The sequence below is a fragment of the Camellia sinensis genome, chromosome 3, assembly GCF_055761805.1.
Source record: "Camellia sinensis isolate YWXY chromosome 3, ASM5576180v1, whole genome shotgun sequence".
Taxonomy (NCBI): domain Eukaryota; kingdom Viridiplantae; phylum Streptophyta; class Magnoliopsida; order Ericales; family Theaceae; genus Camellia; species Camellia sinensis.
In genome coordinates this window covers 83,579,262-83,651,350 of record NC_138963.1, presented here as the reverse complement: position 1 = coordinate 83,651,350, position 72,089 = coordinate 83,579,262, and the positions used below count along the sequence as shown (strand labels likewise).

Here is a 72,089-nt window from a genome sequence, read left to right as displayed (position 1 = left end):
AGCACCATCTGCACACGCACATGCACACACACGCGCACATGGCGTGTTCATTGGGCTCACTACAGTTCAGGACTCAATGTCACGGTCCTGTATCTAATCTCGAAGAGTGCAATGCAAGACCGATGAAATCATCAAAGAGTCCAAATCCGGTAAATTGTTTTTGAAAACAGATTTTTTTGAAAGAAGTGCCAAACATGGACTGCTTTGCTAGATACAGAGTCGCCACCTAAATATTTTATTTTGAAAAATTTAGGAAACCCTGACTCGTTGCCTAAGGCCACGTGTCCGTCATCACCAAAGTTGCCTCGGCTCGGGAACTTGGGTACGATTAGGGAAGGTCACTTCGTGAGCACCCCCGCTCGCCCGATCAAAGATCGGCCTCTACTAACCATGATATCTAGTTTTGAAAACATTATGCGTTCTTATTCTGGTTATTGGCCTAGATTTACTATGTGATGCGCACAGCATAAAAGTATAGACTGGATCGCCTGAATTGGAACAAAACATCTCATGTCTGTTTTGAAAAATGGTTGGCTACTCGCAAGTAGACTAAAATGTGGATTTGCCACCCTCAGGTGGGCTTAGAAAACATGATGATTTGCCACTGTCTAGTGGGCTTAAAACTCACAATTGATGAATTGTTCTAATTCAAATAACCCAACCTTCACCCACAGGCATTCAAGAAGGTATATCATATAAGCAAATAGCCTCATGGTAAGCATGCTATCATGGCAGTCACTCACACGCATGCAAGGATGCTAAAGCATAAAACTTACCGAGTACTCCAAGCCAAAACAGAAGCTATGTTAGAAATCCATGCATGATCCTAACTATACAGAAATGCCTAATGCAACATATGCAAAATGCAACTAAGATAGGCTCGGCTATTCTAAAGATGGCATATGAAATGCTACAACTAACAAGTATTCAACTCGGAATTGAAATACAAATGCAGTTAGTATGGTGCGTCGAGCCCGGTGCATGCAAGACAGATGAATGAATGCAAACATGCTATCATACTGTATGCTAATTGAAACATGCCCTAATCTAACCATCATAAGCAGGTAAATAAAAGGGAGAAAGACGTGGGGTTGGAAGACATACATCACACGCACGCACACTTATTACAACATTGCCCTCGCGCAGAGGGTCCGAAAGAATAATACAGTCTAAATAAATAATTACAGTCCGAATAAATACAAAATCCTAATTAATTAACAAATTAATCTAGAAAAGTGATAAACTAGCATGTAAGCCTATGGACTGCCTCAGCTCTGTTCCGAATGGTAGAATGATGCATGCTTGAATTGCCTGGCGCGGAGATCCATTGCGATGCCCCGATTTGCCTCTGTTTGCAATTATTTTTGGAAGATTGCGCAATGCTCCAGAAGGCCGCTGATTTCTGATTTACTGCAATAGAGAGCAATAAGGGGCATGGCAAAGTATTTCACATATGTATGCATGACTACTCTTCAGAGAGTGTAGTCCTCGATCCTCGTGCCACCAATCATGCATATCGATGCATGATGGCCGAGGAGCCGAATTGCACGACTCAATATGAGATGAATGCACATGAAAACACAACAAGACCTAAACTCCATCATGGGTAATCCGGAGTGTCAGCGACGGGGAATTGAGACACGTTCCATCACTCGGAGTACGAAACGTCCCTCGTTTCCCGTGCTTGGGCTAACTCCTATCCCAAACACAATGCAAATGAAATGGCATACACAATGCAACTAACATACAACCTAGCATACGCAATGCTATGAAATGGCATACACAATGCTCAATGTAACATGGCATACACAATGCTCTGACACGCAACCTAGCATACACAATGTTATGAATTGAAAAGGCATACACAATGCATAATGGACTTACACCAACATGAGTGGACCTCAGCCACACTCACATCAGTGGCCATAAGATGAAAATGAGATGACCGAAATGCGTGCACACATGCACGCAAATCGAGGACCGAACCTAAGGCATAAAATACCACTCTACCAAAGCATGGCAAGAATGAAGCATGGCATTCAAACATGTAATTTTTAGCATTGAAACATAATGCTAAATGGTCCCGAATCATGGAAACATGGCACCCGATGCATGGAGTAAGCCCCGAAACTCAAAACTAGGCACATGTATTGACTTGTAGCTATACAAAGCATGCATTATTTGACCATGAAGCACAAATACAGAGCCAAGGAAGTCCCAAAACATGAACATTTCTAATTCAAAGCATGACCAAAAGATGCTAGCATGATGGACTAAAATAGCATGCAACTTTGACTAACAAACATGGTTTACATGGCATGCATATGAAGCATATGAAATCTCACCAAACCAGCAAAAATCAGTGAATAAAACATGCCAAAATATGTCCAAATAATCACTGAAATGCAGCCAACATGTGCAAAAATGAGGGGCTTCTTTGGAAGGGCATACAAGGGGTAATTAAGCACATGCATTAAGGACACTTAGCATGGCACAACCAACTCTGGAAACCGAATATGACAGCCCTAAAACTCACCAAATTGACCCTGAAATTGGTCTAGGGAACATGCAAAGAAAGGCCTCTTTGAAGGGCCTTGAATGGGATTGGTCTACACATGCAACATAGACCTAAAATATGGTGAAATGGGCCTCAGACAGAGCCAAGGCAGACCTCAAAACCCTCATAACGAGGCCTGAAAAGTGACTTCGATGCATGCAAAATAGGGTCCCATTGGAAGGCCTAAAAGATCTCCAAACAAGACAAGGAGAGAGGAGGTCACCCCTCTCTAATTTTGGCCCTCAAAAATGTATCTAAGCCACTAAAAATTCACTGGATTTCAGTGGCTAAGAGGCCAAACCATGGCCAATGCAAGTGCTCTAATGCATAGCCTTAATCATGAAAGGATGAAGCATGCATACGGGGAAGATGACCCCAAACAGAAATGGTACCTTAACAAAACTTGAAGAGAATGTCAAAACAAGACTTTTTCCAGTTTATAGAAAATCTCAAAAATGCTCACAAGTAAGGCTAAAATAGGATGCAAAAATAGCCCTAAAAGAGAGATAGAGGATAAGGGGAAGTAAATGACCTCAAACAGCAAAGTGCCCTTAAAAAAATTGAAGAGGGGATCAAAATATGACACTTTTTAGTTTGGATCAAAGCCCAAAAATGCTTGTAAATAAGGCTAACCAATCATGCAAAAAAATGCAAATTGAAGGGAAATGGACACTTACCCTTGAAGAGCCGACCTCCAGCAGCTTTTGGACCAAGTTGGTGAGCTTTCAACCTCTGCAAATGACTTCCAAGGTGCTAGAATGGATGATGGGGGTGTGGTGCTAAGGGTTGTAGTGCAAATGGACCAAGAAAATGAGGTTTTGGAGCTTTGAGTAGTGACAATGGAGGAGGGAGGTGATAAGCCTTAAGCAATTTTGTTCAACCTCTAGCTATGAAGAGGAGGGCCTCTCTTATAGAGAAGAGAGGTCAAAGCTTCTCTTGGAAGCTTCAAAGATCCTTCACACACGTGTATGGAGGATGCACCAAATGCCCCCCAGCTGGCACAGCTGCAAAGTATTTAGAGAGGGCAAAAAGCAAGAAGCAGGCCGGCCAGTTCAAATGGCCAGCCGGCCACTTTCCCTGGTCGGCCGACCAGGGGTCAAACGTTTCAAGCCCCAAAGCTGGTCGTCCATGAAGCCCTTGAAGTTAGCTTTCCAATGCTGCAAACCTTGCATTAAAATTCCTCCTGTGCAAAAAGTTATGCCAGTTTTGGTGAAGCCGCGCAGATTCGGTCCAAACGGACTTCAACCAACCATATCTCCCCCACTCGGACTTGTCCTTAGAAGATTCTTGAGTGAAAAATGAAGCCCCAGAAGTAAGATTTCCAACAGTGGTGGCCTCATATCTTAATTCCTCCTGTGCAAAGAGTTATGCCCATTTCGGTGAAGCCGCGCAGATGTTTTCTCTCCTTCCCGGATTCATGCTGAACCACTTTTGACCAGAAAAGTTGGTTGGACATTTGATTTTCTGTTCCATGTGGCCACATTGAAGCCCCAGAAGTTATCTTTCCAATGGCGCCAACCTCGCATTAAAATTCCTCCTGTGCAAAGAGTTATGCCCGTTTCGGTGAAGCCGCGCAGATTTGGTCCTATCCGGATTCATGCCGAACTTCTCCCAAACTAGTTTTGCTTTCTCTTCTCCTCTTTTCTTCAACTCCAAACCCCTAGACAAGGTGTTTTGAAAGATTTTTCAAAGATTTCATCTCTCTTTCGTTCATTTCCACTTTGTCCTTGCTCGGTTTACCGAAAAGCGCAACATTTGACAAAATGCGAGCCTCGGAGCATCGTAAAAACTTTATTTCAAAAACGTTTTGAAAGAGAGGGTTTTAAGGTCTAAAATCTTTTGATCAAGATTTTTTTGGTCCAAAAAGGGGTATGAAGTTGAGATTTGACTCTCCTCTTGCCGAAGAAATCGACCCTTTGCACTGCACAACTTCCAAAACCATCAGTCACGTCCAAGTCTTAAAGGCGGTCAAAAATGGGGTGTCTACAATGGGTGACGTGGAATATAGTCAGCTCTACGTGGCAGTGACGTGGCATCCGTTAGCGATAAGTCGACCAACCGATCCAACAGCTGTGTATCCGATCTGGAGCAGTTTGATTATAGTCGTTGATTGGAGATATACGTGATCGTATGGATGAGATGGCACCCGATCGTGATCAAGTGTGATCAGTCAAGGCAGTTATTCAATGTGAGAATGATCTGCACCATAGATCGTCGATCTAACGGTCAGATCTGATCAGATGTGATCAAGGAACATGACCATTCGATCAAATCCATCAAGGCCTATAAATAGGCTGCGAAATCAGCCATTTCATTCCATTCAAAAAAATTCAGAAGCATTCTTACAATTCTCTCTATTTCTCTCTCCCTCTTGATTTTAAGTTTTTGATCAAGAGTTTCTTAAGCAAATTTCTAATTTTCTTACTGGTAATCAAGTTCTGCAAATTTGATTATCAGTGTCTTGGTTTTCTTGATTATATCAAGAGTATTTTGATCTACTGTCACCAGTGTAGACGCTGGTAGATTTGATCTTTAGATCAGGCTTCATTGTATCTTGGGGGCAAATTTGCTGTAACTCCCTGTACACCTTTTGGTGGGTGCAAATATTATCTTTAGGAAAGCAACTTAGTAACGCGACTTAAAGCACAAAATTTCTATTCTACATAGACAAGATCATCACCAAGTTTTGAAGACCCGAAGATCACTAACTGAAGATTTCAAGAAGAATTGTTCCAACAGTTGTTTTGTTATGACATTTTAATTGTTATCAATGAAAATCATCATTTTGTGCACATAAAGTATTTATAATGCCTTATGCAGTCCATTAGGACTTCATGGAGACCATTGGATCCAAAATAACTTACTGAAGGTTATTCATAAAGAATGACTCTACATAAAGTTTGTAAGATAATTATATAATGTAATACATTGAAGAAAATTGTCATGACCCGATCCCGCCCCTAAAGATTAAGGTCATAACCGGCCAATAATCATGAGATTATCTACGGCCTCAAACAATTTTATAAATATTAAAGGGGCCAAAACGGAAGCGGATTTAAAAAATAAAACTCTGTCCAATGAGCTGTGCTTACATGGTATAGCAAAATTATTCCAAAGGTATTTCATAATAACTCACACATATAAATAGAGTTAACATCTTATATACATCCACGAACTTTCAGATATGCAGTTAGCCAAACAAAAACTCATACACATAGGTGATCCAACGTGTTCACCAAAATAGCAAAAAAGTAACAAAAGAACAAAAGGGACAAAAACAAAGTCTGGTGCATGAGACATTCGGGCTGACTCGTTAAAAACTTGACTTCCTCTCATAGTCTTCACCGAGGCTGGGTTTGGACGTCTCTTTGCTCACCTACATACACATGAATGAGAGTGAGCGAAAGCTCAGTGAATAATATCAATTAAGGAAGTTACATGAATGAAAATTTGTTAACAAACATATCAAATGGCCTTAGGCCCATTCATGTTTCTATCTAATACATCAAACGGCCTTAGGCCCAAATGTATCAAACGGCCTTGGGCCTAATTCATTCTTATCAAACGGCCTTTGGCCCAATCATTTCTGTCAAACGGCCTTTGGCCCAATCATTTCTATCAAACGGACTATAGCCCAATCATTCATGTCAAACGGCCCAATCATATCTATCAAACGACATTTGGCCCAATCATTCATGTCAAACAGCCTTTGGCCTAATCATTTCTATGGCGAATATCCAATTCAATTTAATAACTCTATAAAACTCATACATAAGTGAGCATTTGAAAGTAACATACTTCAATACATTCTTATTAAGATATTACTCACAGTGTTCTGCTGGTGGATTTGCCCTTGCACTTGACCCTACACATTTCATAACATATCGGGTTACAAGCGATTCAATCCGTTTTTAATTTATCTATTTCTCTTAGGCCTCCTTTTTATCCTTTTAGGTCATTTAAAATGCCCAATGCATGCCTAAGAGTGCTTAGAAATGAAAGAGAATGGAAAACAAAACATAAAACGCCTTGTCAAAATTTCTGAAACAGAGCTCTCCGCTCAAGCGCAGCTTTGGTCGCTCGAGCGGACCCCTTTGGTCTGCAAAAGTTCTAGTTGCTTGTAATTTACGCTCGAGCGAGACTACTGATGCTCGAGCGAGGAGTCATGCAAAGCAGGGTATGCTCGAGCGTAAATTCGGCCGCTCGAGCCACCGTGCAATCTCTACAAAACTTCTGGGTGCTACAAATTCACGCTCGAACGAGGTTTTCCTCGCTCGAGCAGACAAGTCGAATTCTGGATTTTCCAGAAATCTGTTTAAGCTTCAAATTTGCATTCCAATTGATGTAACTTGCTTGTTATGACTCATAATTCACTTATACATCTTCTAACATGATACAAATACTAAATTGACAACATTATGAAGCTTAATTCCCATGAATTAATTACATGCATACTCAATTTATACCAAACTTATTTCCAATACTTTAAATTCATGCAACCAAAACTTATATCTCCATGAATTGTGCTTGCATGTGGGATATAACTTCCATTCTCAACTTAAGTGATGCAAAAGATGATCAAAAGCATGAATCCTAATCAAAATTCAACATGGATCATATATTTCATGCTCAAATACACAAATTCATGGCAATCTTTTATATGCATGTTTATAATTCATCAAATTCAACTTAATTCTTGTTCCTAATTACCATTTAACTTTGAATTCACAAAATTACAAACTCAAACTCATGAATTTATGCTCAATTACTCACCCAGGAGTTTCAGCCTTCACAATTTTAGCTAATTCTAGAACCTAGACTTCCAAAACGTGAGTTCTCTTGCAAAGTCTTCAAGAATGGCTCATTTCTCTCTCTAAATTCAGTTCACCCTCTCTCTCTAGAGTGTAGAATCTGATTTAAGCTAAAAAGTATGAGCTTAAGCATACTTAGCTCATTTATATAGGCTTTCCCTAATCACACTTAATTAGAACTAATCAATTGTGCTTAATTAATTCAATTTAAACTAATTAATTCGCTCCAAATTAGTTTTCAATTAAATTTCACTGTAGTTTCTAAAAATCATGCTAATCGTAAAAACACAGTCGACTCTACTTTCTGACGCCTCTACGGCCTTCAATTAAATTTTTATAGCAAAGAATCAAACAGATTTTCCTACGATGAACAGATAGAAATTCAAAAACACATATAGTCATATAAATGGCACTCAAAATCATATTAAGCACATAATCACAATCATAATTCAGATTAATTAACATAACACGGGACATGGTTGTTACAAAAATACTCACTTGACGAAGTATGACCACTATGATTCGTTTATTATGTCTCTCTATAAAACTTGGATTGTTTTTTGATTTTATAGTTACAATCAATTTGTCTAGTTATCCAAAGATTTGCAAAATATGTCATATGTGCCAAGTGGGAGAATAGAAGTATGTCTTCACATAAAGTGGCCCACATGCCAGGCTTATTTTTTATTTATTTTATATATCATTATATAAATACTATAAATATTTTAGTGAACAAATTTTTGAGTAACTAACGTGAGATATATCCAGTATCCAATAAAGTGATTTTATGAGAGTTACAACTTTCTTGATGGTGAGAAGTTACATATACATTATGAGTCTAAACCTATCTATAAAAGCTTGCGATTACCATAAAAATACAGACATCAATTGAAATATAAAGTAGGATTGAAATTCAGTTAATTCACATCTCTATATGATTTATACATTTAAGACTTAATCAACCAACATAAGATTTAAAGGTTCGAACAACATGACAAAAATTAATTTTATTCTCACAAATCCTCCATGTTATGGTCCATGATAATTAGATTGGAATGAGTGGTTATAGTTGTTGAATTCCATTGTGGTGTTGTAAAGTAAAAATTGATACTTATTGCTAATTTAAAATAACAAATAAGACAATAGTAAGTGTTGGGAAAAAAATTCATTTTAGTGTCCCAAGGCAAAAGTAGACGGAAGGTTAAGAGTTCATTTGGGAAGTGGGTTGGTTTTTTGATTATTTTAATTTGGGGTTAAAAAGTCTCGTTTGAGGTAGATTTTTTGACTTTTTTAACTTTTGTAAGAGAAAAAATGAAATGATTATAAGTTGGATCTGATGTTTTGTCTTATTGGACTAAAAAGTATATTTTATCTTTTTATAGTTCAAATTGCCCAAAACCCCAACCCAACCCAACCCAACCCAACCCAACCCTTCTTCCCAAATGACTGCTAAGATTGGAACTATTTTAGAAATATAAGGTTTTAAATTCTATAGTTATGTTTGTAATTTTCCATATCTCATTTTATTGATATTGATTTAAATTTATTAATAAAAATAATAAATAATTTCATCTAAATTAATCCGATGTAATGCAAATAATTGCGGAGGCAATGAGGGCGGATTTTAATGGGGTATTAAATGAGGTTTTGAATATGGAAGAAACATGTTAAGTCCACCGGTGTTTGGTCATGGGATAAAGAGGAAGCAATTGAAGGTGAGGAATATGTGAATGTCACCGAATAATCCAATTTGAATAATTTTAATACTAAAGGATTAAATGAACAATGATGTTTCTCCATATTATTATTATTATTTAAAAAATAATTATATATTTTTATTTTATTCTAACTAAATATAATATATTAATTTTTTATTCAGTTATTTATCTCGTCTATTATTTGAGAATATAATTTATCTCCCATAATTTTTCATAATCTTATATTATATTCCATTTTTTATCCAATTTAATTTATAATATAATTTATTTTTGATAATTCTTTTAATAATTTCATCATATTAAACCCATAAAAAATAATTTAACAGTTAAAGGGAGCAAACATTAATAAGAAAAATACCTTCATTTATATATTTTTTTCACCTACATTTCTCACAAATGAGGTGACAAGACATAATGCAAATTTTATACCAATTGAAATGTTAGTCAACTTTTGAAATTTTGTTTGTTACCTCATTTGTGGGGATTATGGAAGAAAAAATTATGTGGACATAGTATTGTTGCATAAATAAAGTCTCGTTTGACAAGAATTAAATTAACTAAATAAGTACAAAAAGATAAAATAAGTTAAATAAGTTAATAAAATAAAATATAATATCTAAACCATAATTATTTTATTTTGTCTCTTACAATCATCACATCTAAATAAAACTTTAAAATAAATAAATAAATAAATATAAAATAATAATAATAATAATAATAATAATAATAATAATAATAATAATAATAATAATAATAATAATAATTCTATCTAAATAGAACTAATTTAACCAAATTGAATTAGCTAAAAAACTAAAAAAACTAGACTACGTTTCGTTTGGCATTAATTTTTTTGACTAAAAAAAGAATAAGAGATAACACAGCAAAGCACTAATAAATTCCAAAATTCAATTTGTTGAACCATTTAATCATACCTTTTATTTTGTAGATTGATAAATCTCAGTTGAACGTTAATTACGTAGAAACTCATGTAAGTAACACGTGACTTGTCTTTAGTAGATGGTAAATGTGAGTTTTTGTTGACGTTGTAGCTACTAAAATGCCCAAAAGCATACTATGGCATTTTTATGTTTTCCCTCAATCCGAACAAAATGGTCGAGATGTAATGGAAACTTCTGGGTTTCCATCCTAATGTTAGTGATTGGGATTCTTATCCTGTGTGATTGAATATTCACATTTGGCAACGTTGATCATTCAATATACAATCCCAATGTTGTAACCCAACCCACAAAGACCCTAGAAAATCCAAAAATCCATTGTTCAGCGTTAACATTTGCAGAGGCGATTCGCTGTTCTTGACTTGTGATTGTCATCGATCCCATAACATCGGCGAGCTAACATCATTGGTGAGTCGGCGTTTGCATGGGTGCTGTTGTGCGATGACAATAGATATGTGAATTACTTTAATGTTGATTTGAATGTTTGTGGGTTAGAACATCACGGGGTTGATGTTCGACCCCAATGATATTTTGGGTTTTGAAGTCGTATTGCGGGTTGGAGGGTCGAATTGTTCTAGTTTTTGAAGATGTTATTTTGTTCCGAAATCGACTATAATGGACAAATCACCCAAGACATGAACATCATGAGAAGACGATGTTGTGAACCCTTATTCGTCGGATAATCATAAATATGTTCCAAATACAACATCATACACCCATTGATCCAACAAACACCACAAAATCGCAATTCGCCGTGAGAAATGAGGGTGTTGGAAATGGTTATAAATTCTGGATAAAACCAGAATTTTATCCTAAGTTCGGTCTATTTTTTCGGTGGGCCCCGTGCGTCGATTTTCACGGGTCAAAGTGGTAACGCGTTCTATGCCGCGTTGTGATTCACGTGGTATATTTGGTTGCTCAAAACCATTACCGAGTGAATAGGAAATTGAACCCAAAGTGTGCTCCATGGAAATGGAGTATTGGTGGAAATTTCTTAAGGTTGTAAAATGGCTTGTCCCACATTGATTTGATAGGAAGTTTTGAATGTGTTTATAAGGCTTGGGTTTGGTACTTGGGGTATGCCCCAAAGGGTACCCAAGTGTTTTAGAGGGAGAGGTTATGGGCAAAATGGGCTAGACTCATTGGATCCAAAAACCACACTGCGCGCGCGCGCCGCCGTCGCGATCTGTCTGGGCGCGGATGCGTGGTGTGTGGTTGGATTGGGCTTGTTCGGCCCAATATTAATCTTTTTTAGCAAAAAACATTTGAATTTTATTTTATTTTTGGTAAAATAAAATCCAGAATTCAAAATTAAACCAGTTTGGTTTTACTGTACATCCAAACATGGCCCTTCCCGGTTTTAAATCGGAATTAAACTGGTCCGGATTTACTGTACACCCAAACAGGGCCCTTCCATTTTTGTTATCTGTTTGAATTGTAATCCAACAGATTCAAATCTGTTTGAATTCAAAACCAACAGGTTTCATACCTATTCAATTCAAAACCTACAGCCACCATTACATCTATAAATAGGACAACCCTCATTTGGATTTTGTAACTCTAATTTTCGTCCTTCATAATTCTGCAAACATCCTCTTCATTTTGCTGCATTATTTTCTTGTCAGAGAGAGTATAAACACTTAGTGTATTCGTTAGGCAAACAATTTGTAGTGTTTCTATTGTTTGTAGTAGATCATTTTATCCTGGGAGATAGACGTCCAAATTCTAAAAGCACCATGGAGAGGATGAATCTGTCTTAAGGACACAGTGTCAAACACTGGACTTGATCAAATTATAATTCGAAGAAATTAAATTAAGTAAGTTATTTAATTTATTTTCAGTGTTATTATTATTTATTTAAATCAGATTTTAATTTTGTTTTTGTAACAAAATAAAATCTGTTTTTATTTATTTATTTTTATTTCGAGTTTGATTTTTGTAATCAAACAAATTCTCTCATTTCTTTTATTTCTTTTATATTTTGTTGTTGTTGTTAAGTACACAAGCAGAATTAATTAATTACAGTGAAGATTGTCCAACAGAGGGTTCTTGACCTGTGATTGTCATTGATCCCATAACATCGGCGAGCTAACATCATCTGTGGTCATGTTGCTTTGTGATGTTCCAGTATTACGTTTGTTAATGATGTTGCTGATGTTGATGATGTTGCTAATGTTATTGATGTTGCTGGTGTTGATGATATTGATGATATTTTTGGGTTATATATCATACCAAAATAAAAAGGACTAAATGGTTTAAGAAAAAACACTCAGAACTAACTAGAGCAACATTTATCAAAATAGGATTTATGAGTAATTTTTTCAAGATAAAACAAGTTAAATAAGTCACAAAATATTACATTTAAATCATAATCTTTTTTTTTTCCAAACAAAAATCAAATAAATTAAATCAAATCAACTTTTAATCTCAAATTAAAATAATTAAAAAATTAAAAAATTAATTAAAAAAACAATTGCCAAATTAAACTTTTCTGAAACAAAAGCTAAAAGTTAATTTTTTGAATTTTTGACTTTTTTAATTGTTTTTTTTAGCAAAAAAAACTGATTTCTTTAGTGACTTTTTGAGACTTTTTTTAAAAAAAAAACTTGATAAAAAATTAAAAAATTTATTTCTTACCAAGTACCCAAATTACCCCTAAATGACCAACCCGAAATCGGAAGTGGAGAAGAGAGCCCCACCATCGTCATGATAACAGTCTGAAGAAGAGTCGACATAATTAACCTGCTTCCCAGTGATGCTGTCCAGCCTTTTGCTTCTTAGATCCGCATATCCGGGGCATTTCCTTTTCATTTTTTTTTTTTCAGACTGTGTGGTGGGTTGGTGGAAATTAGAATAAAAACATATCCGGTTCGTTCAAGATTTGAACCGGATCCAGATGGTATCATTCAAGTTCGTCAAATATTTCATTTTGATATTATAAATTATTTAAATTATAAAATTATTTGTGTACATCATCTATATATAAAAAAAAAATAGTTATATAATTGTAACATATTTAGAACATAAGAAAATATTTAAAACTCATAAAAAAAAACTCTCATAATTTGATCTGCCCACATTGAGATAAGGGTGTCAACTTTTAATTAGTTATATATTCAATGATATAAGGTTTACCTATCTTGTCCTATTATTGTGGACGAATTTGTGAGGCTAAAATGTAAGGCTCTGTTTGGATGTGTTTTGAAATTACATTTCTACTCTATCACTCCCGCTTCACGTTTGGATACTATTTTCAAAATAGAATTCCACCATATAATTCAAACTACAATTTGAAAACCCGTTTGGCAGCTTTATGATTCATTTCTCCACTTTCAACATCTTCAGCCTTCTTCCTCTTTCTTTCTGAAAAGCTTCCATATCCATCGTCTCTGAAAAAGTTCACGTGAACTGATCTACTCATCTTTCTTTCTCTGTTTCAAAGATCAGGACTGAAGATTCGTCACGGGTAGTGTTCACAGAGAACTCAAACCATTTTATAAATCATGAATCCTGTGAACTCGCTCCCCACTCATACCATCTCCCACAAATCAAGTGACTTATAATTTGCGAGTTGTGGAAGATTCCTTCTACGGACAACCAAACAACGATGAGTGCGAGGTCAAATAAATCACAAATTTATTTCACATATTTTCTTATAGGTCACTAATTTGAAAAAATCATCCCAAATTTTATTCCCAATTGTTTTTTGTCTTAGGTCAAATTTATCAAACCTATTGTTGAATTAGACGATTACGAAAGAGTCGCACATTCAGTCACTGTACACACTCCATCACCGGTGATAACTATTCAACTCCCACTAATGTGGTAAATATATCCTTCAATCATCTGTTATGTGCAAATGAGTTCTGAAATGATTTTTGAGAATTCCAAATGAGTTCTGAAATGATTTCTGAGAAGTCCAAACGAGTATAGAGATAGTTTCTGATTTGTCTGAACTCTTTGTACCTTTTGTCACCTTTATAGTTGAGCCGGTCGTTCCCCGAGTTATCCGGCCGGTCGTCCCCTGGGTCATCCGGCCGGTCAACCTCCCTGCTGCTTCTTCTACCCTTCTTCTTCTTCTTCTTCTTCTTCTGCTTATTTCTTCTTGTGTCCTTCTTCTTCTGCTTATTTGTGGTTATTTTTTTACTATGTAAACTTGCTTTACAAACTTTTTACAAACAATGTTACGTGATTTTTATTTTGTCTCTGTTTTGGCCTTCAAATCATCTGTCTTTCCTACAATTCAAATAAACATTGATGTTATATGTATTTATTTTCTCTATGTTGCCTTTCAAATCATCTGCTTCTCCTAACATTCTTTAACAAGTTAAAGTAAACATTAATGTTATGTGGTTTTATTTTTTTATCTGTGTTGCCCTTCAAACCATCGGTTTTTCCTAACATTATTTACCAAGTTGAAATAAATATTACTTTTGGTTCCTACATAAATAATTGTAATTGATTTTTGCTTTGTTATTTTTTTATATCTACTCCAGCGTAGTTTGCTCTGTTATTCTTTTATATCCATCCCAGAGTACTATAAATATAAATTGTATGTTTATAGATGGATGGAAACAATTCCGATGACAATCAAGATACAAAAATGTGGACTCTTAGAATTGAAATGAAATTAATAAACATGTTGAGAGAAAAGGTTAAAAAAAATTAAACAACGGGCCATACTATTGTGTGGATAATTAGGCATTGGAATCATTTTGTAAATTAGTTGCACAATCTGTATGGATTTCGGTATACAGCAAAGCAAGTGCGACAAAAATATCAGCGATTGAAAACTGATTACCAGACGTTTAAGCAACTCCAGGCACAGACTGGTCTGAGATGGGATCCCATTGTAGGCACTGTTGTTGCACCCGATGAATTTTGGGATAAGGGATAAGGTTTTTCATTAACCTGTACCATTTTCAAAAAAAAAATTAAACATTTCATCACACATACAGTATGCTTAATTCTATATTTTTAATTGTTGTAGGCTACCCGAAATGTAAAGAAGTTTAGGACAAAAGGATTTGAGTGTTTCCAAGAAATGACGGAAATTTTTGAAAATTGTTGTGCCACAGGGGCCTTGTCTCGTGCATCTATACAATGAGCCATTGACTCAGACGAAGAAAATGAAATGCTAAATAAATTTTGGAACCCTGAAGTTGGTGGGAGTAATGCTGTTGAAGCCATTCCTGTTGACTTATTCGACGATGAGTACATGGATCCAGAGAAGGGCAAAAGTCACAAGAGGGGCCCTACAAGCAGCCAAACTGACAGTGGTCGTTCGAAAAAGTCACGGTCAAGTGGGTTTGATGATGTATGCGCAACTTTCACACCCTACGTATAGGTAAAAATAGAACATTCACGTGCACAAGAAAATGAGACAGAGGCTGTAAGTGCGGGTGGTGATAAGTATTCCCTTGATGCATGTCAAGATGCATTGCTAGAGCTTGGGGACATACCACCGGTGCAGTACGTTAGGGCACTGACACTGTTTAAAGATATGGAATGTCGAAGGTTTTTTATGCGTACTCCTACCCATATGCGCCTAGTTATGATCCTCGCTTTGCAGTGAAGTGAGAAGTTGTGTTTTGATTGTGTTAGCGAATCTCCTTGTCGTTCTGCAAGATGATTTCATGATTCCTGAATTGTTTTTTTATCATTTTTTTTTCATTCCATGAGACTCTCTTTCTTTTCCATCTCCGTATGTTTAATTTTATTGAACTTTTAACTAGTTTTTGTTTTACATCAATATGTTGTGTTATTACAAGATGACTACATATTAAACAAATTTTCTTCTCGTATACATTTTAGTGGATGCTGGTAAACGACTAAGGCCGACTATTCATGTAGCCACTTTTTAATTCAGGTTCACCAATAATGGTAAGCGTTACCATATTGTCAAACATTATTTTATAATTATGCTTTTACTGTGATGTAGATGAAATCATATGTCATTTGACACAGAAAACAATGCAATGGAGATCTCATCAGAGGAGGATGAGATTATTGAAGATTTTATGGATTTTATGATGATTGCTTTCACGCATGACCATATCAACGTGTCAAGTAGTCGCCGACCATAGCGAATTTGTCCATTCAAAGGTGATGATTACATCTTCAGCTTATTAAATGGCCATCTAGAAATAATGATGGACATTATGCGAATGGATGCACAAACATTCATTTTATTGAAAGACACCTTACTCTAAAATGACTTTATTGATACTGAACATATGCATATCAGTGTGGTGGAATCGCTTGGGATTTTTTTATACACTTTTGCACAAAATGATCGCCATCGACTACTAGCAGATAGATTTCAACACTCCACAGAAACAATTTGTCAGCACATAAAAATTGTTATGAGGGCATTGTGCAAGCTTGCATCAACGATTATCAAACCATGTAACTAAGACGAGATACCGGCAAAAATTTTAAATGATAGGAGGTTTTCTCCCTGGTTCAAGGTATGAATTTAATGATTGTCTTGTAAGTTCTACATAACAATAAGAGATGATATATATTTTTTCTCCTATTATAAAAGTAATATCCAAGTTTGTTTCGCTTTTAATGTCAAACAAATATCTTTCAATTAGGATTGTGTCGGTGCTATCGATGGCACATTGGTGGATGCATGGGTCCCTGCTTCAAGACAAAATACTTTTTGTGGTCGCAAATCTACGGTATCATAAAATGTACTCGCAGCTTGCGACTACGACATGTTGTTCACATTTATTAATTCTGAATCGGAATGTAGCGCTCACAACAACGCTATTTTAGTTGACTCTATTACAAGAGCTGATCTACAGTTCCCACACCACCCAATGGTGAGTGTCCCGAAATAACATACGGTACACTTTTCGGAATTATTTTTTTGTACATCTGTTTGACAGAGCAGTGCATTCATTATTTACATGTAGACAAGTATTATTTAGTAGATGCTGGTTTTACGAACATGCCTGGATTTCTTGCCCCATTTTGTTCCCAATGTTATCACTTGCAAGAGTTTCATAGCTGTCATTATTCAGGACCTAAGGAATTGTTTAACCATCGACATTCGTCGTTACACAATGTCATAGAAAGAACATTTGGTATTCTAAAGAAGCGATTCCCAATATTGCGGTCCATGCCAAATTACAAGTCTACAAGACAAGGCCCGCTCGTGATTGCATGTTGTGTATTGCACAATTGGATCCGTTTGCATGCACACATGGACCCATTCTTCATGGAAGCTGATAATGAAATGGCCGCAGAAGTGGAAGCAGACGGGCTTGTTGGAGACCAAGCTGATTATGTTGACATATCACAACATGGGTTAACGTACCAATCGAACTTTAGGGTTACAATTGCTACTGCTATGTGGCAAAATCATGTTGGCCATGGATAGATTTGTGATGTGAACAAGACAAATGAATATCGTAGTGACTAATGGTCTTAAATGTATAATTATTTTACTAGTTTTAATCATTATGACACATTTATTACATAACTTCGCCCACTTTACGTAACTATGAATTTAATGACTTCTTTCCTCTTTTTGTAGGAAAACTAACAATGAGGACAATGATTGAGCTAAATGGCAATGAAAGGAAAGGGAACACAAAGATCATTACATGGTCAATCAACAAAATGATATTACGTTAATGAAGACACTTAAATATGTTGTTGATGCAACGTATAATATGCAAGGTCAAACACTTTATTGAATTTGATGGTTCAATGATGCATGCAAAAATTGTAGTTTATTATATTCATTCAGTTTATGATGTTCATTAACTTTTTATTAAAAAAAAAATTGTTGACCATGGATAGATTTGTTATTAATTTTAATAATTTTATTAGACATTTGTATACGACATTTTTTATTACTTTATTTTTTCATTTTATTGAAATTTTGGCTTTGTTATTAATTTAAATGTCTTTTTATTAATTTTTTTTTTTTGTTCATGTTATTAACATAATGGTTTTGTTAGTAATTTTTATACCAAACAAGTTTTTATTAATTTTTTGTCCCTTTTTATTAAAGAAAATATATAATTACTACTTTTTAACTTTTTTTATTTTATTTTAGCCGATTTTTTTTCTTAATTTATTTTTTTCATTTCATTAAAATAATGGTTTTGTTATTAATTTAATTTTTTAAAATTAATTTGTAGACAACATATTTTTATTAATTTACTTTTCTCATTTTCAAACAATTTGAAGGCTATGTTATTAATTTTAATTTCTTTTTATTAATTATTTTTTTGTTCATGTTAACATAATGGTTTTATTATTTTCAGATATTATACCAAACAAGTTGTTATTAATTCTTTTTTGGGGTTTCCTAAATAAGTTCACTTTTTGACTATTTGGACTAAAAGGTTGAGGGAAAAAAGATGGTTGTTTGAGATAATTTTTGACTTTTTATGAAAAAATGTGTATTAAAAAATTGTATAAATTAGTGTATAGGAGAAGATTGGATGGAATAGGTGGTACGGTGGGCTAAATGCAGGGACAACGTTGGTAGAGGAGACGCTGGGAAATGTTTCCCTGCTTTTTGAGCATTGAATTGGAGGTGCTATTCGGCCCGTGCGGACCCACCACGGGTTCCGTTTTTCTAATAAAAACTGTCAATGTATAGAACTCGTCGAGTACTATCTTCTTGTAAAACATCACGTTGATCGGATATCGATAGCTATCTGATCGGGTTAGTTTGTTTTCAACCGTTAACTATAACACCATCCATTGTATAAATTTTAACTAATTTGATCATATAATTATCGATATCTGATCAACGTAATTTTTCACAGGCATATAGTACTCGACGATTTCTACACATCAAACGGTTCAGATTATTAAAACCGGAGCCGCAATGGGTCTCCATGAGCTGAACAGTACTGAGTTATTAGTGCACCTAAATAGAAGCTCGTTTCAAAAAAGTGAGCTTTGCTTGCAATACATCAGAGTTGTTTGAGAATTTATTTTGTGTAACATTATTTTTTTAATATTTTTTTTGTGAATAGTAATAACTTTTTAACTTTTTGAGTAATTTTTTTAACTTTTTGGATTTTTTTTGAGATCCCAAACTAAGCCTAATTCTTTTTTCCTTTTCATTAAAGAAAATGTATGATTATTAATTTTTAACTTTTTTATTTCATGTTAGCCGAATTTTTTTTTCTTAACTTGTTTTTTTTTCATTTTATTAAAATAATGGTTTTGTTATTAATTTAAATTTTTTATAATTAATTTGTAGAGGACATATTTGTATTAATTTACTTTTCTCATTTTCAAACAATTTGAAGGCTTTGTTATTAATTTTAATTTCTTTTTATTAATTGTTTTTTTTGTTCATGTTAACATCATGGTTTTGTTATTTTCAGATATTATACCAAATAAGTTTTTATTAATTTTTATTTCCTTTTTATTAAAAAAAGTATAATTACTAATTTTCAACTTGTTTTATTTCATTTGAGCTGATTATTTTTTTTAATTTGTTTTTTTCATTTTATCAAAATAATGGTTTTGTTATTAATTTAAATTTTTTTATTAATTCATAGGCTTTTTTAATTTTAATTTTAATTTTAATTTTTTCATTTTATTGAAATGGAGGATTTGTTACACATTTATTAATTTCTTTTTATTAATTTTTGTATGAATCTTTTTTTTTAATTTTATAATATAACTCACATATTGTTATAACATTGTCACTGGTTAATTTTACAGTGCATAAAAAAAACTGACTATTCATTACGTGAATACAAAAGATTACAGCAAAATAACAAAATAAAATAACCACAGCAAAATGAGAAAACAAAATAACCACAACAAAATAAGAAAACAAAATGTAACCATAGCATGTATAAACCATTTAAACGCTCATCGAAACATGTTAATCATCATTGTCAGGTGGTGGTAGAGGTGAAGGGAAGTAGTAATGGTACACCTGAGTGACTCGATAGTCAATCTGATCAATGTGGTTCCTTGTCACTTCATCACGTCTCCCTGAGTCTACACGAAACTCACCAAATTGTTGAATTAGCGAGTTCTGAGTGGCGGCAAATTCATCAAATCGAGTACCCAATGTATTGACCTGATTAGCCATTTGTTGTTCCCATTGTAGGCGCTGATTGTACCGTTCTTGTTCCAACGCTAAATAATTAGTACAGTATTGGGGTTGTTCATTTTATGGCATGACATTGTTATTGGGTTCTTCCTCATCAGGTATTGGTTCATTTTCAAAATTAATAGAGCCTAGTAAATTTTCAGCACCACCAGCTCGGGTTGGTGTATACTCAGAAATTGGTGAAGTAATTCTCATATGTACTTCACCTTTAAGGTTGACATGTTGTGCTTTGAAAATTTTGGTTAACAAAGCTCCAAAAGGTAGTGACCAGCCATTCAGATTACCAAGTTTTGCAACCATCATTTCTCTCAGTAATATGAAACATAAATATAATTTTTGTCCAATTTCAAAACAATATAACAAATAAACATTAAAACATGGAACATCATCAAAATGTCCTTTTTTGGGAGTGACATTTTCAATTATCCATCGATGAAGAATACGAAGGTAGGGCTTTAAATGTCTGGCTTGTAAATTAGTACCGGTGAATCGGCTCTTACAAATTGTGGTATAAATCTCAGGTAGATCACCAACAATGTTAACTAACTGAGCCTCAGTTTGAAAATGGCATTGCAAATCTCCTATTTCAACTCCAATAATTTGTGCAAAAGTGCGGGGGTTAAGTGTGATTACTTTCCCCTTCACATAAGAGGTTATACTGAACAGTTCCACTTGTTCCACAGCAGATGTCAATTGAAAGTAAAATAAATGTACAAGACGAGGATATACCTTATGTGGTAAATTAGTTAAAGGTAATAATCCCATTGTATCCAATCTGCCAAGTAACAGTGGATCATATTGAGAAGGTAGATTTACCTTTCTTCCCGTAACAATTGGTCAATTAGCAAAATTTGAATAAGTTTGTTCATGATTATATGTGAGAAAATCAACAGTTGGATAGTCATAATGTTGTTGCTGTGGTTCACGTTGTACAAGGTTAGAGGTTTCGCCATGTTCGGGTCTCGCTCTTTTTGTTCTCGACATGATGACTGCAAAAGTAAGAAAATTGTATGAAAAATGTATAGTAAAATGTATGATGTTGGTGTGAAAAAAAGGAACAGATAGGCAAATTGAGCATATGCTAAAAAGCAACCAACAGATAGAGAAACTGAGGGAGGTAGGCGAACTGGTGGCTGAACCGGATGACCGGCGGGATGACCAGCCGATTGTCCCGTATGGTGATTCTTCGCCTGCAATTCACCTTCCTGCAACTCAGCTCTGAAGCTATCAATAATATGAACTGTGCTTCAAACTAACCTCTTTTCTCTTCCTTCACACGGATATGTACACTAAATGTAGTTAATATTATAGTGTGATGGAGTTGTTGAAGGTGTTGGGATGAGATGGTGAAGATGGTGTAGTTAAACGAATGCAGACTCAGATGACTTATATAAAGGCTGAGGTTCAGAAGGTCCAGAAGGGTTTTTTTTTTTTGTTTTTTTTTTCTTATTTACTTTTCATTTCTTATTGATTTTTTTTTTTTTTGTTTTCCTTGTTTTTAATTTCATTTGTATAATTACTGACTATGTGTGCAGGTTTTTGGCTTCTTCTTTCTTTTCTTTTATTGCATAGTGTTGAACAGACACCCAGGATAGGAGGGGTAGGTGTATTAGTTGGGTGAAATTACAGTATTATCCTTTTCATTTTGTTCTTACATAACAACCTGCCATTCAAATCAAAATGGGCGAATTGGTCATTTTATACACAAATATCACTCCCTTCCAATTATATGACCTTTACGGGTGGGTGACATTCAAAGTACAATAATGCACCAACAAAAAGAAACGATTTTTTTTTAAATTAATAAAATGTAATAAATGAAAAAATATTGATAATGTTTGGTAACGTTTACGTTTCGGTTTGTATTTAAAAATATTAAACACACTGATTTTTGTTAATTTTTATCAATATGTATTCTTCAAAGTTGTTGGCTTCAACAAAATTTTTGAAAAATATTACAAACGTATTGTACAAGATGTTTGTACAGGCCTAAAAAATAAATTCATAGAAAAATTAATTGACACAAAATAATTGATATAGAAGTTATTTTAAAAAAAAAATTATTTGAAAAAAAAAATTTATTCAAAAAAATTACGTAAAAACAATTAATTGAAAAAAAAAATTATTTTTTCATTTGAGTATTTTAAAAATAGTTTGGTTATGACTGTTGATTAAAAATACGGATATCGATATATGAGTTGTGTGTTTGATTCAAAATTAATATGTTAAATTAAGTTTTGAAAACTCATTACCAAACAAATTTTCTTATTTCATATGTCACATCAAACTTTCAAAACTCAATTCCGCATACAATTCAAAACACAATTCAACATTCTATTCAAAAACTATAACCAAACAAATTTTCTACACTCAAATCATAATTTCACAACTCACAAACTCAAAATACAACTCATACTTTCAAATCATATTTACAAAACTCTACCAAACGCAACCTAAGTCTCTAACATGTTGATCTTATTTGGTTTGTCTCTTGAGAAACAATATTTAAAAATTTATTTAGTTGAAAATTTTTGAAAAAAATTTAAAATTACTTTTCTTTTTATTACATATCAATCAATTACATTTTCTCTTTTCTCACTCTTTCTCTCACATCTTACATATTAATTAATGAGAAAATAACTAAATAGTGGGGCAGTGAGATTTCTTTTTTCAAAATAATGATGATATTTATAAATTTTAATTATTAAAATCATAAATTTTTTCATTTGTAAGTAATTATTTTTATGAACTACATTTAATTTGTAATTTTCCCTTAATTAATTATTTTTTTCACACTTATCTATTTAATTATATAAAAAATTAAATCGTTCAAAATTCTAAAATAATTTTTAAAACATACAAATAAATAAAATTTTAAATTTATGAATTATTTTTTAAAATTATTTCATAAATACAAGTAAAAACATGGCTATAGTACAGTAGTTCATAGGGTGATTTTAAGAAGAATACTAGAGATTTCAAATATTTTATTAAAAATTTTATTAAATATCTTATATGGTCGTGGGATCCACACAATATGGGTCCATGTGAAACATTTGATAAAATTTTGGGCAAATTACATATACACCCCTCCAGGTTTGGTTAAATTACAGATACCCCCTGATGTTTCGGAAATTACATCCCGCCCCCTGAGGTTTGTATTTTCATAACAATTTACCCTCTGAGGTTTATATTTCATAACAAATTACCCCCTAATTTCTTATGCAAATATAGCATTCAGGGGGGAATTCATAATTTCTCAAACCTCAGAGGGTATCTGTAATTTTGTCAAACCTAGAGGGGTGTATATGTAATTTGCCCTAAAATTTTTGATAGAACTTTTAGAAGCGTTAACATTTTTGTGATTTTAAAGTACCAACGGGTTCTGTGCCCCCTCGTCTCTGCGTCAAATAGTTACCCTCCATTCATTCACAAAACTACCGCCACCACCTTTCTTTGACCACCGCCACCGCCACCGCCACCCTCCTCCGCCGCCGCATGTAAACAACTCCAGAAAACGATACTTTTACTGGCCCAGATCTTCCAGCTCCCTTCCTTCCAAAAACAGCATCCCCTTATGCGGGACCCACATTTCCGATGAGGATATAAAAACCCCTCCCTCACATTTCAAGATCAATTCCAACCCTACGTTTTTACATAATACCTACATACATACTACATTTCTTTCTCTTCTCTATACACACACACATCTCTCTCTCTCTCTCTCTCTCTCTCTCACTCTCTATATATATATATATATATCAGCAAGAGCCTTACACCACTCTTTCTCTCTCCGCAGCCGTTTGCTTCTACAAAATTCCTTTTTTTTTTTTTCTTCTTCCAAAAGCGTTTTTTGCATTTCTTCGTTATTGGTTTCTGTATTGGGTTAATCTTTGAGACCCATTAGTTTATTGCACTTTTCTTCATCTGGGTGCATCAAATTCCGAATCTTTTGCCGGATTCTTTTCTGGGTTTTGTTTTGATTTGATTTCAATCGGTTTGTTTGATTTGTGATTTGGGGGAGTGAGTGGGATTCGCATTGTTTTGGGGTTCTGTCAATGGGAGCTTTGGACGAGGGGCACTTCAATGTGGAGCTAGAAGAGAGCGGAGTCAATATTGAGCTGGGTTTTGAGGAAGAGCCAGAGACCGTGGCGGCTATTGAGGATGCTGTGAAATCCCTGTTGCAAGGTTTGGGTGAAGATATCAATCGTGAAGGTCTCCGAAGGACACCACTTCGCGTTGCCAAGGCCCTTCGAGAAGGAACCGGAGGTGTGATAACATTAGATTCCTCTATCTTGGATCTCATGGTTTTAATTTCTTGTTTTGTTTTGAAAAACTGTATCTTTTCACTGCCTCAGTTTTTTGATTGATGTATGTACTTTATCATGGTGCTTATTACTGAAACTTAAACAGTTAAGCTCTATGCAACCAGAGATGGTCCAAATCTTAACATGTAGTACTAAAAATATAATAATGATAAATTAAATTTGTCCATCCCATAGCCTAAAACATTAGACCTTGTAGGGTGGTGCATGTATTTTGTAGAAAATTATTTGGTGGTATTGGGACAAGTTTAGGCCAACTTTGATTTTTATTGGTTAAAAAGTAGGACTTAGGTTTTAAGAAACAACTTGATACTGGTAAATAATGTGGAGCATTTCTCCAAGATAACCAAATAACTTCTAGTATTTTGTAGACACTGTCATCAAATACATATGGTTTCAGCTTTTATGATTTTGGTGGACGTGTATGTGTGCTTGCTTTCTTCAATTACTGCAAGTGTGTGCTTGTATGCGGACTTACTACCTCTCCCATCTATAATGGGGGTGCCTTGTGCATTGGTATGATATGCCTTTGAAATAGTAATATTTTTGTTTAGAGTTTTCCAAATATGTCCCTTTTAGCAGAATGTGCTCCTTAGTTTTCTAGCCTCCCACACCTTTGTTCCCATTCTCTTTTGCCTCAAAATTAACTAATAGGTGGGCGGGAAATTTGTAGATAATTTTTTTTGGCATGGTTGGTTGAGGAGTTGATCATTTTGGAGAGAAGGAAGATATGTGTGGACCATTGGGCAGTTGAGTTTCTGTTTGTTGCTAAAAGTTAAGAATGTAGTTTGGATTGCTGTTTTTCGTAAGGAACAATAAAACTAATGGATGAATTTGTTGTGTCTAGATTTGCTTGTTATGTTTGGCAGGGTCATAATGTCACTACATAATGTTTTGTTGAGAACATAGTGATGTTGATATTGTTACAAATTGGGTTGGTCAATGAAGGCTTGGTGTTAAAGCATTAGCATCACAAGGAAGTTCTCATGGTGGTTATCTAAGAAGTACAAACACTTATAAAATGGTGGTGTAACCGTGTTGTGTTCATATCGGATACCGACACTCTTTGAACATTTCTCGACACGTGTTTGACACTCATCTAAACGTATTTTATTTTCTTACAAAAATTTTAGACTCAGACACTCTTCGGCCAATTGGAAGACACACGTATTCATTTCTTAAACATACATGTGCATTGCTTAAACACACACAAAGCTAACTACAAGTTTGAACAAAATAACTTAGTACAATGATAAAAGAAAAATAATGTCAATTTGTAGAAATTAGTATTATATTGTATTTATTTATTGTCTTAAAGTGATAATATTCTTATATATAACATATAATAAATATATAAAATTATATATTATGTGCGTGCCCCCATGTGTCATGTATTGTATTTTTTGAAAATTACCGTGTCGATGTGTCTGTGTCGTATTGTGCCATGTCACGTGTACATGTCCGTGCGTCTTAGGTGGTTATTATCATCTAATTATCGTGTTTTTTTAATCAATAATGTTTTTGGTGGGTTTGTTTTTCCCCATAAAATTGTTCTGTAACCAAGTTGCAGATATGAAATTATGAATAGACTTGTTTAATTCGTCAATTAAATAATGATAAAAGTCTAGATAGTAAAATTTATCCACAAAATTTCAGCTCTAGGGGAAGATTCTAGTGCTGAATATGTGTGAGTGTGCGATCTTATATGTTATGTGGGAATACCCTAGGAGAGGCTGGTTGGTGGAGAAGGATAGTAAGTAGAGGAGAGAGGAAGGAAGAAGAAGAGAAGGAAAAAAAAATGCTTTCTCTTGTTTAGGTGTGGGTGCAAGAGAGGACATAACATTTCTCTTTTTTTCGACCTTGTCCAACCAAAAGATGGTCCACTCACTTGATGGTCCAAAATCTGCAATGGATCCAATCTGATTCGTGTGATCTGTATGCTTGTTGCTATATTCTATAATTCTGCTTATTCACATTACTCACTTATAAGCATACTAGTTCATGTTATGTGACAGGGAACATAGGAACATATGTGGGTGTATAACAAAAGAATGAATTATAAAAATAAAATAAAATAAAATAAAAAGACAACTATTGCTACTTCTATGATCCAAGTAACCCAAAAAATTTCTGAAATTTTGATTATTAATTTAATAATCAACTTCTGTGCTAATATTCTTTCAAGCAGTATTTGGGATTCATCTCATATACAATCAGCTTACTGAACTTTTTTTTTTTTTCTCCTTATAGGGGAGTCTTTTGTTTGTGACAAATTCTCCGAGTTCTCATTTTACATATGTTTCTATTAAGTTCTTGGTGTTTGGTGCAGTATGTTGGCAGAAAGTGACAATTTCACATTATTCAATATTTGATAGAACACGACTGTTCTTGGTTTCTCTAGGACATCTTAGATACCATGTATCATTCTTTTTGGTTTTCCATAATATTTAAGTCAGTATCATTTTTTCTTTATGTTTATTTGACTGAGAACACCCAGTTGTTAAGCCAAATATGCACGTCCAAAGTGCCTCAGAATGGGAAAATTGGATTATTGATATTTCAAATATATAATACATTCTTTCAAGATTTGATTATATGACAGTAGATTGTTTTTCTGATATGCCTGCAATCAAACTAACAAATATTTCTTTTAAATCCTCACTGTACATTTAATTTTTTGCAGAATGATCAAATACCTTTTTCTCATACTATCTGATATTGTATTAGGCTCAATCCTGTTTTCTTAAGATGCGTGGAACAGAGTAATTTCTGTTTGTTTCAAGTACTATTTAAATTATTGATGTTCAGGCTTTAATGCATCATTCAAGTAAGTGGCTAGATATAATACCTATGGTTGCTAGAATCTTACAATTCACGATTTGGTTTTATATGATTCAATACGAGTTTTAACCAAAACAATTCGATTTATGCTATTGAATTGAATCTTAAATTGAGAGAATCTTATGATTCAATTGCGATTCAGTAACGATTCATTCCAATTCACTACGATTTGTTATGAGTCGCTACGATTCAGTTTTGTTTGTACAATGCATGAAACGTCATCATTTTAGCAAAAAAAAAATGACATCAATTAATTATATTGATATATGTGGTTTTGTATGTAAATAAATAAATAGAATTTAGCTATATTGATATTTATTTTATTTTAAATACTATGTGTATATTTTTATATGTATATACATATATAAAATTATATTTTATGCTAAATAAAGTGAATTTTACGATTCAAGATTGGTACTATTCAACGATTCACTATTTTATCAAAACTATCCCTAATTTGATTTACAATTTGACAACAATGATAATGCCATTTACGCTTGTCTCTGTTATTATTGACTTGGAGTTGGAGGTATGTGTTACGTTTTTAGTGATTGACAATCCTTTTCCTACTTTTTTTTCTCAGGTTACCGACAAAAGGTGAAAGATATTGTCCAAGGCGCATTATTCCCTGAAGTAGGATTGGAAAGCGGAATTGGTCATGCTGGAGGAGTGGGTGGGCTTGTGATTGTTCGAGATCTTGATCTCTTCTCATACTGTGAGTCTTGCTTGCTTCCATTCCAGGTCAAGTGTCATGTTGGGTATGTCCCATCTGGGCAGCGTGTTGTAGGCCTAAGTAAGCTCTCTCGAGTGGCTGACATATTTGCCAAACGACTACAAGACCCACAGCGCCTAGCAGATGAAGTGTGCTCAGCTTTGCAGCATGGAATCAAGCCAACAGGTGTTGCTGTCATTCTACAATGCTTGCATGTTCATTTCCCAAATTTCGAATCAGTGTCTCTTGAATCATCAAATCACCATGGATGGGTAAAAGTGCTGGTTACTTCAGGTTCAGGAGTTTTTGAAAATGAGAATTCTGATATTTGGGGTGATTTTCTGAGTCTTCTAAAATTCAGAGGCATTAATGTCGAGAAAGCGCATCCCAGAGATTCTTCCGCAAAATGTTGGTGCCCGTCTCAAGCTACCTCAAAAACAGGACCAGCCAATTCAGGAATGGTTGCTGCAGTAGCTGCAATTCTTCGGTCTTTGGGTGAAGACCCATTAAGGAAGGAGCTTTTAGGAACTCCTACTCGCTTCGTAAAGTGGCTGATGAATTTTAAAAATTCTAATTTGGAGATGAAACTGAATGGGCTTGTTCTTGGTCGAATTGATACTCTTAAATCCATTGGTGAACACATCAATTCTGAGCTAAACTTGTCATTCTGGTCCCAGTGTGAACATCATCTACTTCCGTTTCACGGTGTTGTGCATATAGGATACATCTGTAGTGAAGGAGTCAATCCAATTCGAAAGCCTCTCTTACAGTCAATAGTGCATTTCCACGGTTTCAAGCTCCAAGTACAGGAAAGGCTCACAAGGCAAATAGCCGAGACGGTTTCATCACTACTTGGTGGAGATGTAATGGTGGTGGTAGAGGCTAACCATACTTGTATGATCTCTAGAGGGATTGAGAAGTTTGGAAGTAGTACTGCCACAGTTGCTGTCTTGGGTCGCTTTTCAACTGACCCTGCCGCGAGGGCAAAATTTTTGCAGAGCATTCCAAACTCTACTACTTCTGGAGGATGATGAACTCTAATCCAAGGACCGCTTATGTATTATTTTTTCTCTGGTAAATTTGCCAGTCTTTTTCAATTCCTTTCTTCATCTCTTTGGCCATCTGTTGTGGCTGGCTGAGACAATTCGGAAGATCTCACTGTGACTTTAAGAAATGTGGGTCTTGCTCAAAGTTTTTCTTGGTGGCAAAAGTGTTCCAATTGAGTCAGAAAAGGTATGATAGTTGGAATCCAGATCCTCGGCCGCCCTACCCGGCAGCCCCCCAAAACGACGTCGTTTTGGGGGGTTTTTTGTTTTTGTTTTTTTTTTTCTTCTTTTCTTCTTCTTCGTTCTTGATTTCTCTCTCTTCTTCGCAGAACCGGAGGGGAGGGGAGGGGAGGGGAGGGGAGGGGAGGTCGTCGAGCTCGCCAGCCGGATTCGCCGAAGACTCGCCGTCGCAGGTCGTCGAGCTCGCCGTCGCAGGTCCGATCGTCGCCCTACCGCCGTCGCCTCCGCCTCCTCCTCCTCCTTCCCCACTGGTTATGGCCCCCTCCTTCCCTTCCTCCTCCTTCTCCTCCCTCCTCCCTCCTCCTTCCTCCCCCGTCCTCTCCTTCCTCCCTCTCTTCCTCTGTGGTTTTTTTTTTTTTTTAAATTCGCCCCCAAAACGACGTCGTTTTGGGGGCTGTCGGGTAGGGCTGCCGGGTAGGGCGGCCAAGAATCCGGAATCATGATAGTTGAGGGGTTTTCATTTTATTTATTATTTATTTATTTTCCATCCTCTACTTTAATGTCTGTAGCATAAAGGTCTTCTTTGCCAACATAATTGGCAGTGATGATATATATATATATATATTTGACACTGACACTATTGAAGTTTCTCATATGTTGTGCCTTACTGCTAGAAATTTATTACACGGATCAATTTTATTATCCTTTTCTAAGTTGTCAATTTTTTCTTAATTGTCCATGATGGCTTCACAGTCCATATTTAAATCAGGAATAGTTGCCATTTTCAATGCATGTTTTGTACTAATCGTTTTGACCTCTGTATTAGAGTAGAGTTTCTGCAGAGGTATGCATATCAATTAATGAATTCATACATTGTTCTTAGATGCAAGTAATATATACAAAATGTCTTTGATATCAGTTGGACATCAACTGAACAATAAAAATCAAAAGGATGAAAAGACAATTGCTGTTGTGTAAATGTACCTCAGCACCTCAGCAGAATAAGCGCGGAGTATGGGTAGAAAACGTTTCCGACAAGTCATTGAATAAAAGAGTGAGAACTGGAAGAGAAACACAAAAGCTGGATGCTAGGGGAAACTCTTCAGGCCAAATATTCCAATGGCGATAATTTGCATCAATATCAGGGAAAATATTGTTGAACTATGTACTACTGGCCAAAACGTTCCACCAGTCTCAAACTTGGGTGCATAAACATTCAATATGTTTTTGACATTACATCCACAAGTTATAAAAATAAAAATTTATGAAGTCCAACGTTGCAATTCAATGATCATATTAACGTATACATCAGCAAATGTTCTAAAAAAAGCCTTCACGGTAGATAATGTACCCTAGGCAGAAGTAAACCAAGATAAATGGAAGAATTAGGGGTGCAAGGATGAAGTATGTTACACCAAGAAGTCCAAAAAAGGCAATTCTGGGAATTTCACTGTGGTAAGGAATTGAAGGCACCTCAAAATCATCATTAGTTTTCCTGAAAATCTTATTTTTATAGCATTGCAGATGAGGGGAAATAGTAGAACAACATCTGTAGATGCACCGGTCCAACCAGATGTCACAGCATATGCAATGAAGAAGGAAGCCTGCAACGAAAATAACATTAGCATCATATCCTCGGAAGTACACCATGAAATCCAGGAAATGGTTTGAAAAGAGTTGGGATTTGAAGCCAAAGGACTAGTATATATATATAGTAGTAAAAAATGATAACTAAAATAGATAATAATATTGTAAAAGAAAATAGTATACAAATTAACAACCTTTGGTGTTGGATAAAATTGAAAACTAAAAACTAAAAGTTGAAAGTTGAAAGCTGAGTATCATGTACTGAAAATTAAATGTTAAATTTTTTAAGTTGAAAGCTATTCGATAAAAATTAAGTGCTGAACTAAATAGATTGTTTGATATGTTCAAGATCAAATTTAAAATTTATTATTTTTAATTTGTGACTTCTAATTTTTTTTTTTTTATTTTAATGGTGGTAGCGGCACAAATGGCAATGGTAGTAGAAATACAAAGATTGTGGTTGTAGTGATGGTGGAGGGGTAAAATGGGGTGGTGGTGATAGTGATTGTAGTGGTGGAATGATGGTGGTGAGTGTGGCAACGGTGATAATGTGTATAACGGTGAAAGGTATAGTCATAATGGTGGTGAAGAAGTGGTAGCAATGACAATGGCGACTGTGGTGGAATGAAGATAGTAGTGAAATAATAGTAGTAGGGGTAATCACGGACCTGACTGATTCTCTACAACTGACCGACTCAATCCAATTCACCAACTTTTAAACAGTTTCAATAATATGGGCGAACGAATGTAGATGAAAAATTTTCAAATCCTCTTATGATCGGACGGATGGTGAATGAGAGACTACCCACTCAACCCAATCCGCCAGCCCCTTTGTATGTTAAAAGAATGACATTTTATTTAGAAATATGAAAGTTTGGCTTTTAAAAAATGAAGAATAAAAAATTTTGGACTCCGATAAGGCCAAAAATAGTAAAATTTTACTCAAATATTTCAAAAAAAAAAAGAAGCATAAAGCAATAAAGCTCAAATTGCCAGATCAATCCACATTCACCTACCAACTCGTACAACCCACTCAATCTGCATTCGTTAACTAGACGGACGGATGCAATTAATTTTTGCTGATCCGCCTAAGTTTAAACGAATGGCGGATGAAAGGTCACCGAACCTAATGGTAGAAGTTATGGTGATGACAATGATAGAGATTGCGGTAGTAATAGTGGAACCTATTCAACAATGACAATGATGATAGCAGTTGTGGTAGTAATAGTGGTGGTGGTGTGGAGTAGTGGTAACAATAGATGAAGTGGTACCGTGATGGTTGTGGTGGTGGCAATGGTGGATGCAGTTGTGGCAATGGTAAGAGTGGCAACAATGGTGGTGGTGGAAAGGTAGTGGTAGTAGCAGTAGCAGTAGCTATAGTGGTAGCGTGACAACAGCAATGGTAGCAGTAGTGATGGTGGTGGTAGCAATAGTTATACTAGTGGCGTGGTGATGGTAGCGGTAGTGGTAGTGGTGGTGGTGGTAAGATTATAACAATGTATATCAACAAATATACATAAGTATTTATAATTCAGTCAAAATTAAGTAGGTTTCATATCACTTAGGGTCTGTTTGGTAACGATTTTGTTTTCAGTTTTCAGTTTATATTTACAAAATTTAAAAAACTGTCACAAAAACATGTTTGATAATTTTTTTAATTTATAAATGGTTGTCTCAGATTATAAATTTGAGGAAAAAACGTAAACTCAAAAAATGAGTTTATGTTTTCAATTTTCAATTATTTTTTTCAAATAATTTTTTTTCAATTATTTTTTTCAAATAATTTTTTTTTTCAATTATTTTTTTTCAAATAATTTTTTTAATTAATTTTTTTCAATTATTTTTTTTAATTAATATTTTTTCAATTATAATGTGTGTGATCTCATTGTCATAAATAATAAAAATAAATATAAATATAAATATTTTAGGCCTGAACAAACATATGTTTTAGTTTATGTTTTTAATTTTTTTTAAAAATTTTATTTATGTTTTTCTAAAAATAAACAAAAACCAGTTTATAAAATTTTTGTAAACATAAACAAAAAGCGTAAACGTTACCAAACACTACCTAAATTTTTTTTTTAATTTTAAAATATATTTAATAGTCACTTAAATTATTAAATGATATCCATTATGCTTATCAAACGTGCTTAATTAATTTTCACTTAATACATTTAGTTTTAAGTGTTAAATTTGATTATCAAACACCTCCTATAAAATAAATACTTTTAGAATACTTTTATTAGCTAAACAATAACAGAAAACACAGAAATTACATACTTAGAGAACACAGAGATTAATTAAAACTAGTTTTAGCACTATGAGCTTTAAGACACATGTGGCACTAGTGGGTGTGACAATATTATTTTTAAAATTACAAACCAAAATGGTGGATGTTTTAGATTGAAATCATATGGTGAAGCAAAGTTGCACATTATTTGGGTACAAAAGTGATGTACAATATATAAACATAAGAACACTCTACTCTCAAAAACTAGTTTTTAGGGACATGGCAGAGCTAGGAGTTCCAATTGCTCGAGTACAAAAGTAATATATAAGTAGAAAGGACCACATAATTTCACATTATTCTGATATAAAATTATTTTTTGGGTGTGAATTTTATTAAATTTTCAGGACTTCATTGATAAAACCCATATATACCTTGTTACACATTTTTCTATGCTTAACATGACCAACTAATTATCAAGCATTTGTCTTGCTTCAATAATATAAACAGCTTATTCTGGTCATTCCCCCAAAGATAAAAGGTGGCCCTATGAACCAACAATCCTTGTCATTATTCATAGCATCTCCAACATAACAAATAAATAAATAAATAAATAAATAAATAAATCACGCACATCAACAATTTACATGCACAGAAAACTGCAGCTGACTACAATTATGATCAAACCTACAAGATGAGCAAGACATTAAAAAACTACATTTACAAACATCAAGTGAAAACAATATGAAGCACACAATGCAGAGCCACACATCATCAAACACCTTAATGCAGTATCTATCTGTATACCATGGTTCACATACACACCCTCTTCTTTTAAACAAAAACACAACTTTTTTCCAGAACTTTTTTTCCTATCACTTTTTCACGACATTCAATTTTAAGGCTCCACGAGGATCTTCCCAGTAGCATGACCGTCAATGCTCTTGGCCCAGGCATCTTCAGCCTTATTCAGAGGATATTTTGAGTCGATCGCCGTCTTAATCTTCCCTTCCTTCACCAACTTAACAAGATAGTCAAGGTTCTCACCTTTTTTTGAAACTACAAGCAATGGCTCCATTTGCTTCTTAGAGAATGTGAGTTTCTTCAAGGCAAAAGTCTTCATGGCACTAGCACTAGGAATCAAAACTATTACCTTCCCCTTTGCATTCAAATTTGGCTCAAAAGTAGACCAAGAAATGCCTGAGGCACCATGAATGACAACATCATATTTCTGTCCAGATGGACTCCTCAGGGCCGCCCCATCGGGCGTTTTATAGTCAAGAACCTCGTCTGCCCCTAAGCTCTTCACGAAATCCATGTTGCGGGCCCCACAAGTAGCCGTCACGTGAGTGTTTCCAAGCTTTGCTAGTTGAACTGCATAGTGACCCACACCGCCAGAGGCAGCCGTGACTAGGACATTTTTTTGCGGGCCCATTCCATCAAGCTTAATCCCTAGGCATTGGGTTAGGACATGGTGAGCTGTAAGGGCTGCAAGGGGTAGGCCTGCACCTTCAGCTGCTGATACCTCCGGTGGCCTCGGAACTGTCAGACTCTCCTTAGCTACTGCAAACTCAGCTAGTCCACCTCCAGTCTGTCATTCAATCCCATGTACATTCAAAAATAAATTGACCATATTAAACACCAAAAAATGAAATGAGGTGATCCTAGAGAAATTTGTGAACTTCAATATGTATATACTTATCTAGTAACTGAGGTAATACTAAAGTTGTATTTGGATAATAGATTTGGGAAGAGAGAGGAAGTGATGAAAGAAATGGATAAAAAATTTAGCTTATATTTATTTCAAAGCCTAAATTTTCCAGTTACAATATTAAATATAAAGTAGAAAGGTGAACACAGCATGACAATAATGAGACTTACACAATCGCTAAGCAAGGCTACAACTTTGTCACCGGCTTTAAAAGTCTCGACTCCAGATCCAACCTCAACTACTTCTCCTGCTACATCAGTACCTGTTCCAACCACAAGAAAAATTTCAGCCCGGAAAATAACCTGTGATTCATCTATAGTATACATTATTAAATACCCATGTGATTCATCTATAGTTTACATTATTAAATACCGAGGCATTATAAACACCTGATCTAAGAATCATACTGGTGATCAACAAAAACCCTCAAATCAGGGGAAAGGGAAGTTTTCGATTACATATGTCCAATTGAACAAAAAGTTATCTCAAATTTATGAGTTATTCACATGCGACATGGGTACTAAACGAAAGAGAACACACTTTCAGATTATTTATGAGCCTAGAATGTACACTGAAGTAAGACAGCAAAACTCGATTTAAACCATCTCCTTACTCAGGAACAATTATGTAAATTTTACTCAGAGATATCACAACATCAGATAATCAAACCCACATAAAAATTTCTACTATAGAAGTTGTCGTTCAGAATATATAAAAGCTTTCATGTCATAGGAGCTGTTTTGTATGAGATATTGCCTACTATTTTATGACTCACATTAAAAAATTCTACTGTATTGTGCCGACAAAGTTATTCGGTTTGTAATATTGGAAGGACAAAGAGCTTCAGATTCTATACAAAACAGAAAATCAGCTTTATAGTTGAGGCAGGATAGTTCAGCTAAAAGAAGAAACAAAAAAAGAAAAAGAAAAGATATGTAGCAACATAAAAGCTTGTAATAGAAAAGACAGTGAAAAGACAATTTAGGTATAGATTAAAGATTAACTAACCAGGTACATGAGGAAATTTCCATGGATAAAGAGGACGCAGCATGCCTTTCTGAATTTTCCAATCGATTGGATTTAAGCTTGCTGCTTCTATTTTTATCAAAACCTCTTTCTTTTTTGGAGCAGGAACAGGAACTTCAACGTGCTGAAAGATACATCAAACACAAATTTAGTCCTATTGATAAGGCTGAAAATTCATTAATTACAATGAAGCCTACTTTCCAACTTCGGGAAGCATATATATGACTAATAAATTATGGATCTATACTAAAATGCAACCAGATTTTAGTATCAAACTCTCAAAACTAAATTAAGAGTTCAACTTCATGCTTTCTTCTACTTTTTCTCTCCATAGAATTCAAAAACTAACACAGGAATCCAAAATTAACAAAAGCGGATTCTTTGTTTTCAAACTTCTAATAAAACATCTAGTGTGTTGCCGTGTGTGTTTACAAGTCTTCTTAAGGTCTCATGTTGAACTAGAAATTTAACAGTTCAAAATCAAGCAAACAGAATCAGATCAAGAAATATGTAAATACTAAAATAAAATAGGTGAAAGAAAGGCCATAGAGGAAAAACCAACAAACCACCATCAAGATCATCAGATTTTTCTTACCTAAATATAATCAGATTAAAAACACTAAATATAATCAAAATTTTCTCTTGCGGATCAACACATTAAATGCCACATTTGGGTGACCAAGGGATATGCCTCTACTTCCCCCACCCACCTTAACAGCATAATCTGCTCTAGAAACTCATTGGAGCCCTACAAGCCTAGCGTCCCCAACCACCCATAGGGAAAATTTCACGGTGGGACATAGCACCCTGGTTTTTAGGTTCTCCTTCCAGTTCTACTATGATTTTTAGCCTTTGTGTAAGGTTTAAATCTAAGTGGCAGTAGTTCAGTGCTACGATACCGCTGAAAATTTTTCCTCCGAATACAAATTCACGTGGTCTGCAACATTAGCAACTTAATCCAATGCAATTTTGTAATGGCCTAGACTCCACGGACCCAATTCATAGGGCAACATCCCTACAAATAGAAAGACCTCCCATTTTGCAGCAGAGTTTGTTCATTGGTGTGTAATTTCATTTTTAGCAGAAACCCCTTTCATATCCATTCTGAAGAATTATAACCATAAATTTAAAACAACGATAAATCTTCCAACTGTGCTCACACTAATTACACACACTAATAAAAATTTCAACCCCTTAATCAAAGAATACTCCTAGGATACAACAAAATTTACAGTCATTAAAGTTACTGAATCTAACAATTTCACAAAAAGAAAATACCAAAAATTTTCAAATCCTCTTATGGTCGGACGGATGGTGAATGAGAGACTACCCACTCAACCCGATCCGCCAGTCCCCTTTGTATGTTAAAAGAATGACATTTTATTTAGAAATATGAAAGTTTGGCTTTTAAAAAATGAAGAATAAAAAATTTTGGACTCCAATAAGGCCAAAAATAGTAAAATTTTACTCAAATATTTCAAAAAAAAAAAAAAAAAGAAGCATAAAGCAATAAAGCTCAAATTGCCAAATCAATCCACATTCACCTGCCAACTCGTACAACCCACTCAATCTGCATCCGTTAACTAGACGGACAGATGCAATTAATTTTTGCTGATCCGCCTAAGTTTAAACGAATGGTGGATGAAAGGTCACCGAACCTAATGGTAGAAATTATGGTGATGACAATGATAGAGATTGTGGTAGTAATAGTGGAATCTATTCAACAATGACAATGATGATAGCGGTTGTGATAGTAATAGTTGTGGTGGTGTAGAATAGTGGTAACAATAGATGAAGTGGTAACGTGATGGTTGTGGTGGTGGCAATGGTGGATGCAGTTGTGACAATGGCAAGAGTGGCAACGATGGTGGTGGTGGAAAGGTAGTGGTAGTAGCAGTAGCAGTAGCTATAGTGGTAGCGTGACAGCGGCAATGGTAGCAGTAGTGATGGTGGTGGTAGCAATAGTTGTACTAGTGGCGTGGTGATGGTAGCGGTAGCTGTAGTGGTGGTGCTGGTGGTGGTAAGACTATAACAATGTATATCAACAAATATACATAAATATTTATAATTCAGCCAAAATTAAGTAGGTTTCCTATCACTTAGGGTCTGTTTGGTAACCATTCCGTTTTCAGTTTTCAGTTTATATTTATAAAATTTAAAAAACTGTCATAAAAACATGTTTGATAATTTTTTTAATTTATAAATGGTTGTCTCAGATTATAAATTTGAGGAAAAAACGTAAACTCAAAAAATGAGTTTATGTTTTCAGTTTTCAATTTTCAATTTTTTTTCAAATAATTTTTTTTTTCAATTTTTTTTTCAAATAATTTTTTTTAATTAATTTTTTTCAATTATTTTTTTTAATTAATATTTTTTCAATTATAATGTGTGTGATCCCATTGTCATAAATAATAAAAATAAAAATAAATATAAATATTTTAGGCCTGAACAAACATATGTTTTAGTTTATGTTTTTAATTTTTTTAAAAAATTTAATTTATGTTTTTCTAAAAATAAACAAAAACAAGTTTATAAAATTTTTGTAAACATAAACAAAAAACATAAACGTTACCAAACACTACATAAATTTTTTTTTAATTTTAAAATATATTTAATAGTCACTTAAATTATTAAATGATATCCATTATGCTTATCAAACGTGCTTAATTAATTTTCACTTAATACATTTAGTTTTAAGTGTTAAATTAGATTATCAAACACCTCCTATAAAATAAATATTTTTAGAATACTTTTATTAGCTAAACAATAACAGAAAACACAGAAATTACATACTTAGCCTCCGTTTGGGAAGTGAGTTGACTTTTTGACTTTTTAGCTTTTTTGGCTATTCGAGCCTGGGCTCAAAAGCTTGGTTTGGGAAGGACTTTTTGATTTTTTGGCTTTTTTGACTTTTTTTGTGAGAGAAGAGTGTAATGATTATGAGTTGGATGTGATGTTTTGTCTGTTGTGGCTCAAATAGCCTATTTTGTCTTTTGTGACTCAAAGAGGTAAAAGAGCCCAAATGAGCTCTTTCCAAACGACACCCTAGAGAACACAACATCTCCAATGCACTAGGCATATAATACTTGTTAGTTAAAATGCCTAGTGTGATTCACTTTTTTCAATTCCAATGCACTAGGCATATGATTAGGCATTTTGGCTCAACTCATATTCACTAGCTACATGTAGCTAGCCTTCAACGCTAGGCAAAATGTATTCAATCATTAGGATCATTTCCCTCCATCTTTGTTGTTGACGTGGCATTCTATAAAATTAATAGTGTTTGGATAAATAGCTAAAATAAAGAGCATGGTTGGAGTAAAAACATAAAACAGTTGATAGGCAAAATAAAATATATACTTTATAGTAATATTTAGATTGGTAAAATACCTACTACCGTTGGAGATGCTCAACTAAAACTAGTTCTAGCCCTATGAGCTTTAAGACACATGTGGCACTAGTGGGTGTGACAATATTATTTTTTAAATTACAAACCAAAATGGTGGATGTTTTAGATTGAAATCATATGGTGAAGCAAAGTTGCACATTATTTGGGTACAAAAGTGACGTAGAATATATAAACATAAGAATACTCTACTCTCAAAAACTAGTTTTTAGGGACATGGGCAGAGCTAGGAGTTCCAATTGCTCGAGTACGAAAGTAATATATAAGTAGAAAGGACCACATAATGTCACATTATTCTGATATAAAATTATTTTTGTACATCATTATCCATCTCGTAATGGGTGTGACTCCATTGATACACACCAATAAATACCCTTTTTTTTTTTTTTGAACGGACACCCATATATACCTTACACATTTTCCTATGCTTAACATGACCAACTAACTATCAAGCATTTGTCTTGCTTCAATAATATAAACAGCTCATTCTGGTCATTCCCCCAAAGATAAAAGATGGCCCTATGAACCAACAATCCTTGTCATTATTCATAGCATCTCCAACATAACAAATAAATAAATAAATAAATCACGCACATCAATAATTTACATGCACAGAAAACTGCAGCTGACTACAATTATGATCAAACCTACAAGATGAGCAAGACATTAAAAAACTACATTTACAAACATCAAGTGAAAACAATATGAAGCACACAATGCAGAGCCACACATCATCAAATACCTTAATGCAGTATCTATCTGCATACCATGGTTCACATACACGCCCTCTTCTTTTAAACAAATAAACAATAGCCGAATAATTAAGTTCACGATATGATATGGGACACAACTTTTTTCCAGGAACTTTTTTCCTATCACTTTTTCACGACATTCAATTTTAAGGCTCCACGAGGATCTTCCCAGTAGCATGACCATCAATGCTCTTGGCCCAGGCATCTTCAGCCTTATTCAGAGGATATTGTGAGTCGATCGCCGTCTTAATCTTCCCTTCCTTCACCAACTTAACAAGATAGTCAAGGTTCTCACCTTTTTTTGGAACTACAAGCAATGGCTCCATTTGCTTCTTAGAGAATGTGAGTTTCTTCAAGGCAAAAGTCTTCATGGCACTAGCACTAGGAATCAAAACTATTACCTTCCCCTTTGCATTCAAATTTGGCTCAAAAGTAGACCAAGAAATGCCTGAGGCACCATGAATGACAACATCATATTTCTGTCCAGATGGACTCCTCAGGGCCGCCCCATCGGGCGTTTTATAGTCAAGAACCTCGTCTGCCCCTAAGCTCTTCACGAAATCCATGTTGCGGGCCCCACAAGTAGCCGTCACGTGAGTGTTTCCAAGCTTTGCTAGTTGAACTGCATAGTGACCCACACCGCCAGAGGCAGCCGTGACTAGGACATTTTTTCGCGGGCCCATTCCATCAAGCTTAATCCCTAGGCATTGGGTTAGGACATGGTGAGCTGTAAGGGCTGCAAGGGGTAGGCCTGCACCTTCAGCTGCTGATACCTCCCGTGGCCTCGGAACTGTCAGACTCTCCTTAGCTACTGCAAACTCAGCTAGTCCACCTCCAGTCTGTCATTCAATCCCATGTACATTCAAAAATAAATTGACCATATTAAACACCAAAAAATGAAATGAGGTGAACCTAGAGAAATTTGTGAACTTCAACATGTATATACTTATCTAGTAACTGAGGTAATACTAAAGTTGTATTTGGATAATAGATTTGGGCAGAGAGAGGAAGTGATGAAAGAAATGGATAAAAAATTTAGCTTATATTTATTTCAAAGCCTAAATTTTCAAGTTACAATATTAAATATAAAGTAGAAAGGTGAACACAGCATGACAATAATGAGACTTACACAATCGCTAAGCAAGGCTACAACTTTGTCACCGGCTTTAAAATTCTCTACTCCAGATCCAACCTCAACTACTTCTCCTGCTACATCAGTACCTGTTCCAACCACAAGAAAAATTTCAGCCCGGAAAATAACCTGTGATTCATCTATAGTATACATTATTAAATACCCATGTGATTCATCTATAGTTGACATTATTAAACACCCAAACATGAGACTTGAGGCATTATAAACACCTGATCTAAGAATCATACTGGTGATCAACAAAAACCCTCAAATCAGGGGAAAGGGAAGTTTTCGATTACATATGTCCAATTGAACAAAAATTTATCTCAAATTTATGAGTTATTCACATGCGACATGGGTACTAAACGAAAGAGAGCACACTTTCAGATTATTTATGAGCCTAGAATTTACACTGAAGTAAGACAGCAAAACTCGATTTAAACCATCTCCTTACTCAGGAACAATTATGTAAATTTTACTCAGAGATATCACAACATCAGATAATCAAACCCACATAAAAATTTCTACTATAGAAGTTGTCGTTCAGAATATATAAAAGCTTTCTTGTCATAGGAGCTGTTTTGTATGAGATATTGCCTACTATTTTATGACTCACATTAAAAAATTCTACTGTATTGTGCCAACAAAGTTATTCGGTTTGTAATTGGAAAGACAGAGCTTCAGATTCTATACAAAACAGAAAATCAGTTTTATAGTTGAGGCAGGATAGTTCAGTTAAAAGAAGAAACAAAAAAAGAAAAAGAAAAGATATGTAGCAACATAAAAGCTTGTAATAGAAAAGACAGTGAAAAGACAATTTAGGTATAGATTAAAGATTAACTAACCAGGTACATGAGGAAATTTCCATGGATAAAGAGGACGCAGCATGCCTTTCTGAATTTTCCAATCGATTGGATTTAAGCTTGCTGCTTCTATTTTTATCAAAACCTCTTTCTTTTTTGGAGCAGGAACAGGAACTTCAACGTGCTGAAAGATACATTAAACACAAATTTAGTCCTATTGATAAGGCTGAAAATTCATTAATTACAATGAAGCCTACTTTCCAACTTCAGGAAGCATATATATGACTAATAAATTATGGATATTTACTAAAATGCAACCAGATTTTAGTATCAAACTCTCAAAACTAAATTAAGAGTTCAACTTCATGCTTTCTTCTACATTTTCTCTCCAAAGAATTCAAAAACTAACACAGGAATCCAAAATTAACAAAAGCGGATTCTTTGTTTTCAAACTTCTAATAAAACATCTAGTGTGTTGCCGTGTGTGTTTACAAGTCTTCTTAAGGTCTCATGTTGAACTAGAAATTTAACAGTTCAAAATCAAGCAAACAGAATCAGATCAAGAAATATGTAAATACTAAAATAAAATAGGTGAAAGAAAGGCCATAGAGGAAAAACCAACAAACCACCATCAAGATCATCAGATTTTTCTTACCTAAATATAATCAGATTAAAAACACTAAATATAATCAAAATTTTCTCTTGCGGATCAACACATTAAATGCCACATTTGGGTGACCAAGGGATATGCCTCTACTTCCCCCACCCACCTTAACAGCATAATCTGCTCTAGAAACTCATCGGAGCCCTACAAGCCTAGCGTCCCCAACCACCCATAGGGAAAATTTCACGGTGGGACATAGCACCCTGGTTTTTAGGTTCTCCTTCCAGTTCTACTATGATTTTTAGCCTTTGTGTAAGGTTTAAATCTAAGTGGCAGTAGTTCAGTGCTACGATACCGCTGAAAATTTTTCCTCCGAATACAAATTCACGTGGTCTGCAACATTAGCAACTTAATCCAATGCAATTTTGTAATGGCCTGGACTCCACGGACCCAATTCATAGGGCAACATCCCTACAAATAGAAAGACCTCCCATTTTGCAGCAGAGTTTGGTCATTGGTGTGTAATTTCATTTTTAGCAGAAACCCCTTTCATATCCATTCTGAAGAATTATAACCATAAATTTAAAACAACGATAAATCTTCCAACTGTGCTCACACTAATTACACACACTAATAAAAATTTCAACCCCTTAATCAAAGAATACTCCTAGGATACAACAAAATTTACAGTCATTAAAGTTACTGAATCTAACAATTTCACAAAAAGAAAATACCAAAAACTCTCAGAAGAAACCATTCAAAGATTTAGAAATGATAAAAGCCTAAGAGAAAGAAAGGTTGAGTTGCAAACATGTGAAATTACCTTCAAACCAGCAGTTCCTCCTCCATAAGAGTCATACTGAACTGCGTGCATGAGCTTCCTTGCCATATTCAGACACAAATGGAGATTCTGAAGATTTCACAGACGGAAAATATTAGTCAGTCCATATATTTATGTACATATACAATAAGACTATAGAGAGAGGGGAGAGCAAAGTTAAGAATCAAACCAGGGGCTTGTTAGACTGCTTGGATCACCAACACAAGAAGCTAGGAATAATGAATTAATGTAATGTTTTTATAGTGCAAGAATTATATTTTGTTGGTTGGATAAGTATGAGAATGAGAGGAAAAGAAGAAGAATAATAATTGAGGAGAGGGAAAAGATTTTTTAGAATATTAGTATTTGTTATGATGGGTACCTTCTTCATATCCAAAGTTCTCATACTATATATATATATATATATATTTATTTATTTATTTATATTCATGCTGTATTTGATGATGATTAGTTTATTATATATATAGTTTGATCGTTCAAAGTTGAAAACTTATCTGGATGATCTAGGATCCTATGAAAAAGTCATATATTGGGTAGTCTCGTTTCGCCAGCCAGCTGCTGATACCCTTCAAATCTCATAAGCTAAATCAATGATTAAAAAAATCGTTCTCTATAGTTTCTCTGAGACTAACCTCAAAATTGGTAATTACTGGATAATATGGTATATTAATATTCAAGAATTAATCCTGGAAAGGCTGATTATAATCTCATTTTGATTCTTCCATTTTTAATTGTAGCAGTTAATCTTTTTTATTTTAAGTCAATTTGAAATACCACTCTATAACAAGATTGATAGAAATTAAAAATACAGAAACAACATTGAGATTTTAATGAAAATGTAAAAATTAAAATTTTGATGAAAATATAAGGGTGCTAAATTGATAATGAAAATGTGACATCCAACATTTACACTTTAATTTAATTATTTTTATTTATGTTTATAGGACATTATTACTATTAAAAATAACAATACAAGGACTAGTGGTTCTTTCGTCTGGAAGTATTGCTGATACAGATAAACATAAAGAGTAACATTTCAAGGGGGTGCTTTGTGCTGTCGTTGTCTCCCGTATTATTTGATTGGAAGATTTGATAAAAGAAATAAAAAAGAAAAAGAAAAAGAAAAAGGCAATGCAAGTTCACTTTTTGTTTGGTTATAATAAAAGACATGAGAAAATATAGTGAAAGAAAAATGTAATTTTACTTTTTATATTTTAGATTCACTTAAACTCTTTCTTTCACAATTTTCCAAATCAACTAAACATGGGATTTGAATCATTTTAATTCTTTCTGTTTTCTTTCTCTTTCATTTTTATCATCAAATCTTCCAACCAAATACAACTTTACAATGTGTTTGGATGGAGAATTTGAAAAGGAAAAAAAATAGATAAAATGTAAATAAAATATATCTATTTTATTTAATTTTACACACTTTTTTTTTTTTTTTTTAAATCTCTCGACAAAACACAGCCTTACTAAAAAAAAATCATAAATGAGGGAAAAAGATCTAGAAACATTTAAATTAGTAGTACTGCTGTTTGGACGTGTTAAGAAATATCAAAGACGAAAGTCTGCTATTCTAGAAAACGCGGAGTCAAATACCCCAAATTTTAAAAATTCTGACTAACCAATTTAAATTAGGAAAAATATCAACAAAAACAAAAAAATGAAAAATAATCTCAAAATCATAAAAGTACAACACTTATTCGTAAAAATTAGTGTATTAACCACTTATACTTTCATGAATTTCAAATTATTTTCTCAATTTCTCACTTTTTTGATATTCTCTTTAAATTATCAAATGATATATATATATATATATATATATATGATATTTGTCAATTTTACTGATCAATTGTGGTTATCTAAACATGTAATCCATGGACAAACCACAGATACAACAATGAAGAACTCAATATTAGATCAAGAAGTACTAAACCTTCAGATATTGGAAATTACAATTCCAATACTTAAATTTGAAAGTTGTTCACAAAGTTTTCGAGCTTATTGTCTATTTCTCTGGCAATGATTCTCTTGGGAAATATGGAACAATAACATTCTTACTAGTAATAATCATACTAAAATTCCATTTATCCAAATTCATAATGCCAGACAGAGAACACACCAAAAACAAAAGGCACTGGTAATATTCAGATTGATGGTTTTACTACCTATGAGCAAGAAAGTAGTAAAAAAGCTAACAAAAGCAGGATCTGGCAAAAGCCATATTTTACATTATTTACAAAACCATTGTATACTTTACATCATAAAATTCGCCGGAGTGCGAGTGCTGCAAGATTTGAAAACAGAGAACTCATATATACACATTTAAGACTCGTATCTTTCATAAACTTCACTTTTTCCCTAATCAATTCTCCTTGAGCTTATATACAGCGTCCACATATTCTTCCGTGTCCCAAAGGAAAGAACCAAATGCAACAGCCTCCAAAACTATTCTCTTGAGGCTCGACAGTGAAGTCAAAATCACCTCATTGGTCTCGATCAAACCCGTCTTCTCATCCCCAAAAAGTGCGCAGCTATGCTTCTCAACTAGATTCACAACCTCCTTTGTTTTTGGCTTTGCACGCATCTGCAATGTCTCGGGGTCAAATCCCATTATGTACCGCCTCAGTTTCTCACGTTTCTTTCCTCGGCTACATGAATCTTGACCCACCGATATGGACTGTGTGTTGCTAATGCGCCCAAAGGCAATATTCTTTATCCCACACGACCACAATTCTGACTGTGGAAGGGGGTTTCGACATGTTATTCCAAGATCGCAGTTGGCCTCAGCAACACTTAGTTCAAGGTGGTGCCTCAAGGAGATGGACTTCAGAAAATACCCATACAAGATGGAAGCAGCATAGACTCCGCAGAGCTGGAGTCGTGGAATCTGAGTTGTGGCCCAATTGTCGGTAACATTAGAGTCTGCCCTCCAGCCGATGACAGCGGTCAGATGTTCCCTTATCATTTCTAAGACCTCAAAGTTGTGAATAGACTCAAGCTCCCAGTCCTTGGAAGGCCATATCTCTAGTCTGCCATTATAAATGCACCTAGAGAGCCTTGGAACCAAATGGACTTTGATCTCACTAAATTTGTGTAACACTAACATATACATCACATCTTCAACTGCAATCTCACACTCGTGCTCTCTCAGTTCTGCAATCCTCCTGGATTCAGAAATATCTTTGAATAAGTAAGAAATATGAAAAATGCAGCTTCACTTCAGTAATGTATAGTTAGAACAGTCCAAATATTCCTGAAGTTCAGCGTCACTGGTCTACACTAATATAACCTTTATGGTCAAATTGCAATGTATGCAACACTTATGCAGGTAATTCCTTTATTAGCCTCCCCTACACTGTTGTGACAGTATTAATGATTGCTAACGTGCTTTGCACATGTCAGTAGCAACCCAATAGCCCAACTTTTCCAGAAGCCTCAAATACATTGAGTGATACATAGGATGACTTCAAAAGAAAACATGTATGGAGGCAAAACAACACAAAAACACACACAAATGCAGAGGACAATGCAAATTCCACCAACATTTACTATAAGGGCTATTGAAGGAAGACACTGAGCCCTTATCTTCGATGAAAATATCGCCTAAGAGTGCCTCTTATCAGATTCAGAGCTTTCTCTGTTTGGGATCAGCTAAAAGAGCCATACTTTTTCTGTACTTTCTTTTTAGTGAATTTTTTTTTTTTATAAATTTGTGTTAAAAAATTTTACTTTTCAAGTTCGTCCAGTGTGGAAGGATCTAAAAAAAACAAAGAACAAAGAAAAAATCCAAAAAAGTTCATTAAAGACAAAAAAAAAATTAAAAAAAAAAAAAAAAGTCGACCTTTAAGCTTTTATTTTTATTTTTGTCTTTAGTGAACTTTTCTCAAAATATATACATATATATATATATATATATTTCCTTTTCAAGTCTGTCTAGTGGAGTTGAACTAAAAGTGCAAAGCTTTTGATATTTTTTAAAAGAAACTCACTAAAGAGAAAGAAAAATATCATATTAACAATACCACTGAAGTAGGAACACATATATCTCTTATGCAAGATGGTTAGCCATGTGCCTTTACTACAAAGGTTATCAAACACGAGAATTTTACTTTCAACTTCAAGCAGTGACAGTACAGCAGACTTAGACCAGGACAACATTCCAGAACCAGTACCAGCCCAGAAGGATGTCCAACTTGATGACTGGGTACTTCAGAACAAGAAAGATGGGTAATAAAGGTTCTCACTCATGATCATAGACTCATATCGTTATGTAACAAAAGATGGGTAACACATGAAAAAACTGTCAATTATGACTGGCCAAGAAAAGCACTGAAGTACCAGTAAACTCTGAACCCTCCAAGTTTTTCAAGTCTCATACACATTGGACAAATGTGATACCAAAGCCCTGTAGCGTGGGAAGAAAAGCATCCCCTTTCATCCATGCCATTCTTAACGAGTTCAATCCTTCTCCACACTTTCCATTCAAGTTACAAAAAGATTCAAACCTATCTATATCTATTTGAATGAAATTAGATGCCATGTCAAACAATATTAGCTGAAAAAAATGCAATGTCAAACAACATGTAGTTTGATCTGATGTATATAATTGGGTGTGTGTTCTCAGCCTTCATTTTATCAATCCTTTCTTTTTGGTGATAAAATACTTCCCAAAAAAGCAACCACTATTATGGCTGATAAAACCACTTCCAAAATGCAAAATCCATAGCTCAAGGAGAATTTAATTTCTAAAGGCGGGGATGATGCTCATGTAAGTTTTCCGAATAAGAACTGTATATTCAATTGTGTAATTTACAAAGAGTTCATCAGTTTATATAGTCCTAAATCTATGACTGAAAAAGGAAATACAAACTAATTCATATTTACAAACTAATGCCATATATACAATATATTCTCACACCCCCGCTCAAACTAAAGGTGTTTTAGCAGAAAACACTGAGAGTTTGCTAAAAAGAAACTGAAACCAAGCAGTACTGTGAGTTTTGGTGAAAAAGTTCGCAAGTTGCAAAGCCGAGGAGACGAAAGGAAGTGAGATAGAGCTAGACTGCAGATGCTGTTGGACAAAGTGACAATCAATCTCAATGTGTTTCGTTCGTTCATGGAAGACAGTATTGTGAGCAATTTGAATAGCACTGCGATTGTCACAATAGAGAGAGGTCGGAGAAGACTGAGGTACACCCAAATTAGAAAGAAGACAACGAAGCCAAACAAGCTCAACAGTAGCATGAACCATAGCACGTACTCAGCTTCGGTAGTAGAATGAGTAACAACAGTTTGTTTTTTACTTTTCCAAGAGATCAAGGAATCGACAAGAAACATACAGAAACCAGAGGTGGACATGCGATCATTAATATCAACAGTCCAATTGGAATCAGCAAAGGCCACCAAGTCTAAAAAGGAAGTAGAGGACAACAGTAAGCCCTGAAAGATAGTACCCCGGAGATAGCAAAGAATGTGAACCAAAGCAACCCAATGGGTAGAGCGAGGAGCAAAAACGAACTGATTAACCACATGAACAGTATAAGCAAGATCAGGGCTAGTGACAGTCAAATAAACTAAACAACCCACAAGCTCGCGATAGAAAGTGGGATTATCCAGAGGGACACCATCAATACAGTTGAACTTCACATTAAGCTCAATAGGGGTATCAAAAACCTTAGTATCAGTAAGACCGACACGGTGAATAACCTCATTAGCATACTTGGCCTGAGACAGAAAATAGCCCTTTAGAGAAGAGGCAACCTCAATATCAAGAAAATACTGCAATGGACCCAGATCCTTCATTTCGAAGGTGTGGAAGAGATGGTACTTGACCTCAGAGATAGCAGAAGAGTCAGAGCCAGTGATGGTCATATCATCCACATAGAGCAAGAGAGCAACAAAACCAGCCGAGATATGTCTCATAAACAAAGGAGAGTCGGAAGCAGAAGGATGAAACCCAAGCTCGGTAGCAGCAGTCTGAAAGTGATCATACCAACCACGAGGAGATTGCATCAAACCATACAGAGCACGCCGAAGATGACAAACCTGTCCAGAGGAGTGAAGAAGGCCAGGAAGAGGACGCATATAGACCTCCTTAGTGAGATGACCGTTAAGAAAAGCATTCTTAGCGTCCATCTGATAGAAAGGCCAATGTCGAACAGCAGCAATAGAAATCAAGGTACGGATAGTAGTCATCTTGGCAATAGGGGCAAATACCTCCTCATAATCAATACAATACTCCTGCGAGAAACCCTTAACAACCAAGCGAGTTTTGTATCGCTCGAGAGAATCATCAGAATGAGTTTTGACTTTATAGACCCATTTGCAACCAACCAGATTCTTGCCAGCAGGCAAAGGAACCAACTCCCAAGTGTTAGTCTTCTGCAAGGCAAACAACTCATCCTCCATAGCTTGAACCCAATTAAGATCCTGACAGGCCCCTATGTAAGACTAAGATTCTGAAAAATAATGAATAACAAAAAAAAAATATGATAGGAGGCAGAAAAACATGTATTAGACCAACCCAACCTGTTTGGAGGACGACGCTCACGAGTAGAATATCGGTGTGCAGCAAGATCAGAGTCATCAGAAGCAGGAGGATCAACAACAGGGGTAGAGACAACTGGTAGAGGAGGAGCCTTGCGACAAGAATAAACTAACAGAGGAGGAGGAGAAGCCGAAGGAAGAGAAGCAACCAGAGGTGAAGCAGGAGGAGAAGATGGAACAAGCTCAGGAGGAACAGTGGAGATGTACTCATCAGATGGAACCTCAGAAGGAAATAGATCGATATGAACCAAATCCTCTTTGGAAACTGGGACGGTGAGAGGATGAAGCTAAAAGTAAGGTAGACGTTCGAGAAAGGCAACATGGTGGGAGACATAAAGGCAACGGAAAACAAGGTCATAACAGCGATAACCTTTCTGAGTGAGACTATAACCCAAAAAGACACATAGGACAGACCGGGCATTAAGTTTGATCCTATCTTTATGGGGTAAAAGGACAAAATAAATAGACTCAAATACACGAAGGAGGGAGTAATTAAGAAGTTAGGAAAACAGAGCCTCATAAGGAGACTGACCAGAAAGAAGGGGGATAGGCATACGGTTGAGAAGAAAAGTAGCAGTAAGAACTGCTTCACCCCAAAACGGAGCCGGAACGGAGGCAAAGAGAAGGAGAGGCCTAGCTGTCTCAAGAAGATGACAGTGTTTACGCTCAGCTCAACCATTTTGGATAGGTGTATCAGTACAAGAAGTTTAGTGAATGGTACCCAATTTGGCCAAATATTCACAGAATTTAGTTTTAAAATATTCCCCACCCAAGTCAGATCGCAACAATTAAATAGTAGACCCAAACTATGTAGTGACCATATATTGAAAAGTACGGTATATCTGGTAGAAGTCAGACTTATAAGTCATAAGATAAACCTAAGTGTAACGGGTGCAGTCATTAACAAAAAATACATAATATGCAAAACCTCCTTTGGTGAGAATAGGAGAAGGGCCCCAAACATCAGTATGAACTAAAGAAAATAGTGTATCAGATATAGAAGTACTTTTATGAAAAGGTAAGGCTATCATTTTGGCAAGTTTACACCCCCGACATTCAGTAAGTTCACGAGGAGAAACTTTACCCAATATACCCAACTGAGCTAAAGACCGTAAGCGATCAGCAGACAAATGCCCTAATCTAGAATGCAACAAGTAGAAAGGACTAGACAGAGAATCTAACTGAAAAGAGGAAAAGGCAGTCTGAGAGGTTGCCATAGGCAGATGCAAGCTCTCCACCACATAGAGGTCTCCAACTCTACGGCTGGTTCCAATCTGCTGCTTAGACATCCGATCCTGCACAGAACAGACAGAAAAAGAAAAGATAATATCAAAACCAGAAGCATCAAGCTGACTGAAAGATAATAAGCTGACAGATAACTAAGGAATATAAAAGACAGATGGAATAGAGACAACAGACATAGTAGATGGTACGACAGACCCAACAGATATAACAGACATACCAGACCCATTAGCAGCATTGACAGTAATAGGAAAGGAAGGAGGAGTATAATTTTGAAGAAGGGGAGATGGGGAGTCATATGATGAGAGACACCAAAGTCAAAAATCTAGACAGACGAAGAAATACTTGAAGAAGACCTAAACAAACCTGAATGAAGAGAAGAAACAATGGAGGCAGACGGGAATGGTTGGAAGGTAGACAGCATATGCTGAAGCTGATTAATCTGAATACTCAAGGAAGCCAAGTCAGGATAAAGAGTTGGGACAAATTGAGTATAAGGGGTGCAAAACTGGATCTAAGACTGCTGAGAAGATGAGGCAGGCAGACGTCCCTTCTTGGGACAGTAATACTTCCAATGGCCCCTTTGATGGCGGAAGGCACACTCATTAAACGCAAGAGACATCATAATAACCATATGGTCAAATTTTAACAAATTTGAGGGGTCAAACTTTAATAAATCAAATAGAATGATATCAGATGGTCAGTGACAGTGAGAGAGAGAGAGAGCACCAGACCAGCCAAACAAGTTAACAAAAAGTCATGAAGCACTAATGCAAGGAACCAGATGGGTCACGAACAGGGAGAAAGGTCACAACGAACCAGAGACCAAAATTGATGGCAAGCAAAAGCAGAGATCAAAATTGACTTCAACTTTCGGATTCTAAGTCGAAGTTGTGAAGCAAATCAGATGCGAGTTGACGAGTCATGACTTTGATCGAACCAGAATGAGTCGATCGAACTAGGACAGGGATGAAACAGGCGGTTACGGTTTCGAACCAGACAGGTGAAGCAGACGATGCGACGATGGGTCACGATGATGTAGCTGATAGGTCGCAATGCAAGAATAGACGGGTCACGACACTCAAGAGACCAAGTCACAAGAGACAACGTTGCGATTCTGGCGAGAAAACTTGATGCCGATGGTCACCCACAGGCCTCGAATCAAACACGTTTCGAGATCAAAAGAGTTGTAAAGAACCTAATGAGGCAAAGGAACCTTCAAATCGAAGGAAGAACTTCAAACCAATCAGAGGTGAGAACTAGGGTTTCAGACACGGCTCTAATACCATGTAAGTTTTCCGAATAAGAACTGTATATTTAATTGTGTAATTGACAAAGAGTTCATCAGTTCATATAGCCCTAAATCTATGACTGAAAAAGGAAATACAAACTAATTCCTATTTACAAACTAATGCCATATATATAATATATTCTCACAGCTCACCCTAAGAAGCACAGACATTTCTAAGAAGGTAACGTGTTATATCCGTCACCAACACGACATGACAATCGTTGGAAGCTCGCCTTAACTGCCCATTTTAAACAACAATTATGCAGATGAGATTTTAGGACTTTTTATGTTTTTTTATATTTTTTTATATTTTTATTTTTGGAATTAATAATTGATTAGGAATGTTTTGGTTTAGTACAAAATAGCCTAGAATTCTTACGTTTCCTAATTCGAGTTGTTTCAGTTTTCCTACTTTATTTTTTGTCTTGTTCTACAGGAATTAGGTCTACCTTAGTATAAATAAGGTTGTAGCCCTTGCGGCTATGCAGTGTTTTTATTATATTAATAAATATGTGAGAAAGGTTTCTTTTTCTTTTCCAATTTATTTGGTTTTCTGCAGCATCAACAAAGACTTTGATGCCTTTACTCTTAGTTTTCATGGTGAATCAACCAATTTAGAGAAGAGTTTTGTTTCCAGCATTCGTAAACCGGAAACAAAATCAACATACTCAAAATCATTGTTCCCATTTGTCTTTCAACATGCTTCCCCTGCATCAAATAGTTGATTCAATTCCTTGGGGAGAATGCTTTAATTTTTCTACTTTTTATGAAATTACCTCTGGCAATTGACTACAGTTAAGATCATTTATGGTTCCACCTTCATTTAATTCTCACACACCAAGGAAAATGCCCAAAGAGAACCTCCATGTGATACAAAATCAATGAAGCAAATACGTGATAGTGGGCATTCAGAATGGAGCTTTAAGTAGGTTTCATGTTTTTTTAGTGTCCTTAAAATCAACTTCAAACATCAATGGCAACACCAAATTTTACAACTCCGGGTATATAAAATTAACTCAATCACCTACAAGCTCAATTTGTGGCATACTTATACATTCATACTGCATTCCTGCCTGCATGAAGAAACAGTAACACACCATATCGTATCATGAAGGCATGAACTGATGTCCTTGCAACCACAGATGATGGTATCAATTTTGAACCACAATAATGGCAAAGCATAAAGATATAAACATGGGTTTCTAGAGAATAGAATCACCATGTAGAACAGATTACGAAACTATAGCCTAAGGTTGCCTACAATAAGAACTGTGGTGGGCTTTGGTCATGATAAGCTTTGAGGGTTAAGTTCGTACAAGGTAGAAGAAGGCGTCTAGGGTTTCTAAAATGGAAAATATGAGTTCTGGTATGATTTTCAGAAGTTATAGGTTGCAGGATTTCTGGAATCAATGTCATTAGAAGACTGGACATCACCTCATTGCTAAGTTATAAAAGTCAAATTGATGGCCAATAGGTGGGGAAGTGATTAGTTTGTTTGTACAGAAAGCACCACATAAAGTCACAAACTTCACACAAATTCTTAAAACCTTCACTCTCATCAATATAAACAATACATTTGTAATTATAGGCTGATGGCTCTCCTAGCTTTACCACTAGGACTAGTCTGTGACTTTAGAAAACTAAAAAAAATGACTAATTGGAATATTCTAGGTCTAGGTAGAGGTAGCAAACTGAACCTGAACCCATGACCAAGCCCAATTTCACTCATTTAAACCCACCCAAATCCATAAACGGGTTTGAACACGGGTTTAAATGGGTTGCATCTTGCAAACCTAATTAAAATTGGGTTTAAATGAGTTCGACATGGGTGCCTGTTTAAATGGACATCGCCTTCTCCACCACCACCTACACCATCCCACCCCACCACCACCTCCAATGTCCAACTCTTATACCAGAAGGAACAGATATTTCTCAGAAAAATGCTGAATTCTGTCACATACTTTTTCCAATAAAATTGTCTTCTTTGTTTTCATATTAATCATTTCAAAAAAGAAGAAACTCCTGATAAAAATGAAAACGAACATGCCTTGAATTTTTGATTGTCCAAGTTTTCATCATTTGGTACACATTCTAAGACCCCCAACCCATATATGATATATGTAAACAAAAATATGTACTTGTATAATATATGGCTATGTATTAAATAAAAAATAAACATAATCTCTATATTTTGTTTTCTTCTACAATTCCTCCATTTTCTCAACAAGAGGAAACTCCTATACATATAACTGGATGCTCTATTTGATACCGAGAAAATAGAGAGATAATTTCTAGGATTGTTAAGAAAATAAAAACTAAAGAAAGGCCAATATTCTTAACATCATATGTTTGGTAGCCAAGAAAATAATTCAACAAACCCATAAAATTGAAACAAACTGTAAAAATTTATGTATTATTGATTGTTATCTGATATAGTCTGTCTATTACAAATGGTTCCTTATATAGATGTAGGTGTAGTGGGTTAGGTTTAGTGGAGTAGGTGAGGTGGTAGTGGTGTAGTGGGTTAGGTTTAGTGGAGTAGGTGAGGTGGTAGTGGTGGTAGGTTTATTGATAAATTTTAACAGCCCCCCGCAAACTCAAGGAGGATAGAAACTAACCAACTTGAGTTTGGAGAGAGGAACAAAACAAGAAAATACATAAAAATAAAAGAGGATAGGTGACACTGTATGGTCGTGTCAGACCATTGGTGAAGACACTGGATGGTGGCGTCATAACGTTGTAGAGGACACGGTATGGGGGTGTCATAACGTTGTAGAGGACACTGTATGGGGGTGTCATAACGTTGTAGAGGACACTGTATGGTGGTGTCAGACCGATGTAGAAGACAATTTATGGGGTCATGTCGGACCGTTGTAGCTGACAATGTTGTGACAGTTGTTGTGACAGTTTACAGAGTCTTGCTGGACCCTTGTAGAAACTAACCGGAATCAATGTCGGGACAGTTTACAGAGTCTTGTCGGACCCTTAAAAAGTCGCACCCTCAAAAGGTGTGCCCAATCTTTCAAAAGGCGTGCCATCAAAAAGCGTGCCCAATCCATAAAAAGGCGTGCCATCAAAAAGGCGAGCCCAAGTCATAAAAAGATGTGCCGGACATGATGGCGAGGCACGTGAGTGCCTTGGCTGGCGCGCCCGTTTGTCGTCTGGCGTCAAGTGGCGCGCGATACGCGTGGCTGCCTCGCTATTTAACCAAGGTTGATGCTGAGGCTGAGGCAGACAAAAAACTTCTGAAAAATCCTCTGAAAAAAACTCTTCCTTTGCTGAGAGAGAAACTCTGTAATACTCTGTAACCAACCCGTCTCTGAAACACTCAGCAACATGGCCTCTTCTTCCCGTCCAGCTACCCAGAACATGGCCTCCTCTTCCCGTGGTCTGCTCACGCTCTTTCCAGAACTGAACGAGCCCACAAGAGAAATAACTGGTGCGGTGGCCAGTGAACCTCAACCAAACACCTCTGGTTTTGCTCCGTTGAACTTTCCGATGCGGTCGGTGGAGCAAAAAATGGCGGTGCAAACTGATATTGAGGCTAATCAGTATACTCTGAAGTCATGTGTGGAAACCATGACTGCGGTCACAAACTTGTCGCACCGGCTGCAGAGCAGGACAAATGAGGTGCAACAGTTAAACTCCCAGCTGGCTCTGCTCCAACGCATGTATAAGGATGCGCGAGCAGAGATAAGTGTGCTAAAGGCAGAAAACAAGGAGCTGAAGCGGAAGGCCACCGTGATGTTCCGATTTGGAAGTCCGCCATATGCTGCAGTGGAGGAGTATGGGGGAGTGAACGTGCTCGGCAGCGTGGAACACACGGAGGCAGCACCGTCAAGGGCCGCCCAGGACGGGGGCAAGAAGAAAAGACCGGCGGAAGAGGCGAAGAAGTGAGGTCGATGTGTGACCGCTGCAGAAAAGAAAACAAATCTGTTGTTGTTGTTGTTGTTTTTTTTTTTTTTTTTTTTTTTTTTTTTGTGTGTGTTGTTATAGAAATGTGATCGGGGTTAATTCCCTGTCATGAATAAAACGATGTGTGGTTTGTTTTTGTGTATGATTTTTTTTTTTTTTTTTTTTTTTTTAAAATTATCACCCGATAAAATATTTTGTAAAGAATACTACTTAGAACACAAACCCCACGTAACAAAAATCAGATGTTTCGAAATAAAAAAATCTTCAGACAACTATCATAAGTGCAGAAAAGAAAAAAAAAACAAAAATTTCAATAGTTCTTAATCATCTAGAGGAATACCAAAACACACTGAACGTAGCTCCTAATCAAACAAAGAGAATCCCATGTTAAAATTGACGTATGATTTTTTTTTTTTTTTTTTTTTTTTTTTTTTTTTTTTTTTTGTGTTGTAGAATATTGAAGTATTGATGAAAAAGAAAGATAGAAAAAATAAAAATAAAATAAAATAAAGTTTTGTGAAAAATCAATATAGATATATATATTGATGAATCAGTGGATATAGGGTGAGTGAAGGATAATAGTGTGGGAAATATATTATAATAATAAAAGATAGTGGGGTTGATTAAAGTGGACAACGGGACCAGAGAGAGAGATAGTGGGTTGATTAAAAAAAAGATTGTGGGGAAAGAATAAAAAAGAAAAGTATAGGTTGGAGAGTGGGTCACATGGGAGAGAGAAAAACAACATAATTGGGTGATCAGCTGGAAGCATGTGGATGATTCTGACAGGAAGAATGTTAGTATCGAGTATGTTGAGTCTGTGAAAGAATCAAATAGTGGACGAGTGTCTTTGGATGGTGGGAGCTCTAGCAGTGGCAGCAGCAGTTCAGATGACGAGTCTCATGTTATTGAGAAGAACGTGGTGGTGATAGAGTCAGGGGAATCAAAAGCAGATGATCCTAATTTGGCTGCCGAATCTGCTGCTTTTGCTGATTCAGTAAAGCCAGCTGATTTGCCTGAAGTAATTCAAGCTACTGATGGTGTTCCGGCAATGGATGCTTGTAATTTGGTTGTGGGAGAGCCAAAAGAAGAGGCATATGATCCTCTCTTGTAGACTCAGATAATGTATCTAAAACGGTGGTTCCAGTTGTGATGGATATGGGATCACAAACAAAGGAGGATAAAGTGGCTTCTAAAGCAGATGAGAATTCTTGAGTTTCTTCCGGCACTGGATTTGCAACACAAGAAGATCAAGATCAAGAAGAATAATGTGTGGCAGTGGAGTGAAGATATGTGTAGAGGTCCGGCGGGCGGCCAAGGCGAGGTTGCCGCCCGCCGGTGAAGCAGAATGACTAGGTTGTTAACCTAGCTCTGATACCATGTAAAAATTTATGTATTATTGATTGTTATCTGATATAGTCTGTCTATTACAAATGGTTCCTTATATAGATGTAGGTGTAGTGGGTTAGGTTTAGTGGAGTAGGTGAGGTGGTAGTGGTGTAGTGAGTTAGGTTTAGTGGAGTAGGTGAGGTGGTAGTGGTGGTAGGTTTATTGATAAATTTTAACACAAACTACATATGCTTATGTCTATGTATATATGTGTACCTGTGTTCTTCACCACTACCATCACCACCAATTAAACCCATAGAGAGTAACTCACACATTTAGTATATGGATTGGTCAGGTTGATTTGTCCAATCCGTATCCAATTCAACCCAACCCACTTAAACAAGTTTATTAAATGGACAGGTTTGGCTTGGATTGGATTGTTTTAATACATAACCTGTTTTGATCCACCCAAACCCACCCATTTTTCACCTCTAAGTCTAGGTCTATTGATGACCATATATCTCAACTTAGCACAACAAGCCTTTCTCCTAATTCATGGAGTCAGCAATGATAACCATGCATGAGAATTGAGACCCAAAAATATAACTTTACCTACAAATGACACATGGGGAGACCCCTACAACCCATGTCTAGCAATTTACAGAATTACTAAAATACCCTTGACACATAAAACTTAATAAAAGACATGTCTCTCTCTAAAAAAAAAGAAAACTTAAGAATAATTTAGAAACAAGCCTCAAATTGACCCTAAAATATTAGTAGGGGAGGAAAAAAAAAAACCCTCAAAGTTTAACTCTTGCAACAAAATAAACCCCTAGTTTTTAATTTTGTCAATTTAAACTCTAATCTTCTTATTTGATTTCAATTTAAACCATTCACTTATTTCTGTTAATTAAAACCAACAAAAAATTTGTATTTTAACCACTAAACTCAATATAGGCGTAAATAAAATGTCTAGAATATCTCTTTTGTTAAGTTTAATGACTAAAATACCATTTTTTTCCCGTTGATTTTACTTGACAAAAAAAGGCAGATGGCTTATAGATTGAAAACAAATCAAAAGAGATAAAATTAAACTTCATGCTATATTTTGTCATAAGAGCTAAATCCTAGGGGTTTTTTTTTTTTTTTTTTGTAATTTCTCCATTGTTATTATTATTATATTTGAAAAAATCTTAGACATGCAACGTATATAATTTCATATATGTCATTTTTTGTTCTTTCCATGATCTACATCATTTTCCCTACATTTAAGAAAACATGTCATCAATTTTTGAAGCAATGAAGTATGATGATTTTCGAACTTTGGTCCTCCATTGATGAAGCATGAATTCTTCAAGCCAATGGGGATTTGAATTGATCATTGGAAAGCAACAATGAGATAATCATATAATCCAACTTTTCCGTCATACCATAGAACTTATCTATAATAATTAAATCAATGGTTAGGGTGTCATGCATGTGATAAACATCCTTCAATTGGTTAGCAGAACAAACTTCAGTAGGATCCTTATCAATTAGTTTGATTTTGTCAACCCTTGTATAGAGGCAATCATGTTCTTTACCACTTTTATCAATTATAGCGGACACTTTGACTTTTGTTCCTTTCATATGCTCTTTCAGGTCTACATTAAAAACTTCAATGGGAGAAAAAGTAGGCAGTGGTTACTGCCACTAATGTTGGACTGAAAAAGGTGGATCTTCATGTGTTTGCTCTTCATAGCCGTTTCCTTGACTTTGATTAAGGACAACATCAATGGCAACTTTTAGGTATAGAAGTTTAGTCTCCAAAATTGTAAAAATTATTTTCTACTATGTTTTCTTGAAACTTGTGATTTAGGCTTAAAATTCTTTTGAAAATGCATTGAATTTTGATGAATGCTGCACATTAGTAACCTTGGTAATAGGCCAAAAGAGAAATTTAGGTTGAAAAAAGTTGCAATTTTTGCTCTTAGGTTACCTAAAATACCAAACCAATGTAGGACAATTTAAGAAACTAAGACCTTAGGTTACCTACAATAGGAATTGTTGTGGTTTTAGTTAGGGAAAAATTTAAGGATTAAGGTTCTATAAGGTAGAAGAAGACTTCTAGGGTTTGTAGATGTAAAAGGTAAGTATTGGCCTGTTTTTCAAAAGTTCATTTCCACAATCTGTTTTCTGCAAAACATAAAAAACTAAATTGGAAAAACAATGGAAAAATTTTGAAAACACTCAATCATTTTCATATGGTTTTCTTTTTTGTGCAAAAATAGTTTTTCAAAATTAAAAACATCTTTTTTGGTAAATATTCAAAATAGTTTTAAGTATTTTTCAGAAGACATTCTGAAAATGAAACCAAACAAGATTGGAAGTCGAGGACAACAACAGTTTAGGGTTTTAACTGTTAAATTGATGGCCAATAGATAGGTAAGATCATGGGTAATTTGATACATGATTAAATAGGGTTTTGCGGTTGGAAAGATACTTTTTGGAGTTCATGAATAGTAACTAGAGAATAGTGTGATATTGTGTAATAATAATAAGAAGAAGAAGGTAATTTGATACATGATTAAATAGGGTTTTGCAGTTGGAAAGATACTTTTTGGAGTTCATGAATAGTAACTAGAGAATAGTGTTCTTCTTCTTCCTCTTCCTCTTTTTCTTCTTGTCGAAGAATTTAGGAATCTCATCTAGAACTCCCTAGCAATTACAGCCAAGGTTAGATTATATAGAGCATCACACAAAGTTGTAAAAACTTCACACAAACTCAAAATCTTCACTCTAATTATTAATAAGATAACATATATGTTCATAAACTACAAACTCTCTTCATTTTACTAGGACTCTGACTCAAACTATAGAAAATAATTATTTCTTAATAAATAGAATATTCTTGGCCTAATGGTAATGAACCCAAAAACATAACTTGACCCACAAGATAATAACCCACAGGTGACATCTACAGTCCAAGTTCAATAATTTGAAATTTTTTTCCAAAACACCCTTGGCATCTAAAAACTAATAAAAAATTATAAAATTTGTCTAGCAAAGTTCTAGCTTATGAAGTATACACAATGATACTTAAACTCACAATAAATATAATTATACAAAGTATGCAATATGTAAAATTTTAGCTTTTCATTTTTTTGGGAAAATTTCACTTTACCCTTAGTTGCACAAAGCATGAGCGTTGGAGTGAGGGGATATATAAGTTCATAGGGTTGGGAGCATGTACATATTTTATATATTAAATATAAAAATATTCTAATAATTATTTTTTCTATTTGGTTTATGCGTTAAAATATAAATACATATTAGAGATTTATGTCATCTACAAATTGTCTTTGTTTAGTATAAATAAATATTATGTACATAGAAAGTACTAGAATACCTTTGAGTTGTTCTTCGTTTGTTTATTTGAGATTTGTATGTTTGTGAGATTCTATCTCAGTTGGGAGCTAAGAAGCACAGGCACTTCTAAAAGGGTGGCATATCTGTGTCGTGCCTCGTTAGACACTTCTTGACACATTTCCAACACTGTCAAAACATGTCTTATTTTTTAAAAAGTTTTTTAGCCCCGGACACTCTTTACACACTTGGGGAACACACGTAACCATCGATTAAACACACATATAAAGCTTTTATAAGTATGAACAAAATAAATTAGAATATAATAATAATAATAATAATAAATCAACGTAAATTTATAAAAATAAGTGCTATATTGCATTTTTTTTATTATCTTTGAATAATATATTCATATATGTGACATGTAAAAAATATATAACATTAAGTGTAGAAAAATTTAATGTATAAAGAGAAATAGAGAATTGTATAGATATTGATTGTATTATTGATTGTTGTATTTTGTGTTTACAATGAGTCCTATATATAGAAGATTTAAAGGAGGTAGGTATGTAGTAGGTGGAGTAGTAGGTGGAGAGGAGGTGATAGTGGTGTAGTGGGTTAGGTTTAGTGGAGCTAACCGGAATTAATGTCGGGACAGTTTATAGGGTCATGTCGGACCGATGTAGAAGACACTGTATGAGTGTGTATATAGGCTGCCCAAAAGATATACATGTAGATATATATATCGAGCCCGCAAAAGTCGCGCCCTCAAAAGGCGCGCCCACTTTATCAAAAGATGTGCCCGACAGAAATCATCGAGCGGCGAGCCATCAAAAGGCGCGCCAGACACGCGGCGATGCACGTGACCGACAGAACGCGTGTCGGCCTCTTCGTCAGGGTCTTTATAAACCAAAGCGGAGGCTGAGGCTTGGAAGCATAACAAACCAGTTGAAACCTCTGCATTCTCAGAGAGCTTGTCTCGAAGAGCTGCAAATCTTGAAACACTCTGTAACCAACCTTGTCTGACAGTACCAATCGGTAATTGCTGCTTCTCTGAAACACTTAGCAACCCAAAAACATGGCCTCTTCTTCCCGTCCAGCTACCCAGAACATGGCCTCTTCTTCCCGTGGTCTGCTTACTCTCTTTCCCGACCTCAACGAGTCCACAAGAGAGATAACCGGTGCGGTTGCCCTTGAACCTCAACCAAACGCCCCTGAGTTTGCTCCGTTGACCTTTCCTATGCGGTCTGTGGAGCAAAGAATGGCAGCGCAATCAGATATTGAGGCGAATCAGTATACTTTGAAGTCATGTGTGGAAACCATGACTGCGGTCACAAACTTGTCGCACCGGCTGCAGAGTAGGACAAATGAGGTGCAGCAGTTAAACGCCCAACTGGCTCTGCTCCAACGCATGTATAATGATGCGCGAGCAGAGATAAGTGTGCTAAAGGCGGAAAATAAGGAACTGAAGCGGAAGGCCACCGTTATGTTCCGATTTGGAGGTCCGCCATATGCTGCAGTGGAGGAGCAGGGAGTAGTGATCGTGCCCAGTGGAGTGGGTGCGGGAAACACAGAGGCAGCACCGGCAAGGGCCGCCCAGGACGGAGGCAAGAAAAAGCGACCCGCAGCAGAGTAGAGAAGCAAAATTCCGCCTGTGGATGTGGTTGTTTTGTGTGTGTTTGTGTGTGTTTTTTTTTTTTTTTGGTGTAAAATGCTGATCGGGGTTGATCCCCGGCATAAAGAAATGACAAGTTCGTAAAATGTTTTTTTTTTTTTTTTTTTTTTTTTTTTTTTTTTTTGGGAGTGTTGCGTTGAAAAAATAAAAATAAAATGAAAGAAAACAAGGGAGAAAGAAAATAGATAAAAAAAATATGTATAGATGGATTATATGAAAAATATCAGGGTGATTGTTTCAAAAATAAAGTGGGGGTATGTAAAAAGGAGGAAAAGTGATTTGGAAAAAATAAATAAAAAATAAGTGATTTTAAAATCAAATGGAGGAGAGTTTGAGTAATAGAATATAATAAAAAGAGATATATATATATATATAAAGTAAAGAAGGTGGGGAACAACATGATAAGGGTGTATTTTAAAATGATAAATAAAAGAAAGTTGAAGACAACATGATACCGGTGTGTGTGGATGTGATAATGAGAGTGAAACAAACTTGGTGAGTGTGATTAAATAAATAAAAGAAGAATGGGTGTGCTTTCCTTAGTGCTCCTCTCTCTGCCTTCAAAGTCGAGATTGGTCTCTCCAAACGAAGGCTCAACATTCAAATCATTGTAGTCCTCTGAAAAGGTTCTAACCATGTGCCACAAAATTGGCCCCACCATTATTTGCCTGATAGATAGATGGCTGGAAGCCCTTGACAACACTAGCACCACATATGGACAAATGCATACACACACAATCACAGCGCTGGCACCACCGATGAGTATGGTGGATAGCCTCCTGTGGGCCATCTCTAACACCTCATCATCTCTATAACCAGATACTGATATTAAACAGAATGTTAATATAAATATCAGCAGCCCATAATCGTATCTTGCTTTCATTCTTGGAAAAAATCTTATGAATGTCACTACTGCAGCTAGTATGAAGACGAAAAAGCCCAAGTAGTATGGGCTCACATATTTCTCCAGAAAAACTAGCAATTCGATGAGCTCCAACGCCAAGAGTACTAGCAAGCAGTGTTGCAAAACCCCTATTTACACCCCTTCCAAGTGTTGCACCCACAGAGAAGTCAAAGACAACAACAATAGTAAGAACAGCCCACATTGCAGAGACACCAAAACCATTATAGAGAGGGTCACAGTAGTAGAACTAAAAGGTTGAGAAGGTGGTTGATCTTTGTATGTAGAGAAGTCGCCTCTGGTGGCGGCGAACTGGAAGCTATATGTATTGATAGAGATGACAGCGGAATAGGTTGAGGTCCGGCGGACGGCTAAGGTGAGGTTGCCGCCCGCCGGGGAAGCGAAAATATTAGGTTCTAAACCTGCTCTGATACCATGTAGAAAAATTTAATGTATAAAGAGAAATAGAGAATTGTATAGATATTGATATTTCGTGGGTGTCCCTCACGTGACGTGTCATGCATTTTTATCAAAATTGGTGTGTTGGTGTGTCCGTATCCGTGTCGTATCTGTGTCATATAGTTTGTCCGTGTCCATGTCCGTGCTTCTTAGGTTGAGAGTGAGTTTCTTACAATTTTTTTTTATTTATAAATAGTGAGTTTCTTACAATTTTCTTACGTAGGAGCATAAAATCGAGTTTTTGAGTAAGAAACGTTGCCCAAGAATGAGTTTCTTGCTACTAAGACTCTACCCCGTGAACTATTAATTTGAACAATTACACCCCTTAAACTATTGACATTAGTTCACTTTACCCTAACTATCAATAGAGTTAACATGTTTTGCAAAAAATACACTTTCCAACACACGAAAATATTTGTGCACGTTGTTTGTCTAATTTAGTTGCATTCAAAGATATCAGTTCGCTAATATCAATTGCATTTTGTGTTTTATTGAATATTTTCAAAATAATTGGGTCGTGTTTTGTTCTATGATATATGGATATCTGTCTCCTTACTATAGGCTTAAGTGAATCGATTCACACCCTCAATTAATCACTTATGTGCCGATGGGTGCCAATTTAGGATGAAGTAAACTTGTGTCAACAATTTAAGGCGCTAATTGTTTAAATTGATAGTTTATGGGGTGAAGTGATACAAGTATGATAGTTTGATGGGGAAAATGAATTTATTTTCCCTTTCCTCTTCTTTCCAAGCTTTTCTATCAATTCATTCTACACTAACATCCACTCAAGAGGGGTTGCATAAGCTTTATCAAAAGTCCTCTACATTTCAACTTAAAATCATTTGTCCATGAGGGAGTGAAGTGAACTACCAGAAAGTTACATTTTTATTCTGATAATTTTACTTTACCAAAGTCAAGAAAAGATATGTATAGTTATCACCACTATCAAAAAACACTAATTTTATCGTTGGAAAGTTATGTCCATCATTAATTAAGTTTGGTAATCCTACAAAAAAAAAAATTATCCCTTAATCAATGACTTTTATCTATCAGAGTTTTCTCAAATGGATGTGTTCTATGTTACATGGACCCTTCTATTGCCCCAAAGTACCCAGGCCATGCCCACCAAATATGACAAGAATAAGGGTATGGAATATGTGTCTAACACCTATATCCAATTTAGACATTTGGATTCTCCAAACTTTTCACAATGTTTGAAAAACAATAAATTCACATTTGCTAAAAAATAAACATTTATAACCTAAAATAGTTTTTAAAAAAATTCACATTTTTTTCTAAATCTTATTCAATTTCAAGTACATTTCACATTTTTTCTAAATCTTTTATCAGTTTTTTTATATCTTGAATTTGATTAGCTTTTCAAAACATATTGTTAACAAACATCAAGTCATGACTTCAGTCTGTATGCTTTTCATAAATATATTCTAGTAATTATTTTTTCTACTTATTTATGTGTTAAAATATGAATACATATCAGAGATTTATGTCATCTACAAATTTTCTTTGTTTAATATAAATAAATATTATGTAAATAGAAAGTCCTAGAATACATTGAGTTGTTATTCTTTTGTTTATTTGAGATTTGTATGTTTGTGAGGTTCCATCTCAATTGGGAGCCAGTTTCTTAAAAGTTTCTTATGCAGGAGCATAGAATCGAGTTTTTGAGTAAGAAACATTTCTCAAGAATGAGTTTCTTCCTAGACTTTACTCGGTGAACTATCAATTTAAACAATTAGCCCCCTTAAACTATTGACATTAGTTCACTTTATCACAAACTGTCAACAAAGTCAATATATTTTACAAAAAATACACCTGCCAGCACACAAAATATTTGTGCACGTTATTTGTCTAATTTAGTTGTATTCAGAGATATTAGTTTGCTAATATTAATTGCATTTTGTGTTTTATTGAATATTTTCAAAAAAATTGGGTTTTCCATGATACATGGATATTTGTCTACTATAGGCTCAAGTGAAGAGATTCACACCCTAAATTAATTACTTCTGTGCCGATGGGCATCAATTTAGGATGAAGTAAACTAGTGTCAACAGTTTAAGAGGCTAACTGTTTAAATTGATAGTTTGTGGGGTGAAGTGATACAAATATGATAGTTTGATGGGGAAAATGAATTTACTTTCCCTTTCCTCTTCTTTCCATGCTTTTGTATCAATTCATTCTACACTAACATCCACTTAAGACGGGTTGCATAAGCTTTATGAGAAGTCCTCTACATTTCAACTTGAAATCATTTGTCCATAAGGGAATGAAGTGAACTGCCAGGAGATTTCATTTTTATTCTGACTATTTTATTTTACCAAAGTCAAGAAAAGATTATGTATATAGTTATCACCACTAATGGGTCAAAAAGCACTAATTTTATCGTTGGAAAGTTATATCCATCATTAATTAAGTTTTGTAATCCTACATAATAAAAAAAAAAAGAAGTTATCCCTTAATCAAAGAATTTTATCTATCAGAGTTTTCTCAATGGGAGTGTTTGGTGTAGCTTATTGTAAGTTAAAAACTGGTAATCAAAAAATAAAACCTAAAAGCAACTTTTTTCCAGCTTCCAAATAATCATGTTTTTTGAGGTTATTTAGTCCTCGTTTGGAAACAGGCTATTTTAGTAACTTTTTGACTTTTTGGCTAAAATATAAGATAAAAAAAACTAATATGTTTGGAATGACCTTTTGGTTTTTTACGAAAAGATGTGCAAAAAGTAGAGAGAAAAGAGAATCTTTGTCTTTTTGGTATAAATTATAGATTTTTTGATTTTTTTAGTAACTTTTTGATTTTTAGGCTAAACAAGCACATGCCAAACGAGGCCTTAAACTATTTATGCCTAATAAGCAAGGTTTTAAAAAGCGGCCGCAACCGTTACATAACGCTGTTACGTAACGGTTGTGGTTGTTACCGCCACCCGTTACGGCCGCTTTTACGGTGTGATTCAGATTCACAGGTGTATCGGCTGTAGTGGCTGCTATAGCGGTCGTAACGATGCCGTAACGGCCTGTTACGCACCATTACGTAACGGTTTCGAATTGCTTGTTTCGAAAAAAAAAAAGTTGAAAATAGGGAAGAGAGATAGAGAGAGAAGAGGGAAGATGGAGGAACAAAAGATAGAGAGAGAGAAGAGGGAAGATGAAGAACATGTTATTGATTCGTTGAAGCTGTAAGGCTTATACTATTATATTCAGCTGCTATCACTCAACCATTTTATTTGTGTGTGTCTATCTATATATTGTTTAATAATAATAATAATAATAATGATAATAATAATAACAATAAGTGTGGTCATTATCCATTTGGTTTGATTAATATATATATATATATATATTTAAGCTTTTATTTATTCTCTTACTTTTGTCATTGTTTATCTTATATATAATAGTTAGTGATTAATTTTTTATATAATATAAAGTCATTAATTATTAAAATAAAATGTAAAAAACTCAGTTTGTAATGATTTAAAAATATAAAATATATTGGATCAAACTAAAAAATTTATAAAAATTAATCAATATTTATTTTAAAACCCAATAAATATGATCATGGAAAAAAAATGTGCGTATCGGTAAGTTTTTTTCAAATTATGCTAAAAATGAAAAAATTCACGGTTCCGGTTATCGCAACCGTTACGCTACGGCCTTTACACCCCGCAACCGCAACCGCTCCACCGCCACCGTTACAGCGACTGCAACCGCTTTTCAGAACCTTACTAATAAGTTATAAGCACAAGCTGTACCAAATAGTCTGGCACAAACTACTAGATTAAAATAAGCTATAATCAGCTTATGGAAGCTGCAACAAACAACCCCAATGGATGTGTTCAATGTTACATGACTCTTCTATGCCCCCAAAGTACCCATGCCATCCCACCAGATATGACAAGAATGAGGGTGTGGAATATGTGTCTGACACCCGTATCTAATTTAGACATTTGGATTCTTCAACTTTTTACAACATTTGAAGAATAAGAAACTCACATTTGCTAAAAAATAAACATTTATAACCGAACATAGATAAAAATTTCACAACCTTTTCTAAATCTTATTTAATTTCAAATATATTTCTACATAATTTACAATATTTTAATCTATGAATCCCATCTAAAAATAAATAAAAAAAATCTATGAATATTATATAATATGTAATATATGTGTCCATAATGAGTGTCTGTAACCGTATCCTATTTTTGATACATATCCTAATATCCTAAGATTTAAATTTATGAAGGTATGACGCTTAGATACATACCCGAACCCGATACTCGTACTTGAATCCATGACATAGTCCGTGTTTGGTAGGGAGATTAGGGCCTTGTTTGGTTTGTGTTTCTCAAAAAATTTTGGAAAAAATTCTCTACAAATAAGTTTTCAAAAGTAGCCAAACCAAACAAATTTTCCCAAATTTTTTTTCCAAAACTTGTTTGGTTTACAAGTTTTCCAAGCAAATCTCTCTCTCATACACATCAAATCAATCACTTTTTTCAAAACTCTCTCAAAATAATTTTTCAAAACATCTTTTGAAAAAAAACCAAACCAAACAAATTTTCGTACTTTTTATCTCAAAACATGTTTCTCAAATACAAACCAAACAAGCCCTAGATTTTTTGGCACTATTTGGGATTAGTAATACCATGGGAATCAATACCGAGTAAAGTCAACTTCAAATTAAGCATTAAGAACAAGGGACGAAAGTTGTCCCAAATCAACCCTACTTCCTAGATCGGTCCCACTTTGCTTCTTTGAGACTGTTGTCAAAGGAGACAGCACTCGTCCATTCAATTTGAATTGGTATTTTCTCCATCACAAGTATTGACTAAAGACATCTAAAAAGCCTACATTCTGCTTGCAGCCAATACAACCACAGTCTAACTTGCACGAGATTCTACAACCGAAGCTACTGTAAGTCCTGAGGGACATCATCCTCCGATAATAGTTAGCAGCTTGTCCAAACCATACTCTTCTTCAAGCATTTCGACAATCCGTTGGAACTTACAAGGTGAGGGTATCCTCACACGTTCGGATTTTTGTAAGTCGATAATAAGATCAGCTACTTGATTTTCCAATGGGGTGAGCGTGAGCCTTCGCAAACCATAGGATTAAGTTCTGGATTAGTAATACCACTCATTTTTGCCAACCAAACATGGTATTAGGAGACAACAACAATAAAGCACATTGGACCCATGTGGGCCCTAAAGTTTTAGCAATCCCACTCCCAACTCCAATCCCCTTATCAAACATGGCTTGTGAGTCCAATCCCCCTTAATTCCCCTATCAAACATATGGGTGTTTCCCTAATTCAATGTTAGGTTTGTTCAAGAATCACCCCATGTTAATTTGCCAGAGACCAAAACAATTAATTAGCCACAGGTATGCAAGCGATAATTTGAAAAATTGACATTAACACAAACAAAAATACATAGAATCCAACATCTATATATGAAAAATGCTAAAGAGAGTGAAAAGTAACAGCTAAAATTTATTTAAATTTCAGTAAAAAAAAAAAAAAGGTTTTAAATTCAACAAAAGTATCTCTCCATTTTATTTTTTGACTTTTTCTAGTGAAAGCACAAACCTGTGAAGAGCGGCTTCATCAGAAGCCAAGCTTAAATTCATGCGAGCAACAGCTTCATCCCGATCAGCGGCTAACTGCTCCAACTGCTTACCAACAGCAACATGAAAGTAATCAAGGTCATTCTGTAATACACGGCTCAGAAACTTCCCAGCAAACGACTTTGGCTCGAGCGGCGTGTTCAAGCTGCTGAATTCACAGTCAGCACTGGCCACCGCAATCAACGCTCTCCGCTTAAATCGCCGATCGCCGAAGAAGTGGAGTTTGTTGTTTGTGGATACGAGTCTGCGAAGCCCTTGGGACGATGACTTCAAAGTGTTCTTCTTCACCGCGGAGGGTAAAGATTCCAGGACGAAAGGTATGTTGTAGGAGAGGCAATAGTCCATCAACAGAGTGTGTAAAACCTAGAGGAAACTGAATATGAATATGAATATGTTATGTTATGTTATGTTATAGCCATTCATGAGGATATACATATATATGTATAAGTTATATGGAATTGAGAGTGAGAGAGAGAGAGAGAGAGAGAGAGAGAGAGAGAGAGAAGATAAGGATTTGGGGCCACTAATGGAGTTGTTCTGGGTGTCCCTATCAAGTTTGAGAGAAACGGTGGGCTAGGCCAATCAAGACAGTGACATCCGTTATGAAATTTTTAGGATATTGAAAACAAAATACCAAGAGAAACCTAACAATGGTCAAGAAACCTAATAATGGTTCATAATTGTGGTACATTGGGCCATAGTAACGGCCCAAGTATATATAAAGCGGGGATTTTTATTGATAAATTTTATTTAGAAATGTTCTCACTCAATAAGTTTAGGAAGAAAATTTATAATTTACCTAGTCCCATATGTTTGTACTTTTATTTCATGAGGTGTTTTTTTTCTTAATTTTATATTTTTTTGAACAATTATACCGCTATATATTATGTTGATGCGTAATATACATAAAAAAAGAAATACACGTTTTTGTTTTGTTTGTTAGCGTTATTCACATTGATGATTCTGATTCAGTTAATTAATGTCGATCATTTATGGTAGGGTTTCATTTTAGTAGGGTTTTGGTGCAATGGAGAGAAGACGACGACAGGTTTCTATATAGTGGGAGAGAAGGCGACGACAACGACAGGTTTCTATCCATAAATGTGTTCGTTTTCGTAGTTTGGTGTTTGTGTGTGCTCTGGTTTGTTATATAATTTTTGGAGATCAATCATTGATCGAGGTTGGAGAACGATTACAGAATTTCTTTCTTAAGGTTAGTATCATTTTGTTTACGAGTGCATGTTCATTTATGTGAAGGATTTCATGCTATGTTTTTTAATCATGTGCATTTTCTAGAATACATGGGTGATACAAGTGTATGTTTGATGAATGAGGTTCTGAATTTTATTGGTAATGCATGTATGTTTTTGTTGTTTGATTTTCAGATATTTGACAGAAATGCATGTACAATTGTCTGAACAAATTGATTGTGATGGATCATTGGTGCAATGTTGTTTCCGGTTGATTGGTTTATTTTTTCTTATTATTTTGTGATCGTTTTCATACAATTTTTGTGGTATTTGGTGTGTCATCTCTATTTGGTTAGATAATTCAGATTATGTAAACAATGTAAATGTTCACATATCATTGGCTATAACGTGGTTGTTCACTTCCTTGTTTTTGTATTTTTACAAAAGATGGATACTTTCATGTTGTTGGTGTGCTCATATGGGTGTAGTACTACTGTAATCAATGTGATACGAGCGCTATCTTATTCATATTTCGTGGAGTGTATGTGTGAAAAATGGAATGAATTGTCTATTGATTGTGTTTTATTGTGCTATCGGCTACTTGGGATTAATAAGTGTACTTTGGACAATGATGATGAGCTTCAAATTATGTTTTTGCTTGCCAAATCAATGGGGGTTCAACATGTAAAGATTGTTGTTGAATTGAAAAGTGAAGTTGGTTAGTCTAATAGCTCTGGGTCGCTGCGTGTGGGGAGGAAAGGGGGGATAAGGAAAAAATGGACGCACTCTGGAGATTTTGCCACCATAAGGAGAAGAAATTATTGTCCACCCCTTGGGCTGATGGTATTACACACGTAGGACAGCGGTTTGTAGAAGGTGCTGAAGAATTTCATGATGTTTTATGCAAGTATGCAATTCAATATGGGTTCTAATTTAAGTGTGTGGGTAATTTTCTGACCACACTGCCTGCCTAGTAATCAGCTAGAGAGCACCGGCAGAATAAATGGCTTCAGCAAACCTGTAACAGAAAGAAAAGGCTCCGGCGGTGGCTCTTCCACACGGGGGCACTCCGACGATCAAGTCAGTATATCTCTCAAAGATAATCAAGTGCTAAACTTACAAGCTTGAGTATAAAACTGCGTACCTTAGACCCGCGGGGGTGCCTCTCTTTTATAGTTTACTTAATCCAAGTCCCACTAGAA

General features: G+C 35.2%; 4 protein-coding genes across 4 annotated transcripts; 1 reads left to right on the top strand and 3 right to left on the bottom strand.

Annotated features, from left to right (window-relative positions):
* The first annotated feature begins 23,511 nt into the window (after window positions 1-23,511).
* LOC114268338 (GTP cyclohydrolase 1) lies at window positions 23,512-29,219 on the top strand. The gene is made up of 2 exons (XM_028209497.2): window positions 23,512-24,419; window positions 27,900-29,219. The coding sequence occupies exons 1-2, from the start codon at window positions 24,209-24,211 to the stop codon at window positions 29,057-29,059; spliced, it is 1,371 nt and encodes a 456-aa protein (XP_028065298.2). The 5' UTR covers window positions 23,512-24,208; the 3' UTR covers window positions 29,060-29,219.
* Window positions 29,220-33,716: 4,497 nt separating this feature from the next.
* On the bottom strand, window positions 33,717-36,188 carry LOC145822639 (quinone-oxidoreductase homolog, chloroplastic-like). The gene is made up of 3 exons (XM_082920190.1): window positions 35,788-36,188; window positions 34,950-35,041; window positions 33,717-34,659 (listed from the first exon to the last, which is right to left on the bottom strand). Exons 1-3 carry the CDS (start codon window positions 35,828-35,830, stop codon window positions 33,967-33,969), a joined length of 828 nt encoding a protein of 275 aa, XP_082776316.1. The 5' UTR covers window positions 35,831-36,188; the 3' UTR covers window positions 33,717-33,966.
* Window positions 36,189-39,822: 3,634 nt separating this feature from the next.
* LOC114268329 (quinone-oxidoreductase homolog, chloroplastic) lies at window positions 39,823-43,927 on the bottom strand. The gene is made up of 5 exons (XM_082920189.1): window positions 43,513-43,927; window positions 43,326-43,412; window positions 41,941-42,082; window positions 41,093-41,184; window positions 39,823-40,802 (listed from the first exon to the last, which is right to left on the bottom strand). Exons 2-5 carry the CDS (start codon window positions 43,389-43,391, stop codon window positions 40,110-40,112), a joined length of 993 nt encoding a protein of 330 aa, XP_082776315.1. The 5' UTR covers window positions 43,392-43,412; window positions 43,513-43,927; the 3' UTR covers window positions 39,823-40,109.
* Window positions 43,928-45,470: 1,543 nt separating this feature from the next.
* On the bottom strand, window positions 45,471-70,335 carry LOC114268317 (phosphoserine aminotransferase, putative (DUF760)). Its single transcript, XM_028209483.2, has 2 exons — window positions 69,660-70,335; window positions 45,471-46,513 (listed from the first exon to the last, which is right to left on the bottom strand). The coding sequence occupies exons 1-2, from the start codon at window positions 70,040-70,042 to the stop codon at window positions 45,712-45,714; spliced, it is 1,185 nt and encodes a 394-aa protein (XP_028065284.2). The 5' UTR covers window positions 70,043-70,335; the 3' UTR covers window positions 45,471-45,711.
* Window positions 70,336-72,089: the final 1,754 nt, after the last annotated feature.

What these genes read in the sequence shown, in the direction of transcription:
- LOC114268317 (XM_028209483.2), bottom strand. Translation starts at nt 70,042, where the DNA reads ATGGACTATTGCCTCTCCTACAACATACCTTTCGTCCTGGAATCTTTA. An exon ending in GATGAAGCCGCTCTTCACAG is followed by an intron (nt 46,514 to 69,659) that starts GTTTGTGCTTTC and finishes TTCTGAATCCAG; the next exon opens with GAGGATTGCAGAACTGAGAG.
- LOC114268329 (XM_082920189.1), bottom strand. Translation starts at nt 43,391, where the DNA reads ATGGCAAGGAAGCTCATGCACGCAGTTCAGTATGACTCTTATGGAGGA. An exon ending in GAAATTTCCTCATGTACCTG is followed by an intron (nt 41,185 to 41,940) that starts GTTAGTTAATCT and finishes TGGTTGGAACAG; the next exon opens with GTACTGATGTAGCAGGAGAA. An exon ending in TAGCCTTGCTTAGCGATTGT is followed by an intron (nt 40,803 to 41,092) that starts GTAAGTCTCATT and finishes ATTGAATGACAG; the next exon opens with ACTGGAGGTGGACTAGCTGA.
- LOC145822639 (XM_082920190.1), bottom strand. Translation starts at nt 35,830, where the DNA reads ATGCTGCGTCCTCTTTATCCATGGAAATTTCCTCATGTACCTG. An exon ending in GAAATTTCCTCATGTACCTG is followed by an intron (nt 35,042 to 35,787) that starts GTTAGTTAATCT and finishes TGGTTGGAACAG; the next exon opens with GTACTGATGTAGCAGGAGAA. An exon ending in TAGCCTTGCTTAGCGATTGT is followed by an intron (nt 34,660 to 34,949) that starts GTAAGTCTCATT and finishes ATTGAATGACAG; the next exon opens with ACTGGAGGTGGACTAGCTGA.
- LOC114268338 (XM_028209497.2), top strand. Translation starts at nt 24,209, where the DNA reads ATGGGAGCTTTGGACGAGGGGCACTTCAATGTGGAGCTAGAAGAGAGC. An exon ending in CCTTCGAGAAGGAACCGGAG is followed by an intron (nt 24,420 to 27,899) that starts GTGTGATAACAT and finishes TTTTTTTCTCAG; the next exon opens with GTTACCGACAAAAGGTGAAA.